The 57,926-nt window shown below is 45.9% G+C and overlaps 5 protein-coding genes and 1 pseudogene across 5 annotated transcripts; 3 read left to right on the forward strand and 3 right to left on the reverse strand.

The window, feature by feature from the left end:
• Positions 1-5,042: 5,042 nt before the first annotated feature.
• On the forward strand, positions 5,043-5,439 carry LOC129715142 (histone H4). Its single transcript, XM_055665009.1, has one exon. The coding sequence runs from the start codon at positions 5,095-5,097 to the stop codon at positions 5,404-5,406; it is 312 nt and encodes a 103-aa protein (XP_055520984.1). The 5' UTR covers positions 5,043-5,094; the 3' UTR covers positions 5,407-5,439.
• Positions 5,440-6,036: 597 nt separating this feature from the next.
• On the forward strand, positions 6,037-6,683 carry LOC129715141 (histone H3). The gene has a single exon (XM_055665008.1). The coding sequence runs from the start codon at positions 6,228-6,230 to the stop codon at positions 6,636-6,638; it is 411 nt and encodes a 136-aa protein (XP_055520983.1). The 5' UTR covers positions 6,037-6,227; the 3' UTR covers positions 6,639-6,683.
• A 5,005-nt stretch (positions 6,684-11,688) lies between these two features.
• On the forward strand, positions 11,689-24,082 carry LOC129715143 (histone H2AX-like). The gene is made up of 3 exons (XM_055665011.1): positions 11,689-12,085; positions 22,403-22,415; positions 23,099-24,082. Exons 1-3 carry the CDS (start codon positions 11,697-11,699, stop codon positions 23,477-23,479), a joined length of 783 nt encoding a protein of 260 aa, XP_055520986.1. The 5' UTR covers positions 11,689-11,696; the 3' UTR covers positions 23,480-24,082.
• Positions 24,083-31,385: 7,303 nt separating this feature from the next.
• On the reverse strand, positions 31,386-31,912 carry LOC129715140 (histone H3). The gene has a single exon (XM_055665007.1). The coding sequence runs from the start codon at positions 31,841-31,843 to the stop codon at positions 31,433-31,435; it is 411 nt and encodes a 136-aa protein (XP_055520982.1). The 5' UTR covers positions 31,844-31,912; the 3' UTR covers positions 31,386-31,432.
• Positions 31,913-33,045: 1,133 nt separating this feature from the next.
• On the reverse strand, positions 33,046-33,794 carry LOC129715138 (histone H1.5-like). Its single transcript, XM_055665006.1, has one exon. The coding sequence runs from the start codon at positions 33,733-33,735 to the stop codon at positions 33,061-33,063; it is 675 nt and encodes a 224-aa protein (XP_055520981.1). The 5' UTR covers positions 33,736-33,794; the 3' UTR covers positions 33,046-33,060.
• A 20,118-nt stretch (positions 33,795-53,912) lies between these two features.
• Positions 53,913-54,024, reverse strand: LOC129715144 (U2 spliceosomal RNA; annotated as a pseudogene).
• Between the last annotated feature and the right edge of the window lie 3,902 nt (positions 54,025-57,926).

Consider the following 57,926-nt stretch of genomic DNA (forward strand, 5'->3'; position numbering starts at 1 on the left):
AATGTGGGATATAACAAAATATGCTGAAAGGGAATCCAGTTTTGACCATTTTGATTAATTTATCAGTTCATTAAAGGCCATCGGGATGAGGGAACATGGGTCCACAAGGGATATTTGGGCTCTTGAGTCTTCTCAAGAACGTCTAATTGTCATATATGTATCTGCAATGGAAAAATTACATTGACACTTGCTGCAGCTACACAGTAGCACGCAGATCATAATTAATAATTAAACGTACTTTAAATTAGTAACCACATTACGAGGTAGCCAAAATTGTGCAACAACTGAAATCCATGGTGCCGCCAAAAACTTGGTGCACAGAAAATCACTGAGGTTGTGTCATGTTTAAAAGCACTATAATTACTGGAAAGAAGCTGTTCTTGAAACTGGTGACCATGGTTTTCAGATTTGTCAACTTTCATTCTGTTGGTAGGAGCAAAATGTGTGCACAGCCAGGCTGTAGTAGGTTTTTAGCAATATTAGCTGCCATTTAAAGCATTGCCTTCTACAGATCGCTCAGATGTTGGAGAGGTTATACCTGTGAGTGACCTGGTAGTGTCTCCCCCATAGTTTTCTTTGTTCAAGGGCATTTAAGTTGCCAAACCAGACCGTGATGCAACCGTACACCTGTAAAAGTTAAATAAAGTATTTGTCAACAAACTGAATTGATCAATCCTTTTAGGAAATAGAGGAAGGAAAAAATAGGTATATATCATGTGTAGACAGCTGAGATGAAGCAAATCTAGTAACTTAAGTGGAAAAGCAAAAGACCAAAAAGAGGATACTAGATTTCTTTGCCAGAGAAGGTTATAAAAGGGGTGGATTTGTGTATATTAAGAGCTAAAGGTAACTCAGGAGAGATTAAGGTCGCTGAAGGATCAATGTGGATGTCTATATTTGGAGTCATGGAGAATGTTACGTGAACTGAGGGATTCAGTGAAAAGAACTACGATGTCTGGTAACATATCAACGTTGAGAGGCATAGGTAAGGTAGACAGTCAAAACATTTTTGCAGGTTGCAAATGTCCAGTACCAGCGGGCATAGCTGTAAGATGAGAGGGAGAAAGCATAAAGGACTATGTGGGACAGGTTTTTTACTAAGAATAGTGGGGGTCTTGTTTGCATTGCCTGGGTTGGTGGTGGCAGATACAATAGTGGTGTATAAGAGGCTTTTAGATAGGCACATGGATGTGCAGGGAATAGAGAAGTATGGATCATGCACAGGCAGATGAAATCAGTTTAATTAGGCATCATGTTTGGCACAAACATTGTGGGCTGAAGGACTCGTACTGTTCTACGTTCAATCTGGAAAGAGGCACTGGTGGTCTTATAGTGCAAAACGGAGAGTAAATCCCAGGGGCCTGATCAAGGCTATCTTTGGACATTGTGTGAAACCAGGGAAGAAAATGCAGAGGCTCTGCAGAGATATTTGTATCACTGTTAGGCATGGCTGAGATACCGGAAGACTAATGTGGTGCCTTTACTTAAGAAAGAGTTTGGGAAAGGCAGGGAACTACAGACCAGTGAGCCTAATGTTAGTGGTGGGAAAGTTACTGGTGGGGATTATGAGTGGATCCACTTGCACTTGGAAAGGCAAGGACTGAGGAGGAACAGTCATGATGGTTCTGTGCATGAGAAATCATGCCTCAAGAATTTGACTGGGTTTTTCAAAAAAGGGACCATGGAAATTGGCGAGGGAAGGGCAGTAGATGTTGCCACATGGACTTTAGCAAGGCCTTTGACATGGTCATGTATGGTACACAGGTCCAGAAGTTAGACCATAAGGGATCCAGGGTGAGCTATTCAATCGATAGAAAACTGGCTATAGACGTGGTTGTGTCGAGCTGTTTTAGAGTTTGGCCTATGACCAGTGGTGTGCTGCAGGGATCAGTGCTACGTCCACTGTTGATTATCATCTATGTCCATGATTTGCATGAGTATGCGATTGCCTTGGTTAGTAAGTTGATGAATAATAAATGAGTGGTACAGTCGACAGTGAATAAGGTTATCTAAGATTGCCACAGGATTTAAATCAGCTGGGACAGAGGCCCAAGGAATGGCAGATGGAACTTAACTTGAACAAGTGCATAGTTTTTCATTTTGGCTGAACAGTAAATGTCACCAGACTGTTGGAAGGATGTGGTTTTGCTGGAGAGAGTACAAAGGAAATTCAGCAGGATGTTGCCTGGACTGGAGGACTTTAGCCATGGGGGGAGCTTGGAGAAGCATGGTCTGTGTTTCAAAAACATGAGGGATAGGTTTGAGGTAAGGCACATGGAGTTTTAAAGGAAATCGAAGGGTTCTTTTTACAAAGGGATTGATTGATGTCTGAATCATGTGCCAGAGGAGGTGGCGGAATCGGATACAGTCACCGTGTTTAAGAAACATATAGACAGGTGGATAAATAGGTAAGGCATAATAATAATAATAATAATAATAATAATAATAATAATAATAATATATTTTATTGACATTACACATAAATGCAATGAGATTTGGTATGCAGCTTCCATCCGATGTCATAACATAAATAACTAATAATATTTAGATTTAGATACCCCGAGAACATGGTTTGTAAAAGAACAGTAAAATAGTCAAAACAGTTCAAACAGACTAAAGTGCAGATGTGTCTGTGCGACGTGACCATCTGAGGGAGACAGTCCAGAGGGGGTGGGGGGCACTCAGCAGGGCCGGTTCAGAGCCGCTATAGCTCTGGGAATGAAGCTGTTCCTGAGTCTGGAGGTTCGGGCGTAGAAGGCCTTGTAACATCTGCCTGCCGGAGAGAAGTAGTTCGAACAGTCCATTACAAGGGTGTGTGGTCTTTATGGATGCTGATGGCCTTCCTGAGGCACCGTGTGTGGTAGATGCCCTCCAAGGCTGGTAGCTGTGTCCCAATGATCTTCTGCACCCTGTGGACGACACGCTGAAGAGCTCTCCTCTCCGCCTCAGTGCAGCTGAGATACCACATAGAGATGCCATACGTTAATATGCTCTCTGTGGGTCAGCGGTAGAAGGTTGTCAACAGCTGTTGGGGCAGACCAGTCTTTTTTAATGTTCTCAGGAAGAACAGTCATTGCTGTGCCTTCTTGACCAGCGCAGCGGTGTTGGTGCACCATGTGAGGTTCTCTGAAATGTGAGTGCGCAGAAACTTAAAGCTGGACACTCTCTCCACACTGTCCCCGTAGATGGAGATTGGGGCGTATTCTCCATTATGTGATCTCCTGAAGACAATAATCAGCTCCTTGGTCTTGGAGGTGTATAGTGACAAGTTGTTACGTGCACACCAGTCCGCCAGGTTCTGCATCTCCGCTCTGTATTTTGTTTCATCACCGTTGGTGATCAGCCCAATCAATGTAGTGTCGTCTGCAAACTTGACGATGGAATGCAGAAGATGAAGTCTCAATGCAAGCAAATGGGATTAATATACGTGGGCAAAAAGATCAGCATGAATGCGGTGGGCCAAAGGCTCCATTTATTGGCTGGACGACTCTGTCCATCTGAATATAAAATGATCATATTTGGTGGGGAAAAGAAGCAGATTCTCCAAACATATCACCAACTATTTGTCCTGGTACAACCACATTGTTACTGGGGCTAAGGTGCCACACCAGCGCCTCTACTTCTTCAGAATAACAAAGCATTTTAGCAGCTCTCCAGTGACTATCAATTTCTGCTTATGCACCACTATAGAAATCATTTATCCAGCAGCATCATAGCTTGCTGGTCTGTCCGGTATCGCAAAAAATGTGGAGAGTTGTGGAAACAGCCCAGTCCAACACAAACCAGCCTGCTCCATCAACTTCATCTACACTTCATGCTACCTCAGGAAAGCACCCAACATAATCCAGGGACCACTCACAACCTGGTCATTCTATGTCCTCTCCTCTGCTGTCAGGGGGAAAATATGACAGTTTGAAATCACGTAGCAACAGATTCAAGAACAACTATGTGTCTGCTGTTATCAGACTGTTGACACCTTCCATATGTTTCCAATTTTCCAATCCACCTCGTTGTGGTACCTTGCACTTTTTTTTTTACACTAATATATTGAATGAGTGAACGATTTCACTGCATTACATGCAAAATAAACGTTGTCACTGTACATTGCTACATTTGACAATAATAAATTAACTCCAAAAACCAAGAGATGACAAAGGCCTGAGGTTCACACAGATCTTGGGGTCATAGAAACATAGAAACATAGAAAGTAGGTGCGAGAGTAGACCACCAGGTCCGTCGAGCCCGCACCGCCATTCGCTCATGGCTGAACACTAAACAGACACACTTACCCACAAACAGTAGACACAAGACACAGAACACAAGACACTACCCTCCCCTTTATACCGCTATCACCCCTCTCCACCCCAAGAACCTCGTGATATCCTGGGGGAGGCAAAAAACCGGATAAAATAGACCCAGGTCCAATTATCTTTGGTACTAGTATCTTTGGTCCCAAGACAAGCTCAATCCCAGTGGAGACTCGTTTAAATACGGGGGTTCCTTGTAACTCGCTGACATTCGCTGCACCCCCCACCCCTCCCCCCGGTATCCAGTATATGGAATACAACTAAATGGTATGACCGGGCTAAACCTCACTCGGACTGGGCATACGTTTGGCTTCAAGCTGAGTTCAAAGCCGTTTCCTTGTCAGTGAGACAATAACACTGACAAAATCCCCGCCTCAGAGCCCATGCATCAACTCAGTAATATTGCCAAATCATCCGTGTTAAAAGCTGCTGAACGCTGTGGGGTGGGCGATATCGGCAGAGGGAACGGGCTCCGAGGATGAACCGGAAGGAGACAAATTAATTTGACAGCGGTAATATCACTGACTGACTTTTACCACGGAATGTCTGTCGGAAAGTTTGGCCGGAGCGCTAAATTTCGGGTCGTTTGTGGGCAAACCGTTTGAAAAATGTTTTCAGGAATCTGGGGCGTGGAGCTGGAATATGAGAGGAAGCTGTCTGTCACTTTGTCTCCTCCTCTCCCCGCCTCTCACTCTCTGCGTATCTCGGGCAGGTCGGGGCGCTGCGTATAAAAACAGACAGCACCAGTTAGATTATCACTGAGCAGCGACTACAGTGAAACAGCATCATGTCTGGTCGAGGGAAAGGAGGCAAAGGATTAGGCAAAGGCGGAGCAAAGCGGCACCGCAAAGTGCTTCGCGATAACATCCAGGGCATCACCAAGCCAGCTATCCGCCGCCTGGCTCGGCGTGGTGGGGTCAAGCGGATCTCGGGTCTGATCTACGAGGAGACCCGCGGGGTGTTGAAGGTTTTCCTGGAGAATGTGATCAGGGACGCGGTCACCTACACCGAGCACGCCAAGCGCAAGACGGTCACTGCCATGGATGTGGTGTACGCTCTGAAACGACAGGGCCGCACTCTCTACGGCTTCGGCGGCTAAATAACTACCCCCTTTATTCCAACACAAAACAAAGGCTCTTCTAAGAGCCACCGGCAACCTCACAGAAAGAGCAGAGACTGCAATTCGAGTAGATGCAGATTGGAATGTGTTTTATTAAACTAGTTATTCCACCACTCAACAAACAGTTTTTAGCTTGATCACCGCGGTCATTAGAATGCGAAGCCGACAGTAAAAGATCATACACAAGGCGATGTCGGTTTCTCTTTGTTTAAGAGGGAACTACAGATGCTGGAGAATCGAAGGTTACACAAAAAAGCTGAAGAAACTCAGCGGGTGCAGGAGCATCTATGGAGCGAAGGAAATAGGCAACGTTTCGGGCCGAAACCCTTCGTCTGAGACCCTTTCTCCAGCTTTTTTGTGTAACCGTCGGTTTCTCTTTTACCGATATACGTCATGATTAATGCAGCAACAGGAGGGTCGACTCCAAACCGTTCCCTGGGTAACAGTCGCTTATTTCCAGTCACGAGCAGAGCTGAATTCCGTCTGCACCGGGATCCGGTCTGTAAATCCGCGCCGCATATTCAGTCAGGATTTAAGCGAGAAGTTAAAGTGGTTTTGATATTATTTTGGCGATACTGAATGATAAATACAATCCAGCCCCCACGACCTTCTGAAACAGCCGCCTGGTGCTGACAAACCTGCAGCCACTCGCAGGGATGGGACACCGTGAGTGACATCTCTGCTCCATCCATTCAGAGGCTGTGGGCCGGCCCTTCACCAACGCTACAAAAGCGGGTCCCAGAGCCGGCTCCGTCATTCAGTCCCTGTATTTCACACTGTGCTCCCACTGTTGAAGTGGAATGGCCCGGACCAAGCAGACAGCGCGTAAATCGACCGGAGGGAAAGCTCCTCGCAAACAGTTGGCGACCAAAGCAGCGCGTAAGAGCGCTCCAGCCACGGGCGGAGTGAAGAAGCCTCATCGCTACAGGCCCGGCACCGTGGCTCTCAGGGAGATCCGGCGCTACCAGAAATCCACCGAGTTGCTCATCCGCAAACTGCCCTTCCAGCGCCTGGTGCGGGAGATCGCTCAGGACTTCAAGACAGACCTGCGCTTCCAGAGCTCGGCCGTCATGGCCCTGCAGGAGGCCAGCGAGGCTTACCTGGTGGGGCTCTTTGAGGACACCAACCTGTGCGCAATCCACGCCAAGCGAGTCACCATCATGCCCAAAGACATCCAGCTGGCCCGCCGCATCCGCGGGGAGCGCGCCTAAACTCCACCTCTCCACCAACAACAAACGGCTCTTTTAAGAGCCACTAATCCGGCAGAAGAAAGAGCTGTGGCTTTCTAATGTCCTTTTACATCAATGTTCTCTTCTTTCTGCGGGGTTTTATCTGAATTGATGCCGCAGAGACTGCTGCTGAGTGGAGTCTGATTTCAGTCATTCAAGTGTAACTGGTTTCGATGTAAATGCCAACACGGCTCATAATGGTGTGTACACGACCAGCCCCTGTTCGCTCTGCGCCCCCTTTTCTCACGCGCTCCGGGTTCAAGGAAAACAAACGCCTTTATTACGCACTTTCCACGCGCGCACCTCAGTCGCTGATCAGTCCTTCCACAGACACTGAGTTACACCATCTCCATAATGATGAGGCCGGTTGGAGGGACAAAGGCGGCGACCACATATTCCAATTAACGACCCACACAGCGTTGACGCTGCGCTTGTACACTCTGGAGTTTAGAAGGATAAGAGGGGATCTTATTGAAACATGTAACATTGTTTAAGGGTTTGGAAACGCTGGAGGCAGGAAACATGTTCCCAATGTTGGGGGAGTCCAGAAGCAGAGGCCACAGTTTAAGTATAGGGGGTAAGCTATTTAGAACGGAGACGAGGAAACACTTTTTCTCACAGAGAGTTGTGAGTCTGTGCAATTCTCTGCCTCAATGGACAGTTCTGTGGAGGCCATTTCTCTGGATACTTTCAAGAGGGAGCTCGATAGGGCTCTTAAAGATAGCGGAGTCAAGGGATATGGGGAGAAGGCAGGAATGGGGTACTGATTGGGGATGATCAGCCATGATCACATTGAATGGCGGTGCTGGCTCGAAGGACCGAATGGCCTACTCCTGCACATATTGTCTATTGGAAAATGATTACCAATGCATGCACGATTTCTAGGGCTACCTCCTTGAGTACTCTGGGATGCAGACCATCAGGCCCTGGGGATTTAGGTGCCTTCAGTCACAACAGTTTACCTAACACCATTTCCTGACTAATGTAGATTCAAGTCAAGTCAAGTTTATTTGTCACAAACACATACGAGATGTGTAGTGAAATGAAAGTGGCAATGCTCGCGGACTTTTATGCAAAAGACAAACAACCAAACAAACTATAAACACAATCATAACACACATATTTTTTTACATAATAATTAATGGAAGGAAAAACATTCAGTAGAGTTGGTCCCTGGTGAGATAGGCATTTACAGTCCGAATGGCCTCTGGGAAGAAACTCCTTCTAAACCTCTCCGTTCTCACCGCATGGCAACGGAGGCGTTTGCCTGACCGTAGCAGCTGGAACAGTCCGTTGCAGGGGTGGAAGGGGTCTCTCATGATATTGTTGGCTCTGGAGTTGCACCTCCTGATGTATAGTTCCTGCAGGGGTGCAAGTGAAGTTCCTGGTGGGGCTCTTTGAGGACACCAACCTGTGCGCAATCCACCACTACTCTCTGCAGAGCCCTCTTGTCCTTGGCAGAGCAATTCCCAAACCAGATGGTAATGTTCCTGGACAAGATGCTTTCCACCACCGCTGCGTAGAAGCACTGGAGGATCATCGGAGACACTGAATTCCCTCAATTGCCTGAGGTGGTAAAGGCGCTGCTTGCCTTACTCACGAGTGCTGAGGCGTGTGATGCCCATGTCATATCCTCAGAGATGTGGACTCCCAAATATTTAAAACAGTTCACCCTATCCACAGGACCCCCATTTATCCTCAATGGAGTGTACGTCCTCGGATGATGTGCCCTCCTAATGTCCATGATCAGCTCCTTCATTTTTTTGATGTTCAAGAGGAGGCTGTTATCCTGACACCAGAGTGCTAGACCAGCCACCTCCTCCCGGTAGGCCTTCTCGTCGTTGTCTGAGATCAGTCCCACCACCACAGTGTCATCAGCAAACTTAATTAATGAGTTGGAGCTGAACCTAGCCACACAGTCATTTGTGTACAGGGAGTACAATAGGGTGCAACCCTGGGGCGATCCTGTGCTCAGGGTGAGGGACTTCAATGTATTCCCTCCCATTTTGACTACCTGGGGCCTGGCGGTGAGAAAGTCCAGGACCCAGGCACACAGGGAGGTGTTGAGCCCCAATTCCATTAGCTTCCCGGCCAGTCTGGTGGGGACTATCGTGTTGAAGGCTGAACTGTAGTCTATGTAGTTCTCTTCAGTTCCTCCCTCCCAATAGATCCTCGGTCCCCTAGTATTTCTGGGAGATTGTTTTTATCTTCTTCAGTGAAGACAGAACCAAAATATTCATTTAATAGTTCTGCCATTTCCTTGTTTCCCATTTTCAAGTCACCTGACTCTGATTGTAACTCAGATATTTGTCTTCATTAAATTTTTCTTTTTTCCATATCTAAAGATGTTTTTAGTCAATTTTTATTTCCCCACAAGCTTTCTTTCATTTTTTTATTTCCCCACAAGCTCTTATTTTTATCCCTCTTAATTAACCCCTTTATCCCTTGTTGAGTTCTATCATTTCTCCCAGTCCTCCAGTTTGCAGCTTCCTCTGGCCAATTCCCAACTTCTTCCTTGTTTTAACACTATCCTTGAATTCCCTCAAAAGCCACAGTTGAGACCCCATCCCAGTTTTTTTTTTTTGCCTGATAGGGTTGAACAATTTTTGGAGTTCATCCATGCGGTCTTTAAATCTTTGCCATTGCATCTCCACCGTCAACCCGTTAAGTATAATTTGCAAATCTATCCTAGCCAATTCCCGTCTCATACCTTCAAGGTCTCCTTTCTTTAAGTTCAGGACCATAGTGTGAATTAACCGTGTCACTCTCCATCCTAATGCAGAATTCCACCATATTATGGTCACTGTTGCCCAAGGGGCTTTGCACAACAAGATCACTAACTAATAATTCCTCATTACACAATACCCAGTCCAGGATGCCCTGCCCTCTTGTCGGTTCCTCAACATATTGTTTTAGAAAATCATCCCGTATACATTCCAGGAAATCTCCTCCTCAGCTCAGTACCAATTTGGTTGGCTCAAACTGTATGTAGATTAAAGTCATCATGATAACTTCAGTACCTTTGCTACATGCATCCCTAATTTCCTGATTGATGCTATCCCCAACCTCTGTACTGCTGTTTGGTGGTCTGTATACAACTCCAACAAGCGTTTTCTTGCTAGTGCATTAAGCTCCTCTTTAACAAGCAATACCACCCCACCTCCTCTTCCTTTCTGTCTTTCCTTCCTGAATATTGAATACCCCTGGATGTTTAGCTCCCAACCTTGGTCACCATGGAGCCATGTCTCTGTAATTCCAACTATATCATATCCCTTAACTACTAACTGCGCATCCAATTCATCCACCTTATTACGAATGCTCCTCGCATTAACAAACAAAGCTTTCAGGTTTGTTTTACATATCTCCCTTCTACATTTTGCTGCTGTCCTCCTTTTAAGGCCCTCTGTCTCCTTGCATTGGTTCCCATCCCCCTGCCCTGTTAGTTTAAACGTGACCTTTACTGCACTTATTCTCGTTAACAGCACTCATACACATGCACGTTGTTGACCCCCCCCCCCCCCCCACTGTTTAGTTTAAACTCACCCGTGTCGCACTAGCAAACCTGCCCGCCAGAATGTTGGTCCATACCTCCATTAAGGTACAACCCATCCCTTTTGTACAGGTCACCCATGCCCCAGAAGATATCTCAGTGGTCTAGAAATCCAAATTCCTGCCCCCTGCACCAACTCCTTCTCCCTGTTTAAGAAAGAACCGCAGATGCTGGTAAAATCGAAGGTAGATACAAAATGCTGGAGACACTCAGTGGGTGAGGCGCATCTATGGAGAGAAGGAATAAGCAACATTTTGGGTCGAGACCCTTGTTCAGACTGATGTCAGGGGAGGGGGTAGGACAAAGAAACAAAGTTGGCAGAGACAATGGGACTAGTGGGAGGACTGGGAAGAGAGAGAGAGAGTAAGGGCTACCTGAAGTTCTCTAACTTCAGGTAGCCAACGTTCATACCGCTGGTTTTAAATTAACCAAGCAAAATATGTGCTGGTCCTCCAATTTGCACTGGGCCTCACTCTGACAATGGAGGAGGCCCAGGACAGGAAGGTCAGATTAGGAATGGGAGGGGGAGTTGAAGTGCTGGGCAACCGGGAGATCAGCTTGGTTGAGACGGACTGAGCGGTGGTGTTCAGCGAAATGATCGCCGAGCCTGCGCTTGGTCTCGCCGATGTAGAGAAGTTGACACTTGGAACAGCGGTTGCAGTAGATGAGCTTTGAGGAGGTGCAAGTGAACCTCTGCCTCACCTGGAAAGACTGGTTGGGTCCTTGGATGGAGTCGAAGGGGGAGGTAAAGCGGCAGATGTTGTATCTCCTGTGGTTGCAGGGGAAAATACCTGGGGAGGGGGTGGTTTGGGTGGGAAGGGACGAGTTGACCAAGGAGTTACGGAGGAGCGGTGGAAAGTAGAAAGGTATGGAGATAGGAAGATATAGCCATTAGTGTGATCCCTTTGGGGGTGGCACCAGGGAGACAACATACCATCCTCGAGTCTCGCCTGTCACCACAGAATCTCCTGTCCGCTCCTGACAATGGAGTAACCCACCACTGTTGATCGTCAATAGTCTAATGTCCTTTATGCAAAGAGCGATCTCTAACATTTCTATGATTAGAGTTTGTACCCATAAGTTAGGAGTTTAAAATGGTAAGAATGCGCTCTTAAGAATCTCTCATGTAATTAATTCACATTGGGTGTGTCTTGTTGGTGGGTTAGGATAGAATAATTGGGATGCGGGGATCCAGTATCACACACAGATGTGTAATTATTTTTATTTTTTTGCCTGAAAAATACATTTTCTTTTTGGGCGGGCTTTTCAAACCTGTTATTTTGGGGCCAGGCGGTTATTTTCCGCGCATCTCCGGTTGTTGTCTGCTCATTGGAGAAAGAGGCAGCTGTACGATTGGCCTATTTGAAATCACCAATGAGATGAAGCGCTGCGCCACCAATGGGAAGCGCTCCACCGCATTCCTCTAGAAGCTACAAGAAGGGCGAGTGCGGGAGGATTTCCTCATTCTTTGTGCGTAGAAGTTGGTGGAAATGACTGGACGAGGGAAAACCGGCGGCAAAGCCAAGGCTAAGCCTAAGTCACGCTCGTCCCGGGCCGGACTGCAGTTCCCGGTGGGCCGTGTTCATCGGCTCCTGAGAAAGGGCAACTATGGTGAGCGGGTGGGTGCCGGAGCCCCGGTCTATCTGGCTGCTGTGCTCGAGTATCTGACGGCTGAAATCCTCGAGCTGGCCGGCAACGCGGCCCGGGACAACAAGAAGAGCCGCATCATCCCCAGACACCTGCAACTGGCCGTCCGCAACGACGAGGAGCTCAACAAGCTGCTGGGAGGGGTGACCATCGCTCAAGGCGGGGTGCTGCCCAATATCCAGGCCGTGCTGTTGCCCAAGAAAACCAGCGCAGCCTCTGGCACCAAGAGCAAGTAGATCAGCGAAACCTCAATCTAACGACCCAAAGGCTCTTTTCAGAGCCACCTACAGTGTCTATCAAAGGGCTGAGCAGCGGCTGGCTATTTCCGTTCAGAGGACCGCTTCCTATGTCTTGTGTTGACGCGCCTCCACTCGCGGGTCTTGTTATAAACCACCCGGGCTAACTCACTCCCCGTTACGTCCTCATGAGTAAAGCCAACATCTGCAGCAAACAATCAATCAGTTTTATTCGTCACATTGCACATAAAGTGCAAGTGAAATGAATTTGTCAGCAGCGGTACAATGATAAAGAACACACAAACACAATAAAAATTTAACACAAACATCCACCACAGCATTCATCACTGTGGTGGAAGGCACAGAAATTGGCCAGTCCTCGATTTTCTCCCGTGGTTGGGACCTCAACCCTCCGCAGCCATCGCTGCGGGCGTCCAGATGGTAAAAGGACAAGGTAAAAGTCAAGATAAGTCCAGGATCGGCTCTTCCCCACCGGAGACCGTGGCTTAAGGCTGGTGTAGGCCGCAGGCCGGCGGTCGAAGATCTAAAGTTCGCGCCGCAGCCAGAAGCACCGCAGACCGCAGGGCCGACAGACGAAGCTCCCCTCCAGGGATCCCCGGCGAGGGACCCCGTTCCTGATGGTAAGTCACCACCACGCCCGCGGTAGAAGCTGGCCGCGGGCCGGCGGTGGAAGCTTCTTCTCAGCTAACACTGCCCCCCAACAACAGGAAATCACTTGTTGTCAAGTCAAGGTAGGTCAAGTTTATTTGTCACATACACATACAAGATGTGCAGTAAAATGAAAGTGGCACGTCAGGGTCCCTCTTTGACCGCTCCTCTCTCAGCACGGCTGGTGTTGCAACCACCCCGTCACACGGTGGCAGCGGCGTTAGCTCTGCAAAGTTCTGAAAGATCTGTGCGGATTGTGCAAAACAACGGAACAGGTGCTCCTGAATGTATATTGACATTTACCACTACATCAACTAATGCAAGGGCATTCGTTGGCCTTGCCCTGTAAACCAACTCTGGTTCCACAAATCCGAAAAAGTTTGTGTTTTGTTTTTGTGTTTGAAATCCACCGAGGATATGCCTGATCCGCCGAAAACAGTCGCTAAAAAGGGCGCAAAGAAAGCTTTGCCAAAATCTGCAGGTAAAGGGGGCAAGAAGCGCAGGAGGTCGAGGAAGGAGATTTACTCCATCTACATCTACAAAGTGATGAAGCAGGTTCACCCGGATACCGGCATCTCCTCCAAGGCCATGGGCATCATGAACTCGTTCGTGAACGATATTTTCGAGCGTATCGCGGGTGAGGCTTCCCGCCTGGCGCATTATAACAAGCGGGCGACCATCAGCTCCCGAGAGATTCAGACTGCCGTGCGCCTGCTTCTTCCCGGGGAGAGGGACAAAGGCGGTGACCAAGTACACCAGTTCCAAATAAAGATCCACACATTGTTGAAAAAACACCCAAAACCCAAGAAGAGCCACCCACATTTTCGCAGAAAGAGTTGTACTAATGTTTTGACATTAAATCAAAGACATTGACATTAGCTGCTGCGGCGTCTACAGCCCGGGATCCCTCGTGGGGGACCCGGGGGAAGAAGAAGCCGCCATTGCATGGACTTACCATCACCCCTGTAGTACTGGGGATATCCTGGAGGGATCGACTCATGAGACTGTATGGTTACAATTTAGGAATAAGAAATGGACAATCTCTATGATGGGATTATACTGTCTGCCTCTCAATAGTCAGCATGCATGAGGAGACGAGACATGTAGGCTGAATGAGGAAGGATGTGAAATCAATGTGTTTGTAGTTGTGGGTCATTTTAACTGTTGGGTGAGGATAAGCAGTGATGTTGCAACGGAAAGCAACATCCAGGTCTGTGCTACTAGGACTGGGTCTGTGGCACGGTGGGGATGAATGAGACCAGTCAGGCGACAGTGATAGGATACTTGATAGTCAGGGAAAAAGAAGGAAATTCTGTAAGGATGGGACAGATGAATGCATGGCGGAAAAGTTGGAGCAGGAAGTCAGATTATTGGGTTATAGCATTTAAGTAGGAACTGCAGATGCTGGAATTGGATTATAGGGATCTTTTCTGCGGCAGCAGTGACCTGCACAACAGGGACGGGTTACACCTGAACTGGAGGGTGACCAATATTCTGGTGGACAGATTTGCTCACGATACCAGGGAAGATTTTAAATTGATTGGCAGTGGTGTGGGATCCAAAGCAATAGTGAGGCAAGTGGAAGCTGCAAGTTGATTGCAAAGTCAGCAACACCAAGTTCAGTATATGTGTCATGCAGCAGCAGGGCAGGGAGTGAGCAAAGGGTGTCAGATTAAATGACATTTATTTCAGTAAAAGTGGCCGGACAGGTGAGGTCATCGAACACTGGACGTGAATAAGTACATGGGATTGGGATATTATAGCTCCTGCAGAAATATAGTTAATGGAGGGTCAGGTTGGTAGCTTAATGTTCCAGGGTACCAGTGCGACAGGCGAGATGGAGCAGGAGAAAGAGAGGAGAGGTAGTTGAGTTTTTGATGAGGGGGAACATCACGCAGTTATCTAAAATGAAAGTATTGAGGATTAATGAATGGAACATTGAAATATAGGGGTGATCTTGTTGGGAATTAGAGGAGCAAAGATGCAGGATGATTGGAGAAAGTTGCAAGAATAACAAAGGCTGTGAAATGGATTTTACGTTTCTGGATATAGACCAGGACAGCCATGGTGCAAAGGGCTCAGATAGGGTCGGCAAAGCTTAACCTTTTATTGTTAAAACTATAGATGGGGAGGCATTTTAGTTCTATTTGTGTTGATACAGTTATGGTAAAACACAGAACTGCTCCTCAAGCTAAAGTTATAAACTGCAACTAGACAAATGTTAACAGTATATGAAAGAATCTTAAAAAAATGATAGAAGTATGTTGTTTGAGTATAAAGGAACATCTAGCAAGTGAGATAGTGAGCGGTCAAGTTCTGAATATTCCTGTTGGTGTGAAGGGCAGGGCCAGCAGGACGAGGGAGCTCTGGGTCACAGGGTATGGAGGCTCTGGTCAGAAAAAAGGAAGGTGTGTTCAGGTACAGCCAGCTGCTATCAAGTGATCACTGGGTATGTACAGGAGATGCAGAAGTATGCATGGGAAGGAATAAGGAGGTTAAAAATGGGGGAATGAGATGACTTTGGCATAGAAGTTTAAGGAGAAAAATGGAAAAAAGTAACTGGAGAGAATATGGCTCCGTCAAAGACCAAAGTCTATGTGTGGAGCTGCAGGAGGTTGGCAAGGACCTTGGAGAGTATTTCTCCTCTGTTTTGAATATATATAAAAATACATAGATACATAGAAAATAGGTGCAGGTGTAGGCCATTCGGCCCTTCGAGCCTGCACCGCCATTCAATATGATCATGGCTGATCATCCAACTCAGTACCCCGTACCCGCCTTCTCTCCATACCCCCTGATCCCCTTAGCCACAAGGGCCACATCTAACTCCCTCTTAAATATAGCCAATGAACTGGCCTCAACTACCCTCTGTGGCAGAGAATTCCAGAGATTCACCACTCTCTGTGTGAAAAATGTTTTTCTCATCTTGGTCTTAAAGGATTTCCCCCTTATCCTTAAGTTGTGACCCCTTGTCCTGGACTTCCCCAACATCGGGAAAAATCTTCCAGCATCTAGCCTGCCCAACCCCTTAAGAATTTTGTAAGTTTCTATAAGATCCCCCCTCAATCTCCTAAATTCTAGCGAGTATAAGCCAAGTCTATCCAGTCTTTCTTCATATGAAAGTCCAGCCATCCCAGGAATCAGTCTGGTGAACCTTCTCTGCACTCCCTCTATGGCAATAATGTCCTTCCTCAGATTTGGAGACCAAAACTGTACGCAATACTCCAGGTGTGGTCTCACCAAGACCCTGTACAACTGCAGTAGAACCTCCCTGCTCCTATACTCAAATCGTTTTGTTATGAAAGCTAAAATACCATTCGCTTTCTTCACTGCCTGCTGCACCTGCATGCCTACTTTCAATGACTGGTGTACCATGACACCCAGGTCTCGCTGCATCTCCCCTTTTCCTAAACGGCCACCATTTAGATAATGGTCTGCTTTCCTGTTTTTGCCACCAAAGTGGATAACCTCACATTTATCCACATTATACTGCATCTGCCATGCATTTGCCCACTCACCCAGATTATACAAGTCACCTGGCAGCCTCCTAGCATCCTCCTCTCAGCTAACACTGCCCCCCAACAACAGGAAATCACTTGTCGTCAAGTCAAGGTAGGTCAAGTTTATTTGTCACATACACATACAAGATGTGCAGTAAAATGAAAGTGGCAATGCCTGCGGATTGTGCAAAACAACGGAACAGGTGCTCCTGAATGTATATTGACATTTACCACTACATCTACTAATGCAAGGGCATTCGTTGGCCTTGCCCTGTAAACCAACTCTGGTTCCACAAATCCGAAAAAGTTTGTGTTTTGTTTTTGTGTTTGAAATCCACCGAGGATATGCCTGATCCGCCGAAAACAGTCGCTAAGAAGGGCGCAAAGAAAGCTTTGCCAAAATCTGCAGGTAAAGGGGGCAAGAAGCGCAGGAGGTCGAGGAAGGAGATTTACTCCATCTACATCTACAAAGTGATGAAGCAGGTTCACCCGGATACCGGCATCTCCTCCAAGGCCATGGGCATCATGAACTCGTTCGTGAACGATATTTTCGAGCGTATCGCGGGTGAGGCTTCCCGCCTGGCGCATTATAACAAGCGGGCGACCATCAGCTCCCGAGAGATTCAGACTGCCGTGCGCCTGCTTCTTCCCGGGGAGAGGGACAAAGGCGGTGACCAAGTACACCAGTTCCAAATAAAGATCCACACATTGTTGAAAAAACACCCAAAACCCAAGAAGAGCCACCCACATTTTCGCAGAAAGAGTTGTACTAATGTTTTGACATTAAATCAAAGACATTGACATTAGCTGCTGCGGCGTCTACAGCCCGGGATCCCTCGTGGGGGACCCGGGGGAAGAAGAAGCCGCCATTGCATGGACTTGCCATCACCCCTGGAGGGGAGCTTCGACCGCCGGCCCTGGAGTCTACGGTGCTTCTGGCTGCGGCAGGGACTTTAAATCTCAACCACCGGCCTGCGGCCTACACAATCTTGAAGCCGCGGTCTCCGGTGAGGAAAGACCAATCCTGGACTGGACTCTGGACTCTGGTCTTGTCCACGGGGGGGGGAATGGAGGAGGACGGCCAAAATTTTTTGTGCCTTCCACCACAGTGATGAATGCTGTGGTGGATGTTTATGTTACATGTTGTGTCCTGTTTATGCATTTTATTATTTTGTTAACCCATCTTTATGCTTTGTATGGAACTGATTTTTAAATTATGTAAAGCACTTTGGGGTCAATGAAAATTGACTATAAATGTGCTATATAAATAAACTTATTATTATTATTATTATTATTGAATCGCAGCAGAATGTTTCAGGATATTTTTGTTTGCCGAATTATTTCACATTCTGTTTAATGATTAAATGTTCCAATATACTCGGGATATTCCCGGTATCCATGTTGCCTTCCTGTCCATCAAACAGAAATATAACTCCTTTCCCTTCACGTCAGCTTGTCCCAGTCATCATAAGCCAGTCTGAAGAAAGGTTTCGACCCTAAACGTTGCCTATTTCCTTCGCTCCACAGATGCTGCTTCACCCGCTGAGTTTCTCCAGCATTTTTGTCTACCCAGTCATAAGTTGTGCCCACGGCCAGCCGATTAGTGCTGTCGTCGATGTTTTATTGGCTTCATCTCTGTAACTGTTCTGAATTGCATTTCTACTCCACAATTCGTCCACAGTCTTTCAAGGAGGAACATTTCACACTTTCGCCCATATTCCGATTTTTGTGACAATGAACCAGACGATAATAGTAAGATTAAACGAGAACTTACCAGTTTGAAGTTTGATCTTTATTTTATGAGGAGTTACGTCGAAGGACTACGTGAAGAAGGCCATCCAGGCGCATGCGCGTCAACCTTCAAAGCAGCGGTGTGAAATCACAGATGATATACTCCGAAGCATAATAGTAAGCTACGTGATACAAACTTAACTTACCTTTGATCTTATAAGGGTGGGAGCGGAGGACACGTAGTCCCTCGACGTAACTCCTCATAAAATAAAGATCAAACTTCAAACTGGTAAGTTCTCGTTTAATCTTACTATTTTACTTCAGAGTCATGTGAGTGACTACGTGAAGATTTTAAAGCTTCTGTGATTTCAGGCCGTAGATTGGGTTCCTGCGTATCACTGCATTTTGCTTGACTCTATGAGTGAAAAATAGTCAATAACATGCAAACCATCATACTTGTTTAATTAATTAATGGTTTATGTTATGGTAAAACATTATGTGTCCCATTTTAATCTCTAGAGACATTTAATACTGAATTCAAAATAGTACCACCAAATACACCAGGGTCTGCAATTTCTTTGTGATAATACTTGTGCAACATCCTTTCATTTTCCCAACCTGCGGCCGCAAGGATATTGTCTATTGGAACGTCCAAATATTTGTCCGCCAATGTTGCCGCCGCCCTGGTGGAATGAGGTTTAAATTTGTCAGTATCAATTCCTGCATCCAATAGCACCTTCTTCAGCTATCTTGAAATTCTTTGTGTTGTCAATTTTTTGTGTGGCTTTTATGGCTGATGAATAATCCAGATTCTACACCTCTAAGATGTTTGGTAGTCTCAATGTAGTATTTTAAATATGTAACTACACAAAGTCTTTGATCTGCAGAATATGCTGAAAATCAATTTACACCCCGAGACTCCTGGTCTGCTCTGTTTTAGCAGGTCATAGACATAGAATGTAATTTCCTCTTTTTTCATTCCCATTCTGTCTATCCTTAACTTGTGTAATGTTTGTACTCTTTGTGCTGATACTAAAGCCATTAACATACTTTTTTATCGTAATTTTGTCTAACGATAAATTTGAGATGGGATCACTATTCCTAAGTAGCATAAAATATGCCCTTCATGTATCTACAAGTCAAAGGGTGTGATCCTAGAACTTGATGTTCCGATGGTCTCGATAAGTATGCCGACAAAGCGTTCCTTGCTGTGTTGTTCACACTATATCTTAAATTATCATCAAAATGTAATTTTGACAAATTTCTACAACATCTGAAGCGTCTGCAGTGTGGTAAGAAATATTTTGTGTTGAATGTTCCCATTTCTTAATGTAAGAAATGTACTGCTTCTAGGTACTTTTTAGAATCTGCAAATCACTAAATCAACACGATCATGTAAAGGATGAAATTCACCAGTTACAGGTTTTCTTGTCTAAAGACATCCATAATGGGTCCAGTCACCATTTTTAACCCTAATGGATACCATGTTTGTTTGGGCTAATCTGGGACCACCAACAATCCTGAAGCATAATCTTGTTTGATCTTCTGTAGACACCAATTGATGAGACAAAAGGGAGGAAATGCATATAAAACATTCCACCCCAATTTAACGTAAACTCATCTACGTAAACTCCCCTGGTGTTTCCCAAATATTTTCACAATTTTGTGTAAAAGTCACGATTCTGTGTTGTCATTGAAATTTCTTGACCTGGTATCTGCAATTATGTTGAATTTGCCAGGTAGATAAATTGCAGAAAGCCAAATATCTTTCTCAATGAACCAGTGCCAAATCATGTTTGCCAATCTGTCACATGCTTCTGACTTGAATCCACCCATGTGATTGACATGTGCCACTGCCGTAGTGTTGTCAATCTGAACCTGTACATGCAACTTTTGGACCTTTCAGCAATGGGCTTTCAACCCATGCAATACACTTAGTAATTCAAGATAATTTATGCCATGTGTCTCGAGCAAAGGTTCTTCCTCTGCATTCTATCTATCTCCACAGCTTGAGATGGCATCCGCAGCTCCCCATCCCAGTGCACTTGCATCGGTTTGTAAAATGGTAGCTGGTGATTCAATCAGAATTTTCCTGTAAGAGTAATCCGCATTTTTTAATCCACCATTTTATATCCTATATTGCTGCGTTAGCTAGTTGCATTGGCCTATTGAAATGTCCAGCATGTCTTCCCAATACTGATATCTTTGCTCACTGCAGCTGCTGATAATGCAGTAGTCCAAACTGAACAGCTGGAAATGAAGCAATTAACTTGCCAATTAGACTTGCTACTTGCCTGATTGATGGTTGTTTGCCTGCAATTAGCTCCTTACAACACTTAATCACTTGCAACTTTTTGTCCTTGGGTAAGCTCACTGTCTTGTGATCTGAATTAAGAGTGAACCCCAAGTAATCAATTATTTTGTTGTGTGTCAGTCTGGATTTCTCTCGGTGAATCACAAAGCCCAGTTGTAAGTTTGTAAGTTTAAATTTTAAAACTGAGGCTTGTTGCCATGTCTTCAATGTCTCCCACAATAACATGTCATCCAAATAAGCCATTATCAAATGGCCTTGAGCTCTTAACAATTCTAAGATTGGTTTCAGCAGTAAACAATCTAGGAGCTGAAGTTAACACATCAGGCAATGCTTTGAATTGCCACAATTGAGTAATCCAGACAAATTTGAAATATCTACGATCTTTATCTTGGAGATGTATGCTTGCCATATAGCATTCTGTTGAAATTAATTGCAAAGCATTAGTAAAATCTCCATTTGAAATGTTTATACTGTACAAATAGTTTGAGATTTGTGAGGTTTTTATAAGTTGTTTTCTCTCTCACCCCTTTTTTACTCAAAATATCAATTTCTATTTTAATTTTCCTAATATCTCTTCTTTAGAGAAAATTGAATACTTTTTGGAATATGTTTAGGGGATTTTCATTCTGTTAAAATTCAATTCTAAACCTCATTATGCTGCAAAGTATATATGCATCATATGTTATTAGTTTATATTCTTTTAAAAAGAATTGTAACCTACCTCCAATTTGTAAGTAGGACACATCTGATATGTTTCTTTCAGAACCAGAACCACCTACTTCAGGGTTTAGCGGTATCACTTGTCCCTTGTGAGAATACCATGTCCTCCACGTCCTGGGGTTTTATTCCGTTCCCTTTCGGTATGGATATTGCCTTCTAGCTGTGTTGCCAAACATCGGTGGCTTCATCATCCCGATGGTTATTGATTCTTCGTTGAGAACCTTCAGTTTTTTGGCAAGCACCACTCCAAAGAGTAAGTGTGGCAATTATATATTAGATGGTTTACAAAGCCCTGCAAACTTAGGATGTATGTTAGGTCTTATCACAGACATACTCCAAAATGTGCATTACACATCATTCCCATCACATCCTGTTGTGACGTTGTTACATTTCCTTCTTCCAGATCTCTGGCAAATGCCGTAATGCTTGACCCCATTAATTTTAATACCCGCTGTAATCTCATTTCTTGAGCTCTTACTGCAGTGCCCATATAATTCCACACTTCTTTGTTAACAGCTGGAACTCCTAACCGAGCACAGTTCTGGGGGATTTTATATTTGTTCACAATTTCATCCATCGTTGGTCTTCCAACTGATGGGAAAGCAGGTAATTTATACTCTCTGCTATCTCCTCTGATAGAGGTTGTCCCTTGTTTCTGGGACTAGAGAACCTTTGGGCCAGCCCTGGCACTTTTCTTTTTTGTATTGGCTCTGGTCCTCAACTGATTCGTTATCAGAGTATTCTGGATATTCCTCCTCATAATGGGTTTCACCTGGATTTTCATATGATAGGCCTATGCTTTTTTGTCCCTCTTTTGGGGTACATCAAGCTCTTCCATTGAGCTGTATATTGGCAGCCCACTTTTGGGTGCTACTCCATATTCTGGGTCTCCTGTAGACCAACGCCTGTATTGTCTTTCAGACATTTTTGGTGCTGCCTCCGTGTCAGGTCAGCCCATATATTCATCTTTATCATCAGGCATTTCGGTCGCTGGCTCAAATCTGGGCCAACGTTTCCCAGAACTTCTTCTGGGTGTTCCATGCGGTTGCTCTTTAAGCCCGCGTCATTTATACTCCTTCTGGAGTTTGTTTTACCCATGAGGAATTCCAGTTTATAAATTCTATAGTTCAGACTCCTCAGAGTCTTCCAGGCCTGTTATTTCTTTATGGCCTTGCTCCCTATGGGAGTTTCAACGGGACTTTTCCTCCCGTGTAAAATAGTTATTTCTTTACAATCGACTTTTTAGTCGGGCGCCCGCTACTCTCAGACACTTTGTTTTATTGAGTGCTTACTGCGGTGCTCTTACTATTCTTCCTCCCACCTTTCTCCATACATAAGACTTGCCTGTGTCTCTGCACGCAGTCTCTGAAGAAAAGCAGCCTGAAAGTAAAAGTAGAAAATATTTACATTCAGGTTTTCTTTCACTCACTGTTTGGCGGTTCCACACCTCCTACCGCGGTTGCAGCGCAATGCGTCTGACGAGATGACGCGCGTGCACCTGGACGGCCTTCATCACGTAGTCACTCACGTGACTCCAAAGTAAAATCCGAGACCGTTTACATAGTGACCAATCGTTAATTGGTGCTGAGGATCTTTTTTGTAATTGGTTACCGGCCCAAATAAATCGTAAATTAAATGTGTTGTGCTGTATTGCCCGGGGTTCAAGGTGGTCCACAATCAAGAGTATTTAATTGTCATATGTACCGTGAACGGAACAATGAAATTCTTACTCGCAGCAGTATAATTAACATCTTAACGCAATGCACTTACATAAAAAATTATAATCAAAAAAGCAATGATTATGTGATGTAGCAAATTGTATTGACATACAGATTTATAGTTTGGCGGCTATTTCAAAGTTCGAGTTTTGGAGGGACTGGCAGTTATTTTCAGCGCTTTTCTGTTGTGGGTTTTGATTGGTAGATAAAACAGTTCACTGATTGGGTCATTCTTCTCACCAATGAGTTCATGTCCTTTTTCACCAATCACCAGCGGTTCTCTGGATTCCTCAAACAGGTATAAGAAAGGCGAGTCTGTGATAATTTTCTCATTCTGCGTGTACAAAACATCAGGAGATGTCTGGACGAGGAAAAACCAGCGGCAAAGCTCGGGCCAAGGCCAAGTCTCGCTCGTCCCGGGCTGGACTGCAGTTCCCGGTCGGTCGTGTTCATAGGCACTTGAGGAAAGGCAACTATGCTCAGCGGGTGGGTGCAGGAGCCCCTGTCTATCTGGCTGCTGTGCTCGAGTATCTGACGGCTGAAATCCTCGAGCTGGCCGGCAACGCAGCCCGGGACAACAAGAAGAGCCGCATCATCCCCAGACATCTGCAGCTGGCCGTCCGCAACGACGAGGAGCTCAACAAGCTGCTGGGAGGGGTGACCATCGCTCAGGGCGGTGTGTTGCCCAATATCCAGGCCGTGTTGTTGCCCAAGAAAACCGGCGCAGCGAACAAGTAAGCGAGAGAAACTCAACATAGTGACCCAAAGGCTCTTTTCAGAGCCACTCACCATGTCTGTGGAAGGGCTGATCATCGATTATGTTTAGTGCGGGACAAGTGTTCCTTGTCGTTGTCGAAAACCGACTGCACATTGAGTTGTCTACACGGTGGCGGAGCGGTAGACCAACTGCCTTACAGCGCCAGAGACCCTGGTTCGATCCTGACTACGGGCGCTTCCCTGTACACAATTTGAACATTCTCCCCATTTCTTCCCGCACTCAAAAGACGTCCAGGGTTGTAGGTTAATTGGTTTGATATAAATGTTTAAAAATATATGTTTTTCAAACACTTATCATTTGTAGGATAGTGTTCATGTGTGAGGATCGCTAGTCGGTGCGGACTCGCTGGTCCGAAGGGTCCGTTTCCGCGTTGTACCTCAAAACTAAACATGAAACAGCGGTTGGCTGATGCGGGAAGATACATTTACGCAGATATTCCTCAGAACATTGACAGTAAGAGATCCTCCTCGAAACCAACTCCGTTTCCCTCTCACCTACAGAACAATTAATGCAGCAACACTAACATCGACTCAAGGTTTCTCTCCGAAAACCGACTAATATCCAGCCTCGGGCAGAGCTGAATTCCTTCAGTTTCGCTAACTGATCAGTAGATCCGCACCGCATACAATTTATGGGGACATTAAAGTCGATATAAATTTGATGGAAACGATATTATGATAACATTTGCCTCTGTTCTTGTTTGCACTGAAATTAGCCGGCAATCGCACTGCAGTCTTTTCTCCGATTGACTGAGCTCCGACCACCAGAAAGAAGCAGCGAGAGCTAGTATTGGCTGGAAGTAAGTGAGTCAAAGGGAAAGAAGATTTAAAAAGAGCGCCAAAGGCCCAGGTTCAAGTAATTTACTAATTAGCGTAAATTAGTTTATTAAGTAGGGTGTGTGTGTGTGTGTGCATGATCAACAAATAACAAATAGTACAAATAATACAGTATTTCGTAGTTCAGAGCTTATTCGTTGTGTTTAATAGCCTAATGGCTGTCAGGAAGAAGTTGTTCCTCAATGTGGATGTTACAGTTTTCAGTTTACAAAAGTCGGACATGATTCCAGAAGACGGGCATAAGTCAGTCAGTCCACAAGCTGTGATTCAGTCTCTCAGTCCAGAGGCCATGAGTTAGTCCTAAGGCAGTGAGTTCAGAAGCCATGAGTGGGTCACTCACTGCCCCTCCCCCCTCCCCGCATCCCCACCTCAAGACGCTGCCCTCCGCCTGGCTATAGGATGCTCCCCCTCCTGAAGCCGCCCCCATCCCCAGTTGCAGGACACCCCCTCTATCATCAGCCCACGAGAGTCCCCGCCTGAAGCCGTCCCCCTCTCTCGGCTGCAGGACGTTTGCCACCCCCGGGGTGGAAGATTGCAACCTTCACGCGGTCCGCCCAGTTTCGAGTAAAGCAATCAACTCGATGTGCACAAACAAGATCAAATAGGACAAGTTGTCCTACAACTTTAGGCTGTGCACGCCACATGAAATAAGAAGCCAACCCCCACCACACCTTGACAGCCCCGCATGAAAAAAATGTTTTGCACAAATTCTTCAGTGAGTCCAGAGGATTGAGAATTACAACAAATTACAACTGCTCAATCTCTCTATATTAAAATTGTCTCTTTTTTTATCAACAGCAAATAGCCATCAGAAGGCAGTGAGCAGCAGAACACAACAAGAAATAACTTAATAACTCTCATCTTTAACATTTAAATTGTTCTTTATTTTAAGAGTAATTCACAATTTAAACTTTAATAAATCCCAGAGTGGGGGGATGAAGGGAGGAGCGATAACTGAATGAACTGCCAGCGTACCAGGTGTGAGTGACTGCACTGCCAGCCCACCAGCCATTAGTAAGTGAACTGCCAGCCCACCAGCTGTAAGTAACTGAACTGCCATCCCACCAGCCGTAAGTGTCTGAACTGCCAGCCCAATAATCCATTCAGTCCACTCTCTCCCCCTTCTCTCTCACAGTCTGTCACCTGTTTTGGGCAGAATTTCTGGCAGTTTCTCAGCTGCCAGCATGGCAGGTCCGAGTGACTGTACTGCCAGGCCTCAGTGACTGAACTGCAACCCAAGAATCCATTCGGCCCACAATGTCTATATTAGCCCTCTGGAAACCAGCACCTTTGGCGCACAACACCCATACTAGCGCAACAGAACCCCCCCCCACTGGCAAGCAATATTGGAATTTGTGGAGAGCTGGAATATTGCTTTGGGTGACCAGCCCTCCCGTGTGACGCTGGGACCCAACGGGTCCCACTTAGTCTAGTAGATTATAAATATGTGAATGTGGTTTAGCCACTTCACCCTCCACTTGATCCCGATCCATTTACAATACAGACTACGAGTGAATTAATTATCTGATAGGAGATTCTGGGAATGTATTTCACCTGCTAACCATTCGAAACAAATACGATTCATGGAACATAACAGCGGTTGGATTTTTGTACAAAGGGGATTAGGTTATGGACAGGTTTTTATTCATAAACCGGGTTCAAATCCTCACATAGGTGTAAAGGTTGGTTCAGTGAAAGGACCGAGAACTTGTAGTGATCTTGATAAGAAGTGAGATTTCAGAGGACTTACAACACAGGACGTTACAGTTAATACATCATGTTCACCACAGCAATTAAACCACATCAACAGCAGCAAAATGCAAATGCAGTACCTTGTTCATATTAGTCTGCTCTATATGTAACGTTGTGGGTGAACTATTTGGAGACTGAGACAAGCTGAGAGGGAATAAGAAGATAAAGATTCCGTGTCAGTGCAGAGGGTGGGAACGTAACAGCGACACCAGGACTGTGAGAAGAACCGTAAAATTTAGAACTCACTGGAGGACAAAGGGGTTAATTAAGAGGGTGGAAAAAGAGCATGAATGAAAGCTTGCGGGAATATAAAAATAGATTGTAAAAGCTTCTTTAGATATGTAAAAAGGATCAGATTAGTGAACACAAATATAGGTCCCTAACATGCAGAGACAGATGAATTTATAATGGAGAAACAAGGAAATGACAGAACAGTTAAGTGAGTATTTTAGTTCTGTCATCACTAAGGAAGATACAAACAATCTCCCAGAAATACTAGGGGACCGAGGATCTAGTGGGAGGGAGGAACTGAAAGAAATCCACATTAGTCAGGAAATGGTGTTAGGTAAACTGTTGGGACTGGAGGCAAATAAATCCCCAGGGCCTGATGGTCGACATCCCAGCGTACCCAAGGAGGTGTACCCCAGAAATCATGGATGCATTGGTGATCATTTTCCAATTTTCACTTGAGTCTGGATCAGTTCCTGTGTACTGGAGGGTAAACAATGTAACTACATTTTTTAAGAAAGGAGGGAGAGAGAAAATGGCGAATTATAGACAAGTTAGCCTTACATCGGTAGTGGGGAAGGTGCTTGAGTCGATTATTAAAGATGTTATCGTTGCACATTTGATAAGCAGTGATAGGATCAGTCAAATTCTGCATGGAATTTGAAGGTGAAATCATGCTTGACTAATCTTCTGGAGTTTTTTAGAGGATGTAACAAGGATGTAACAACTGGACTTTCAAAAAGCCTGAATCTGTGGAATTCTCTGCCACACAAGACAGTGGAGGCCACTTCACTGGAGGTTTTCAAGAGAGAGTTAGATTTAGCTCTTAGGGCTGTAGGAATCAAGGGATATGGGGAAAAAGCCAGAACTGGATACTTATTTTAGATGATCAGCCGTGAATAGTGGTGCTGGTTCGAAGGGCCGAATGGCCTAGTCCTGAACCTTTTTCTATATTTCTCACTTTATGTAGCCCCGGCATTTTATCTCTCTCTATCCTTCTCCCACCTACAGTGGCTTGCAAAAGTATTCATACCCCTTGACCTTTTCCACATTTTGTCACGTTACAAACACAAACGTAAATGTATTTTATTGGGACTTTATGTGATAGACCAACACAAAGTGGCGCATAATTGTGAAGTGGAAGGAAAATGATACATGGTTTTCAAATTTTTTTACAAATAAAAAACTGAAAAGTGTGGCGTGCAAAAGTATTCAGCCCCCCTGAGTCAATACTTTGTAGAACCACCTTTCGCTGCAATTACAGTTGCAAGTCTTTTGGGGTATGTCTCTACCAGCTTTGCACATCTAGAGACTGAAATTGTTGCCCATTCATCTATGCAAAATAGCTCAAGCTCAGTCAGATTGGATGGAGAGCGTCATTGAGCAGCAATTTTCACATCTTGCCAGAGATTCTCAATTGGATTTAGGTCTGGACTTTGACTGGGCCATTCTCACACATGAATATGCTTTGATCTAAACCATTCCATTGTAGCTCTGGCTGTATGTTTAGGGTCGTTGTCCTGCTGGAAGGTGAACCTCCGCCCCAGTCTCAAGTCTTTTGCAGACTCTAACAGGTTTTCTTCCAAGATTGCCCTGTATTTGGCTCCATCCATCTTCCCATCAACTCTGACCAGCTTCCCTGTCTCTGCTGAAGAAAAGCATCCCCACAGCATGATGCTGCCACCACCATGTTTCACAGTGGGGATGGTGTGTTCAGGGTGATGTGCAGTGTTAGTTTTCCGCCACACATAGCGTTTTGCATTTAGGCCAAAAACTTCAATTTTGGTCTCATCTGACCAGAGCACCTTCTTCCACATGTTTGCTGTGTCCCCCACATGGCTTGTGGCAAACTGCAAACATGACTTCTTATGGCGTTTTTTCCAACAATGGCTTTCTTCTTGCCACTCTTCCATAAAGACCCAATTTGTAGAGTGCACGTCTAATAGTTGTCCTGTGGACAGATTCTCCCACCTGAGCTGTGGATCTCTGCAGCTCCTCCAGAGTTACCATTGGCTACTTCTCTGATCAATGCTCCTCTTGCCCGGCCTGTCAGTTTAGGTGGACGGCCATGTCTTGTTAGGTTTGCAGTTGTGCCATACTCTTTCCATTTTCGGATGATGGATTGAACAGTGCTCCGTGAGATGTTCAAAGCTTGGGATATTTTTTTATAATGGAAACCTGCCTTAAACTTCTCCACAACTTTATCCCTGACCTGTCTGGTGTGTTCCTTGGGCTTCATGATGCTGTTTGTCACTAATGTTCTCTAACAAACCTCTGAGGCCTTCACAGAACAGCTGTATTTATACTGAGATTAGATTACACACAAGTGGACTCTATTTACTAATTAGGTGGTGGCTTCTGAAGGCAATTGGTTGCACTGGATTTTATTTAGGGGTATCAGAGTAAAGGGGGCTGAATACTTTTGCACGCCACAATTTTCAGTTTTTTATTTGTAAAAAAATTTGAAAACCATGTATCATTTTCCTTCCACTTCACAATTATGCACCACTTTGAGTTGGTCTATCACATAAAATCCCAATAAAATTCATTTACGTTTGTGGTTGTAACGTGACAAAATGTGGAAAAGTTCAAGGGGTATGAATAGTTTGGAAGCCACTGTAAATCGCACTAGCTTCTCATTTGCACCCGACAAACAGCTAAGAATGGCCTGTTTCTTTTATCATCGTTTATTTTTGCGCATCTTTCGTTCATTGTTCTTTACCTTTCCATATCTCTTGTTTCACTTTTCCCTAACTGGCCTGAAGAAGGGTCTTGACCCGAAATACCACCCATTCCTTCTCTCCAGAAATGCTGCATGTGCCACTGAGTTACTCCAGTTTTTTGTGTCTATGGACTTCATCCATTTGTGCAATCAGCTGTACAGCATGGAAACCTTGTCCATACTGTAAAGAGGTGTCATCAACACACTGTCTTTACTTCACTTTATTCATACTGTAACATACATTACTGCACTAGCTGTATGTGGTCTGTCACGGGAACTAGAGAGAGATCAGTGGGTGGGGAGGTTGTAATTATACTTGTGATATGGGGAGTGGTTAGTAGTGGTGAGGTCACTATGTTAAAGGTACATGCACATATCTACACAAACCAACTAAGTTGACATAGTCTTTCACCTACTGTTGGCCCACATCCATCTAAAACCTTCCTGGCCTTGTATCTGTCAAAATGTCATAATTGTATCCACTCCTATAGATTCTTCTGGAAGCTCATTCCAGATGTGGACGCCACTCTGAATGAAAGTGTTGCCCTTGAGGTTTCTCTTAAATTTATTCCATCTCATTTTCATCATGTGCCTTTGATTTTTTGAATCCTCTACCCTGGGGGAAAAAAAAAAACTGTTCATTCAGCTTATCCTGCCCATCAGTTTCAGGTACATATCAAAAAGGTCACTGTTTAGCCTTCAATGCTGCAAAGTATAAAGTCCTAGTCCATCCATCCCTGCACTGGCCCTGCTTGTAGCTTCTAGAGAGGAATGTGGTGGGGCGCTTACCATTGGTGGTGCAGCGCTTCATCTCATTGGTAATATGAAATAGGCCAATCGTAGAGCTGCCTCGTTCTCCAATGACCAGACGCCAATAGGAAAACAACCGTCGCTCCACGAAAGAACTGACATTTGGAAAGCCCGCCCAAAAATAACATATATTTTCAGCAATACCTTAGACTTTAAAACATTAATGACACACTTATGTATGATAATGGATCCCCGCATCCACAGTTGGTCTATTCTGACCTACCAACAAAACACACCGAGTGTGAATTAGTTCCATGGTGAGAGACTCCTAAGAATGCATTCTTATTATGTTAAACCGCTAACCTATGGGAACAAGATCGCTCTTTGCATAAACGACATTAGAGTATTGACGGTAGACAAAAATGCTGGAGAAACTCAGCGGGTGAGGCAGCATCTATGGAGCGAATAAAACTGTTTTCAAACAAGAGGACATGACTTCAGAATTAAGGGACAGAAGCTTAGGGGTAACATGAGGGGGAACTTCTTTACTCAGAGAGTGGTAGCGGTGTGGAATGAGCTTCCAGTGGAAGTGGTGGAGGCAGGTTCGTTGGTATCATTTAAAAATAAATTGGATAGGCATATGGATGAGAAGGGAATGGAGGGTTATGGCATGAGTGCAGGCAGGTGGGACTAAGGGAAACAAAGTTCTGTCGGCACGGACTTGTAGGGCCGAGATGGCCTGTTTCCGTGCTGTAATTGTTATATGGTTATATGGATCAACTATTGACGATCAATTGTCTAATGACTCTCGGAGCCGTCGCAGCAATGTTTCTCGAATAGAAACCGGGACTCACACGTTCAAAACAACAGAATGCAGTCACTAAAAGGCAGTCACTTCACAACTAAAACAGCAGCAGCAACAAACACACAAACACAACAAACACACAAAGGTGTATGAAGATTGAGACAAACTATCGAGAAAGGCGAGGGTGAAGTTTCTGTTTTAATGAGGAGGGCAGGAATGTACTCGCATCTTGATTATACCGGGTTTGGTCGGCTAATTTGATCAAATTAAACAGAATGAGAACTATCGCCTGCGAATGAAATATTGAACCAGTTGCATCAATGCGGTGTCCAAATATCAACACAACACTTTCAGTGACACCGTGAGTGAGCAGAGCCATTAGGATTTCCGTTAGCAGCGTCAGCGCTGTGTGGGTCGTTACTTGGAGTTGGAGTGTGTGGTCGCCGCCTTTGTCCCTCCAACCGGCCTCATCATTATGGAGATGGTGTAACTCAGTGTCTGTGGAAGGACTGATCAGCGACTGAGGTGCGCGCGTGCAAAGTGCGTAATAAAGGCGTTTGTTGTCCTTGAACCCGGAGCGCGTGAGAAAAGGGGGCGCAGAGCATTATGAGCCGTGTTGGCATTTACATCGAAACCAGTTACACTTGACTCACTGAAGTCAGACTCCACTCAGCAGCAGTCTCTTCGGCATCAATTCAGATATAACCCCGCAGAAAGAAGAGAACATTGATGTAAAAGGACATTAGAAAGCCAAAGCTCTTTCTTCTGCCGGATTAGTGGCTCTTAAAAGAGCCGTTTGTTGTTGGTGGAGAGGTGGAGTTTAGGCGCGCTCCCCGCGGATGCGGCGGGCCAGCTGGATGTCTTTGGGCATGATGGTGACTCGCTTGGCGTGGATTGCGCACAGGTTGGTGTCCTCAAAGAGCCCCACCAGGTAAGCCTCGCTGGCCTCCTGCAGGGCCATGACGGCCGAGCTCTGGAAGCGCAGGTCTGTCTTGAAGTCCTGAGCGATCTCCCGCACCAGGCGCTGGAAGGGCAGTTTGCGGATGAGCAACTCGGTGGATTTCTGGTAGCGCCGGATCTCCCTCAGAGCCACGGTGCCGGGCCTGTAGCGATGAGGCTTCTTCACTCCGCCCGTGGCTGGAGCGCTCTTCCGAGCCGCTTTGGTCGCCAGCTGTTTGCGAGGAGCTTTCCCTCCGGTCGATTTGCGCGCTGTCTGCTTGGTCCGGGCCATTCTCCTTCAACAGTGGGAGCACAGTGTGAAATACAGGGACTGAATGACGGATCCGGCACTGGGACCCGCTTTTGTAGCGTTGGTGAAGGGCCGGCCCACAGCCTCTGAATGGATGGAGCAGAGATGTCACTCACGGTGTCCCATCCCTGCGAGTGGCTGCAGGTTTGTCAGCACCAGGCGGCTGTTTCAGAAGGTCTGAGGCGATAGTGGGGAGAGAGGGGGGGAGGGGAGGGAGGAGGGGAGAAGGGTGGAAGCGAGACAGAGATGTGCAAAGATCCTATAGCAGTTGCTATAGGTTATTTGGAGATGTGTGACCTGCGGGTGGGGTGGGGGAAGCTCAGCCAACCAGAGAGCACACACTCAATGAGTGTTATTGGTTGAGGATACATTTTCAAATTGCCCGCCAATTTCGGAGCAGCCGGTAAACGAGGCCAGTCTTTTGTATTATAATTCTGAATTCATTCAGATTCTGTCAACATGACATCAAATTCCCTTAAATAGTTGACCGAATATGCGGCGCGGATTTACAGACCGGATCCCGGTGCAGAGGGAATTTGTCTCTGCCCGTGACTGGAAATAAACAACTGTTACCCGGTGAACGGTTTGGAGTCGACCCTCCTGTTGCTGCATTAATCACGAGGTACATAGGTAAAAGGGAAACTGACATCGCCTTGTGTATGAGCTTTAATGTCGGCTGTCGATATTATTTGCATCGCTAATGAACGCGGGGATCAAACTAAACACTTTCGTGTTCAGTGGTTGAACTAAAGGTTTTATTAAAGTGCATCGCAATCTGCTTCCACTTTCATCCCGGGTCACTGCTCTCTCTGTGGTTGGAACCAAGAGCCTTACAAGAGCGTCTGAAGACGGGTCTCGACCCGAAACGTCACCCATTCCATCTTTCCAGAGATGCCGCCTGTCCTGCTGAGTTTAGCTTTTTGTGACTATCTTCAGAGCGTATCTTCAAATCCACGGCAGTTACGCTTGGCGTGCCCAGTGTCGGTGACCGCATCCCTAATCATATACAGGGAGAGGGGGGTGGGAAGAGAGGGACAGGGAGTTAGGAGGATGAATCCCGGGTTAATTGTAATGATTTCCGCCTCGCAATGAGCCTGGTCCCGGGATCGCTTGAGTTTAGATCAGCTCTTTTCCGATGGAAGTGGGTGGCTCTTAAAAGAGCCGTTGGGTTCTGGTCTTTGCAGACAGTGCTTTTTATTTCACTTGTTGGTCGCTGCCTTCTTGGATTTCGCCTTCACCTGGCGTTTTACCAGCTTCTTTGCTGCCTTTTGGGGGTTTTTCGTCGCCGCCTTCTTGGGCGATGCTTTCTTCGCCGCCGTTACTTTAGCCGCTGGTTTCTTGGCCACAACTTTCTTAGTGGAAACTTTCTTGACCGCTGGTTTCTTGACCCCAACTTTCTTGACCGCTGGTTTCTTGGCCCCAACTTTCTTGACCGCTAATTTCATGGGGGTAGATTTTTTTGCCAGTGATTTCTTGGTCGGGGATTTCTTGGCCGTCGGTTTCTTGCTCCTGGATGTCTTGGCTGCTGAAACCTTCGCTTTCTTTACTGATTTCACGGCCGCTTCTCCCTTGCCGGTCTTGAAGGAGCCCTTGTTCTGGACCAGTAAACCGTTTACTAATCTCCTCTTGATGCACATCCTGATCAGGTGGCCGTACTTGTCCACATCGACGCTGTTGGCGGCCAGACCCTTCTTTATCGCAAATAAAGACAACCCTCTGCGATCGCGGCAATCCGCCACAAGTTTGTCGATCTGTTCGCCCAGCTTGAGACCGGCTGCCTTGCTCCGGGCGGGCGCCTTCTTCTTCTTGGGAGCCTTAGTTTGAGCGGCGGGGACGGCTTGAGGAACCGCTTCAGCGGCTGCGGTCTCCGTCATATCGACAACTATGCACAAGCTCTCTCAGATCTGAGTGAGAAATGAAGCGATTGGCGGCGGCACTGAGCAACTTAAAGGCAGCGAGCGGACGGGGCGGAGACATCCTGCTGTCAACTCCCGGCCCCTCCGCCTCGCTGTGTTTCTCTGTCTTCAAAAATCATGTAATTCCAATTAAAATCGGACAGTTCGGAGAGCTAAACTGGCCTCGGTACCTCTCTGAGACCGGAATGTTTATTGTAGAGTAAGTCTGATACGAATTAAAGGCAGCGTTTTCCATTTAGCCCCGTTTCACTGATGCACTGAGCGCGTTATCTGTCCACATCACTGACATGCTCGCTGCTTTTCGACAGAAATATCCAAACCAACGTAAACTTTGCAGTTAATTCCCACTTCAGGACTGAGCTGGGAAGTGGGGCGATTACCTGCCACTGATATATTTACACTTTTCACCAGAGGGGCTGGGAAATCCGTGGAAGTGTTCGGACCCACAAACACAGTGACATCAGCCTGAGCCGCCCGCCCCTTTAATACACTCTCTGACACAATGTTCACATCTACACATTCACAGCTCAGACAGTTGGCCCGTTGCACAGTTCCCAGGGTAGGATTACCTCTCCGCTGGACCCATACTGTGGATTCTCGGGGGTTACGTGTAGTTTTACAGTTCAGTAAACTCGCTGAAGCCGCCGCTCATCAGAGTCTCTGATCCCTGGATTCGAATTCGTCTCGTCTCTTTCTTACATGAGCGACCCTGTATTTTTAAACAGTCCAACACCGGACACAAACTCCAGTTGTCGTTTCGACAACTCACTGTATGTAAGAAACGTAATTGATTTACTTTTTTATTTAACGGATAGTATTATGGTCACTTTCTCCCCACTGACTCTTCAGTCACTTGCTCTGCCTAATCTCCCAATAGGAGACCCAGGATCGCCTCTCTGTCAAGCCCTTCCACATATTGTTCACAAAATCTTTCCTGGAATTCTACCCCTTCCATAGCCTCAAATCTATGGCAGTCCCAGTCCCATAAGTTCAAATCACCTACCAGTATAACCCTGTTATACTTGCAGCTTTCTGCAACCCCCCTCCCCTACATCAGGTAACCCATTAAGTTCACTAATTCACTAATTATTTCTGCGTCTGCTTGCGAATTGTTTCAAATCAGGCAGCAGGGCCCTAAGATCTCTGTGAACCTCGGGCCTTTGTCATCTCAGTATTTGGAGTTGGTTTATTATTGTCACCTAGCAATATGCTGTGACAACGTTTATTTTGTATATAATGCAGGCACATCGTACAGTCACAAAATACATGAGTACAAAAAGGAAACAAAGTGCAAGGGGCCACAACGAGGTGGATTGGAAGATTGGAAACATATGAAAGGTCTGTTCAAGTGTCTGATAACAGCGGGCGAATAGCTAATCTTGAATCTGGTGGTATGTGCTTTCAAACTGTCATATGATCGCCTGACAGCAGAGGAGAGGAGATAGAATGACCAGGTTGTGAGTGGTCCTTGGATTATGTTGGTTGCTTTCCCGAGGCAGGGTGAAGTGTAGATTAAGTTGATGGAGCAGGCTGGTTTGTGTTGGACTGGGCTGTTTCCACAACTCTCTGCATTTTATTAAGATCCTGGACGGAACGGCAATCTATGATGCTTCTGGATAAATGATTTCTCGGTGGTGCATCAGCAGAAATTGCCAGTCATTGGAGAGCCCCTAGATTTATTTGGTATTCTTTGAAGTAACGGCGTTGGTGTGGCGCTTATCGTAGAATCAATGTATTTGTTCCAGAACAAATAGTTGGTGATATGTTTGCAGAACATGCTTCTTTTCCCCCCCCAAATTTGATAATTATGTATTCAGATGTACAGATTCATACATCCAATAAACAGAGCCTTTGGCCCACCACATCAATGCTGACCTTTTGACCCATCTATATGAATCCCATTTGCTTGCATTGGGACTTCATCTTCTGTGTCTTGCCTATATATATCTGTCTGTCCAAATGTGTCTTACACATGGTGACTGTATCCAATTCCACCACCTTCTCTGTGATATTTCAGATATCAACCAATCCCTGTGTAAAAAAATACCCCTCACAGTCCCTTTAAATTTCCTTATGCTTTACCTCAAACCTATCCCCTCATGTTTTTAAAATACTGACCATAAGAAAACAATATTGATTATTTACACTTCCATATAACCATATAACAATTACAGCATGGAAACAGGCCAACTCGGCCCTTCTAGTCTGTGCCGAACACTTACTCTCACCTTGTCCCATCTATCTGTACTCAGATCACAACCCTGCATTCCTTTCCTGTCCATATACCTATCCAATTTATTTTTAAATGATAAAAACAAACCTGCCTTCACCACTTCCTCTGGAAGCTTATTCCACATAGCTGCCACTCTCCGAGTAAAGAAGTTCCTCCTCATGTTACCCCTAAACTTCTGTCTCTTAATTCTCAAATCATGTCATCTTGTTTGAATCTTCCCTACTCTCAATGGAAAAAAGTTTATCCACGTCAAATCTGTGTGTCCCTTTCATAATTTTAAATACCTCTATCAAGTCCCCCCTTAACCTTCTGCGTTCCAAAGAATAAAGACCTAACTTGTTCAACCTTTCTCTGTAACTTAGTTGCTGAAACCCAGGCAACATTCTAGTAAATCCCCTCTGTACCCTCTCTATTTTGTTGACATCTTTCCTATAATTGGGCGACCAAAATTGTACACCATATTACAGAATTGGTCTCACCAATGTCATGTACAATTTTAACATTACATCCCAACTTCTATACTCAATGCTCTGATTTATAAAGGCGAGCACACCAAAAGCTTTCTTTACCACCCTATCTACATGAGATTCCACCTTCAGGGAACTATGCACAGTTATTCCTAGATCCCTGTGTTCAACTGCATTCCTCAATTCGCTACCATTTACCACGTACATCCTATTTTGATTTGGCCTGCCAAGATGTAGCACCTCACACTTATCAGCATTAAACTCCATCTGCCATCTTTTAGCCCAAATGGCCTAAATCTCTCTGTAGACTTTGGAAATCTACTTCATTATCCACAACACCACCTATCTTAATATCATCTGCGTCCTTATTAATCCAATTTACCACACCATCATCCAGATCATTGATGTACATGACAAACAACAGTGGACCCAACACAGATCCCTGAGGCACCCCACTAGTCACCGGCCTCCAACCTGACAAACAGCCATCCACCATTGCTCTCTGGCATCTCCCATTCAGCCACTGTTGAATCCATCTTGCTACTCCTGCATTAATACCCAACAATTGAACCTTCTTAAACAACCTTTCATGAGGAACCTTGTCAAAGGCCTTACTAAAGTCCATATAGACAACATCCACTGCTTTACCCTCATCAATTTCCCTTGTAACCTCTTCAAAATATTCAAGAAGATTAGTCAAACATGGCCTTCCAGGCTCAAATCCATGTTGACTGTTCCTAATCAGACCCTGTTTATCCAGATGCTTATATATATTATCTCTAAATATCCTTTCCATTCATTTGCCCACCACTGACGTCAAACTAACAGGTCTATAATTGCTAGGTTTACTCTTAGAACCCTTTTTAAACAATGGAACAACATGCGCAATACACCAATCTTCCGGCACTATTCCCGTTTCTAATGACATTTGAAATATTTCTGTCATAGCCCCTGCTATTTCTACACTAACTTCCCTCAATGTCCTAGGGAATATCCTGTCAGGACCTGGCGACTTATCCACTTTTATATTTTTCAAAAGTGTCAGTACTTCTTCTTCTTTGAATCTCATAGTTTCCATAGCTACTCTACATGTTTCCCTCACCTCACATAATTCAATATCCTTCTCCTTGGTGAATACCGAAGAAAATAAATTGTTCAATATCCCTCCCATCTCTTTTGGCTCTGCCGAAAGCAGTCCACTCTGTCTCTATAATGGACCAATTTTATCCCTTGTTATCCTTTTGCTATTAATATAGCTGTAGAAACCCTTTGGATTTGCTTTCCACTTATTTGCCAAAGCAAGTAAGGAGCCATCTTGGGGAACGGCTGCTAGCTAGCAGCCGTCCGTTTTAATTCACTTGTTTTAAAATTTTTAGTGAGTCCCGTTTTTTGTCCGTAGGGGATATGGACTTTTTAATGTGGGGGGTAGGGGTTAATTTTACTTCTAGGTCCCTACCTGGTCGGTGAGGCAGCTTTTTCTCCAGGCTGCCCCTCCACCCGTCCTCGTGGCCTACCAGCGGGCTTGGAGCGCCGTTTCCTGGCGGGAGCCGCCCAGCACCTCGGCTTCGGTGGCGGCACAGTGCTGGAGCGCTATCGCGGAGCGGATTGGTCGATGCCTTGCCTGGGTCGCCGCGCTGGATCGACGCGCTGGAGCTCCGGTGAGCTTTGACCGCCGTGTTCAACACCTCCAGGCTGCGGGTCTGCGGAGCAGGGTGGGCCGTGCCGTTTTCTACATCGGGAGCCTGGGAGCTCCAAACCGGCGCGGCCTTGTCGGCTTCGGAAGCCGCGGTCTCCAGCTAGATAGTGGCCGTTCCAGGTGGCCCAGCCGCTGAGAGGACTCTCCCGATGGCGGGGCAAGATCACCCAGTGAGAACGGCCTGGGACATCGGGCCTCCCTAGAGGCAATTGCGGTGGCCTCAATAGGCCGGACTTTGGGGTTAACTTGGGATAGCGACTGGACATTGTGCCTTCCCCCACAGTGGTGTCCATTCTGGGGGGATGATTTTTTGTCTGTAAGGTAATCCTGTTAGTCTTTGTCCAAGATGGCTGTCGTGAAGGGAGAGTGGACGCTGGTGCGCTTTAGCTGCCGCTGCTCTCTCTTCACATTGTATTTTTGATTTTTGTTTTTGCACTGATTTCTGTTTTTAATTTGTGTTTCTGTGATGTCTTTATTATTTATTTTATTCTGATTATATGTTTATATTTCCTTTTAACCTATGTAAGGTGTCCTTGAGATGTCTGAAAGGCGCCCAATAAATAAAATCTATTATTATTATTATTATTACTACCTTCTTTTAGCTTTTCTAATTTCTTTCTTAAGATTCTTTTTACATTCTTTATACTCCTCAAGCACCTCAAGCACCTCATTCACTCAATGCTGCCTATAATTATTGTAGATATCTCTCTTTTTCCGAACCAAGTGTTCAATTTCCCTTGAAAACCATGGTTCTTTACATTTTTTACTATTTCCTTTCAACCGAACAGGGACATAAAGATTCTGTACTCTTAAAATGTCCTCTTTAAATGTCCTCCATTTCTCTTCTACATCCTTCCCATAAAACAAAATGTCCCAATTCACCCCTTTTATATCCTTACGCATCTCATCAAAGTTAGCCTTTCTCCAAACAAAAATCTCAACCCCAAGTCCAGTTCTGACACTCTCCATAATTATATTGAAACTAATGGTATTGTGATCACTGGATCCGAGGTGCTCCCCAACGCATACCTCCGCCACCTGACCTGTCTCATTTCCTAACAGGAGGTCCAGCACTACCCCTTCTCTAGTATGTACCTCTATGTATTGCTGCAAAAAACTATCCTACACACATTTTACAAACTCCAAACCATCCAGCCCATTTTCAGAATGTGTTTCCCAGTCTATGTGTGGAAAATTGAAATCTCCCACAATCACTACCTTGTGTTTATTACTAATATTTGCTATCTCCTTACATATTTGCTCTTCCAATTCTCCCCATTTGGCGGTCTTTAATACACCACCCCTATATGTATTGCTACACCTTTCCCACTTCTCAGTTCCACCCAAATAGCCTCCCTAGACGAGCCCTCTAATCTATCCTGCCAAAGCACTGCTGTAATATCTTCTCTGATAAGCAATGCAACACCTCCACCTCTTCTTCCTATTCTATCATACCTGAAGAAACAAAATCCTGGAATATTTAGTTTCCAATCACAGCCCTCCTGCAACCATGTTTCACTGATCGCCACAACATCATATTTCCAGGTGTCAATCCAGGCTTTAAGCTCATCTACCTTTCTTACAATGCTCCTAGCATTAAAATATACACATTTAAGAAACCCACTGCCTCTTATTCTCTGTTTATTATCTTTTTCTTCATTCTCCCCTACATTTTGGGTTCGAGTGCTTCCCTTCTCTGCCTCCTGCCTCACACTCTCTCTACTAGCTTTCCCTATTTGAGTCCCTCCCCCCAACCGTTTAAAGTCTCCGCAGTGGCCTTTGCAAATCTCCCCACCAGGATCTCTTTCATTAATTTTTCGCTGATCTTTTTCATTGCTTCTGCCTTGGAAACAAGATTTTATGTTGTTCAAGTATCCGTCTTGAGAAAACAGTTTCTATTTTGCTTCCCCAGTTGCAGATTTTACACCAAAATGTCTCCATGAAGCCAGGAAACAATGTGAGAGTCATGTGTTTTAACTTGTCCAGTGACTTTACCACCATCCGGCCTGCACTGCTAGGCAGCAAACTGACGATGATATGGGTGGATGCTCCATTAGTGTCCTGGCTCACCAACTACCTGACTGGATGACCACAATGTCAGGCTACAGAATTGTGTCTCGGACATGATAGTGAGCAACACGAGGGGCTCACAGGGGACAGTCCTCTCTCCCTTCCTGTTCAACATCTACACCACGGACTTCAGATATAACTCGGACTCTACAATTGTGGGCAGCATTAGTGAGGAGAGGGAAGCTGAATACAGAGGTGTTTTCAACAACTTTGTTGGGTGGTGTGGATTGAATCACCCGATTTTCTAGCAAACGGTGGTAGCCAGTGACAACTTCTTCACTGTTGTGTGTTGGGGCAGCAGGGCGAAGGCCGCAGACGCCAACAGGATTAACAAACTCATCAGGAAGGCTAGCTCCGACCTGGGGGCAGAGTTGGATTCATAAGAGGTCGTCTTGGAGGGGAGGATGCTACAAACAAATGTAGGTACCTTGCAGTCAGAAACAGGTGAATTGATCATGGGGAACAAGGACATGGCAGACCAATTGAATAACTACTTTGGTTCGATCTTCACTAAGGAAGACATAAATAATCTGCCGGAAATAGCAGGGGACCACGGGTCAAATGAGATGGAGAGACTGAGTGAAATCCAGGTTAGCCGGGAAGTGGTGTTAGGTAAATTGAATGGATTAAAGGCCGATAAATCCCCAGGGCCAGATAGGCTGCATCCCAGAGTACTTAAGGAAGTAGCCCTAGAAATAGTGGATGCATTAGTGATAATTTTTCAAAACTCTTTAGATTCTGGAGTAGTTTCTGTGGATTGGAGGGTAACCCCACTTTTAAAAAAGGGAGGGAGCAAATGGAAAACGGGGAATTACCAGTTAGTCTAACATCGGTAGTGGGGAAACTGCTAGAGTCAGTTATTTAAGATGGGAGAGCAGCACATTTGGAAAGTGGTGAAATCATTGGACAAAGTCAGCATGGATTTACGGAAGGTAAATCATGTCTGACGAATCTTTCGAGGATGTAACTAGTTGAGTGGATAAGGGAGAACCAGTGGATGTGTTATATCTGGACTTTCAAAAGGCTTTCGACAAGGTCCCACATAAGAGAATAGTATACAAACTTAAAGCACACGGTATTGGGAGTTCAGTATTGATGTGGATAGAGAACTGGCTGGCAGACAGGAAGCAAAGAGTAGGAGTAAATGGGTCCTTTTCAGAATGGAAGGCAGTGACTTGTGGGGTACCGCAAGGCTCAGTGCTGGGAGAATCAGGGGCCACAGTTTGATTAGGTTTAAGATAGTTATGGAGAGGGTCCAAGTATTAAAATGTTCCACTGGGGTAAGGCCAACTTTGAGGGTATGAGAGAAGGTCTCGCTGAAGTTGACTGGAGCAGGTTGTTAGAGGGGAAAGGAAGATCGGCCAAGTGGGATGTTTTTAAAAGTGTACTGAAGAAAGCTCAGGATGTTTACGTCCCCGTTAGAGTGAAGGGCAAAGCAGACAAGTGTAAGGAAGCTTGGCTGACGAGAGAAATTGAGACCTTAGTCAAAAACAAGAAGGATGCATGGGACAGATATAGGCAGCTGGGATCAAGTGGATCCCTGGAGGAGTTTTGGGAACTAAGGAACTAAAAAAAAAATCAGAAATGCAAAAATAGGCCAGGAGATGGCTCTGGTGGTTAGCATTAAGGACAATCCCAAAAGATTTTATAAATACATAAGGGGGAAAAGGGTAACTAGAGGGAGAGCGAGACCCTGGGAATAAAAGTGGTCACCTCTGTGTGGAACCACAGGAAATGGGCAAGGTCCTAAAAGAGTATTTCTTCTCTGTATTTACCGAGGAGAAAGACAGTAGGACGGAGGAAATTGGAGCAGGCACTGGAAGTGTCTAGAGCAGTCAGGGTTACTGTCGAAGAAGTACCGAAAATAAGGGGAGTGTTTGAAGGTAGACATTTCTCCATGGCCTGATCTGATATATCCAAGGACATTGAGGGAAACTAGAGAGGAAATTGCGGGAGCCCTGGTTGAAACTTACGAGTCGTCCTTACATACAGGACAGGTGCCATAAGACCAGAGTGTGGAAAAATGTTGTACCTCTTTTCAAGAAAAGGCTGCAGGGAAAATGCTGGGAACTATAGGCCAGAGAGCTGAACATCTGTAGTTGCTACGTTACTGAAGAATATTCTGAGGGATAGGATATACAGGCATTTGGATGCGCAGGGGCTGATTAGGGATAGTAGGCATGGTTTGTATCTGGGAGGTTATGTTTTTCCTATCCATAACTATCTTAAACCTAATCAAACTGTGGTCACTGGTCCCAACAGGCTACTTCACACACAGTTCATTAACTTGCCCGTCCCAGTTTTCCCTATTTCGCAATACTAGGTCCAGCGTTGTCCTCCCACAATAGCCAATAGGTGCAGGAGTAAGGCATTCGGCACTTCAGGCCAGCACATTCACTGTGATCATGGCTGATCATCCACAATCAGCACCCCTTTCCTGCTTTCTCCCCATATCCTTTGACTCAGCTATCTTTCGGAGCTCTCTCTTAAAAGCATCCAGAGAATTGGCCTCCACTGCCTTCTGAGGTAGAAAATTCCACAGATTCACAACTTTCTGGCTGAAAATGTTATTCCTCATCTCCGCTTTAAGTGGCCTACCCCTTATTTTTAAACTTCCATTCTTTCAACATATGACAGTCCCGCCATCCCGGGAACTAACCATATGAACCTACGCTGCACTCCCTCAATTGCAAGAATGTCCTTCCTCAAATTTGGGGACCAAAACTGCACACAATACTCCAGGTGTGGTCTCCCTAGGGCCCTGTACAACTGTAGAAGGACCTCTTTGCTCCTATACTCAACTCCTCTTGTTATGAAGGCCATTAGCCTTCTTCACTGCCTGCTGTACCTGCATGCTTACTTTCAGTGACCGCTGAATAAGGACACTCAGATCTCGGTGTAATTCCCCTTTTCCTAACTTGACATCATTCAGATAATAATCTGCCTTCCTATTCTTGCCACCAAAGTGGATAACCTCACATATATCCACATTAAACTGCATCTGCCATGCATCCGCCCTCACCCAACCTGCATCCTCATAGCACCCTCCCCTCAGTTCACACTGCCACCCAGCTTTGTGTCATCTGCTAATTTGCTAATGTTACTTTTAATCCCTTCATCTACTAAATCATTAATGTATATTGTAAATAGCTGTGGTCCCAGCACCGAGCCTTGTGGTACCCCACTAGTCACTGCCTGCCATTCTGAAAAGGCCACTACATCCACTGTCTCTCCCTTGTCCATTTTCCTAGTTACAACCTCAAAAATGTCCAGAAGATTAGTCAAGCATGATTTCCCCTTCGTAAATCCATGCTGATTCAGACCGATCCTGTTACTACTCTCCAAAAGTGCCTCTATGTCATAATTTATAATTGACTCCAGCTTCTTCCCCACCATCGATGTCAGGCTAACTGGTCTATAATTCCCTGATTTCTCTCTCCCTCCTTTCGTCCAAAGTGGGATAACATTAGCTACCCTCCAATCCACAGGAACTGATCCTGAATCTATAGAACATTTGAAAATTGATCACCAATGTGTCCACGGTCCCTGGGATGCAGACCATCAGGCCCTGGGGATTTATCAGCCTTCAGTCCCATCAGTCTACCCAACACCATTTACTGCCCAATGTGAATTTCCTTCATTTCGTCCATCACCCTAGGTCCTCTGGCCACCAGTACATCTGGGAAATTGTTGTGCCTTCCTTAGTGAAGTACCATGTTCAACTCATCTGCCATTTCCCTGTTCTCCAGTATAAATTCACCTGTTTCTATCTTCAAGGGACCCACAGATGTCTTAACTAATTGTTTCCTCCTCACATACCTAAAGATGCTTTTACTACAGTTTTTTTAATATTCCTGGCGAGCTTACCTTCGTATCTCATCTTTTCTCCCCGTATTGCTTTTTAGTTATCTTCTGTTGCTCTTTAAACATTACCCAATACTCTTGCTTCCCGCTCATCTTTGCTACATTGTACTCCTTCTCTTTTATATTTATACTGTCCTTGACTTCCTTTGTCAGCCACGGTCACCTCTTATTCCCCTCAGATTCTTGTTATTGTCTCACTGAAAAGGAAACGGCTTTGAACTCAGCTTGAAGCCAAACGTATGCCCAGTCCGAGTGAGGTTCAGCCCGGTCATACATAGAAACATAGAAAATAGGTGCAGGAGTAGGCCATTCGGCCCTTCGAGCCTGCACTGCCATTCAATATGATCATGGCTGATCATCCAACTAAGTATCCTGTACCTGCCTTCTCTCCATACCCCCTGATCCCTTTAGCCACAAGGGCCACATCTAACTCCCTCTTAAATATAGCCAATGAACTGGCCTCAACTACCTTCTGTGGCAGAGAATTCCAGAGATTCACCACTCTCTGTGTGAATTTTTTTTTCTCCTCTCGGTCCTAAAAGATTTCCCCCTTATCCTTAAACGGTGACCCCTTGTTTTGGACTTCCCCAACATCGGGAACAATCTTACTGCATCTAGCCTGTCCAACCCCTTAAGAATTTTGTAAGTTTCTATAAAATCATCTATCTATCTATATCTATCTATATATATATATAAGTCTGTGGCTGCGGCCTGCCGTCCGGCTGCCAGCTGCCTTTCTTCCTTTTGATTCGCTGCTCCTTCCTGTCAGCTTCAAACACACTTCGAAACAAAGTTGCAAGACAGGAACACTGAACTTTTCACTTGTGCAGCAGGCAGGGGAGGTGCGATTGAGGGAGGCAGGGGAGTGCTGGAAACTTACATTTGGCAATGGCTTCAGTTCCATTGGAGGAGACGGGTGCATGGTGGAATATTGGGTTGGGGGAATCACACCATTGGGGGAGCAGACCCAACGGGTCTGCACTTGGTCTAGTATATCTATAAAACTCTGGGGCTATCCGTCCGGCTGCCGTCCGGATCCCTTTCTGCCTTTTGATTCGTGCCCGATACTCGCAGATGTCCAATCGGAATGGCCGATGCTCGCAGATGTCCAATCGGAATGGATTAATTTGCATGTACGGCTGCCGGCTGCATTTCTTCCTTTGATTCATTGCCACGCCCAATCCACACGCTCAATCTCCGAGATCTTTTCCATTTCGGTAGAGATTTCGCTTTTCTTTCTAAGTATCCGCTCTTCATTACATTTCGTCGTGTAGAAGTACACGTTTTTAATCAAATCCTTCTTCCCCCCCCCACCCCCAAGTATTTCAAAAATAAACTGGCTTCTCCATTTACATGTCAGCTTCCAACACACTTCGAAACAAAGTTGCAAGACAGGAACACTCTGAACTTTTCACTGCTGCAGCAGGCAGGGAAGGTGCCATTGGATTTTTTTTTTTAATCCACTGCTGAGGGAGGCAGGGCAGTGCTGGAATCTTACTTTTGAGAACGGCTTCAGTTCCATTGGAGGAGACGGGTGCATGGTGGAATATTGGGTTGGGGGATCACACCATTGGGGGAGCAGACCCAACGGGTCTGTACTTGGTCTAGTATATATATAAAACTCTCGTCCCATCCAACCGCCTGCCGTCCGGCGCCCTTCCTGCCTTTCGATTTGTTCCCGCCGTGCGATGTCACAATGCCCGATGCTCGCAGACGTCCAATCGCGATGCCCGACGCTCGCAGACGTCCAATCGGAATGGATCCATTTACATGTATGGCTTCCGGCCGCATTTCTTCCTTTGATTCCCTGCAACTCCGAAACCAGACGCAGAATCGCCGACATCTTTTCCATTTCGGTAGAGATTTCACTTTTCTTTCTAAGTATCCGCTCCTCATTACATTTTGTCCTGTTTAAGTACACGTTTTTAATCAAATCCTTCCCCCCCCCCCCCCTCCCAATATTTCAAAAATAAACTGTCTTCTCACCCATAGAAGCAGCACCAGCCCCAGCCCCTGGTGAACGTTCCAATGTGTGATGTCACAATGCCCAATGTTCACATATGTCCAATCGGAATGGATTAATTTACATATGCCTTTGCAGGAGCACAAGCACTTGGTGAACGTTCCATCGTGTGATGTCACAATGCCCAATGCTCAAATACATTGTTGTCATAGAGGGAGTACAGAGAAGGTTCACCAGACTGATTCCTGGAATGTCAGGACTTTCATATGAAGAAAGACTGGATAGACTCGGCTTGTACTCGCTAGAATTTAGAAGATTTAGGGCAGAACTTATAGAAATGTACAAGATTCTTAAGGGGTTGGACAGGCTATATGCAGGAAGATTGTTCCAGATGTTGGTGAAGTCCAGAACAAGGGGTCACAGTTTAAAGATAAGGGGGAAATCCTTTAGGACAGAGATGAGAATTTTTTTTTGCACACAGAGAGTGGTGAATCTCTGGAATTCTCTGCCACAGAAGGTAGTTGAGGCCAGTTCATTGGCTATATTTAAGTGGGAGTTAGATGTGTCCCTTGTGGCTAAAGGGATCGGGGGTATGGAGAGAAGGCAGGTACAGGATACTGAGTTGGATGATCAGCCATGATCATATTGAATGGTGGTGCAGGCTCGAAGGGCCGAATGGCCTACTACTGCACTTAATTTCTATGTTTCCCTCTCCTCACCCCTCTCCCTCTCCTCACCCCTCTCCTCTCCCACCCATCCTTCTCTCCCCCACCACCCTTCCCTCTCTACCCCACCCCCTTCCGTCTCTCCACCCGCCCCTTCCTCCTACCCCTCTGTCCCTCTTCCATCACTCCCCCTACCCCACTCCTCCTCCCTCCCCACTCTTCCACGTCTCCCCCTTTCCCCCTTCACTCTCCCTCCCCACTCTTTCCCTCTCTCCCCCACCCCTCTCCCCCTCCCTCCCTCCTCCCCTCCCTCCCCATCCCGCCCCTCCCCCACATCTCTCTCCCCATCCCCCTCTCTCACCCCCTACCCGCGCTCTCCTTTCCCTCCCAAATCTGTCCCATTCCTCCTCCTCCTCCTCTCCCCTCCCTCCCCTCTTCTCACCCCCCCCCCCCTCCCCCACCTGTGAGTTTGGGGGGTGGTTAATTTGAGTGTGATGCCGCAGCCCCCCCCGCCCGGAAATGCCGTTAGGGAAACAGACCCAACGGGTCTGCACTTGGTCTAGTTATCATTAAAACTCTGAACATAATATTCAATAATTATCAAGAAAGCTCATCAGCGCCTCTACTTCCTGAGAAGATTACGGAGAGTCGGTTTGTCAAGGAAGACTCTGTAAATGAGACATTACACACGTGTAACCTCTAGATAGTCTTCAATATACATTCAGACTTAACAACATATTAGTAGTCACTGACTGCAACCTGCTACTGAACTGTGTAGCGGGAGAAGTTGGTGTTAGTATAAATGATACTGTAGGCGGGATTAGTGATGCTGAGATATATATGATTGGTTGCATTCATAAACCAATCTACATCCTTCCCCTTAGAAGATTGAGTATGGTGGGTACTCGTGCCATTAAAATTAAACAAAATCACCATATCTAACAGGCGGTCTACTCACACGGCCCGAACACGTACGGACCAAATCCTCCCCCCCCTTCATCGGAAAGATTAGAGGGCTGCGACAGACCCGGAGGCGAGAAGGCCGTGGAGGGGGCTGGAGGCGACGGAGGGGATAAACAAACAGGAGGGGTTAATCTGCGGTAAGCCACAGCCGCGTCACGCAGAGGAGAACGGAACATGCGAGGGGTGGGGGGCATGCTGGGGCTGGTAACTGGATCTGCAGCAGACGGCTGGAACAGAAGTGGTGGAGCGTAGGGTCCTGCTGGCGGCGGACAGGGTTCCTGCACAGCCAACAGATGTTGATGACTTCTGCGGTAAACTGTCCCCTCATAGTCCACAAGGTAAGATCGAGGCGCGTCAGCTGTGCCAACCACGGTGGCCAGGCGGGAATATCCACTCGCAGTTTGTAGACGAACAACCTGTCCCGGCAGCAGAGGCATGAGGGGTTTGCATGATTTGTCGTGTGACCGTTTCTGAATATCGTGCTTCTCCTGAATGGGCGTTTGGATGGAGGCAGGCTCCAGCACACGAGGTATCAGCTTGTGCTGAGCAATCGGAATCGGTGTTCGTGTCGTTCTGGACATAAGCCGCTGGGCTGGTGATCCCAGGGTTTCGGCTCTGGCTATGTTCCTGAGGTTCAGGAGATCTAGGTAAAAGTCTGAATTTGCCAGGCGCGCTTGCTCCATCAGTTGTTTAGCGCTCCTGACAGCCCGTTCAGCAAGTCCGTTACTCTGCGGGTACTCAGGGCTGCTCGTAACGTGGTGGAAGTTCCATCGGTTGACAAAGATCTTAAACTCGTGGCTGGTAAACTGTCTGCCGTTGTCGGTCTGCAGACGGACAGGTGAACCGAATGTGGAAAAGTGTTTCCGCAGCTTGCGGATGACCATTTCAGACGTGAGGGAGGTCAGGAGGTCTACTTCAAACCAGTTTGAGAACGAGTCTGCAAGGACGAGGTAGTGCTTACCGTGCCACTCGAAAATGTCAGCTGCCACCGAAGTCTAGGCCAGGGCTGGTGCAGGCTGTAGCAGTAGGGGCTGCCTCTGCTGGTGGGGTGCGAGACTGTTGCAGGTGGGGCAAGACGAAACACGGTCCCGTATGTATTTGGCCATCCCCGGCCAGTAGAACTGGCTCTGTGCGTGGGCGAGTGTAGCATCAACTCCCGGGTGACCGCTGTGTGCCGCACAGTAGTATTTGTCGTACAACGATGAAGGGATCACGACTTTGTGGCCCTTGACTATAACACCGTCCTGTATGACCAGTTTGTCGCGGACTAGGAAGAACAGCTGTGTTTCTGCTGGAGTGCTAGTGCGCTTGTCTGGCCAACCACCTTTAATCACAGATGACAGTCTTTGGAGAGTGGGGTCGGCAGCAGTATGTTTGGCTAGGCAATGTAGCAGTTTAGTGGGAACGGAGTCAACGCCGAGTACTAGAAGGTCTTCCCGTTCATAGCGGTGGCGGTCACAGGATGCTCGACGTGCACGGGAGAGAGGGTGTCGGCAACATGCATGTCAGTACCTTTTTTATAAACGAGGGTGAAGTCAAAACGTTGGAGCTGCATCATCATGCGTTGCAGTCGAGCAGGTGTGGCGTGGATGGGTTTGTTCAAGATCGTCACCAGCGGCTGGTGGTCTGTTTCGACCCTGAAAGTGTTCCCAAAGATAAAGTCCTTGAACTTAGAGTAGGCGAAAACGACAGCAAGTAGCTCTTTCTCGATCTGCACGTAGCGTTGTTCCGTGTCGGTCATGGTACGGGAGGCATAGGAAACAGGAAGCAGGGAACCATCGGCAGAAGGCTGTAGACAGGCTGCATCGAGCCCGAATCGCGAGGCATCACAGGTGACAGTTACAGGGTGTTTCAGATCGAAAAATGTCAGAGTTGGAGCACTGGTCAGCTTGGACTTTAAAGCATCGAAAGCCTGTTGGTGCTGCGGGAACCAGGACCAAGCGGTGTCCTTTCTAGTCAGTTGTCGCAGGGGTGAGCTCAATTCGCTGATGTTGGTATAAATTTTCCAAGATAGTTCACCATACCCAGGAAACTCTGCAGGCCGAGCACGTGAGAGGGGGCCTGCATCTCAGTGATGGCAGCAGCTTTCTGTGGATCAGGCTTGAGTCTGGCGGGGGTGAATATGTGACCAACGTAGGTGACCTCGGAGACCTGGAACTTGCACTTATTGGGGTTGAGCTCGAGGTTGATCTGGCATGCCCGTTCCAGGACGCACCGTAGGTTTTGGTCATGCTCTATCGCGTCTTTGCCGTAGACCAGGATATCGTCAACAGTGAAAGTGCACGGTAGGCCAGCGAACAGCTGCTCCATGGTCCTCTGAAACACTTCACTGGCAGAGTTGATGCCGAATTGCATTCGCAGAAACTTAAATCTGCTAAACGGTGTTGAAAACGTGGTGAGGTCTGATGACTCTTTTGTATCTGCCAGAACGAGCTCTTCGCATCGAGGACAGAGAAGACGGTGGCCTGTCCAACCTGTGCTGCAACATCCTCAACTGTCCTCATGGGATAGTGGGGGCGCCTGATGGCAAGGATCAAGTATTTCGGGTTGATGCACACACAAATTTCATTCTTGTCCTTTTTTAATGTGGCAACCATGGTAGACACCCACTCGGTGGGCTCACTGATCGCTTCTAGCACACCCATGGAGACCATGTTGTCTAGCATAACTCAACTTTGTCCTTCATGGCATGCGACACATGGTGTGGTGCACCAATAACGGACGCTACCTTCGGGTCGGTAGATATTTTGTAGGTGACGGGTAGCTTGCCCAGTTTGTCATCAAACAGGTCAGGTTATTCCTTTATTGGGTCCATCGATAGCAGCAATTTGTGGATAGTTTTGTCGAACGACACCAGTCCCAGATCCTGGCACGCCTGGTTGCCCAGCATAGTCACAGAGTTAGAGTTCAAGACGTAGAAGGTCAAAGCGCGCGTTGTCTTTTTCAGCACGCAAGTGAAAGTTGCTCTTCCCAGCGGTATCAGCACCTCATCCCCATAGGTATGCAGAGTGGAGCGGTCTGCAATCAGGAGCTCATTATTCCTTATCTTGCTGAAAAGGCTTATTGACATTACGTTCACTTTCGCCCCCGTGTCGAACTTAGCATGAAAGTCGAAGTTGTTGACAGTTATCAGAACAGTTGGATCGGGTAGCCGGACAGGTGCATGAAGGAGTGAGTACACACTTGCCTCCCCTTGCGAATTAATTGGATCGGCATCATGGGCAACGCCGAGCAAGGACGGGGAGCCATATTTGTTATCGACCTGCATCAGCATGTTTAGGTTAGGTCTGGAACCTGGAGGAACTTTCCCACGAGAACGACAGGCAGCAGAGAAATGGTTCATTTTCTTACAATAGTTACAGGCCTGGGATGTCAGGGCTTTTATATGAAGAAAGACTGGATAGACTCGGCTTGTATTCGCTAGAATTGAGAAGATTAGTTCAAGTTCAAGTGAGTTTTTTTGTCATGTGTCCCTGATAGGACAATGAAATTCTTGCTTTGCTTCAGCACAACAGAACATAGTAGGCATTGATTACAAAACACATGAATAAATATACTGATGAAGTGCAAATAGCAGATAATAGTAAGATTAAACGAGAACTTACCAGTTCGAAGTTTGATCTGTATTTTATGAGGAGTAACGTTGAGGGAATACATGAAGAGCCCACCAGTACGCATGCGTGTCATTCTTCAAAGCAGCGGAGTGAATCACAGATACCTGTAATGACTTAAGCATAGTAAGATTAGAGAAAAGATACCAGTCGTGTTTATGATCAAGGGTGGGAGCGGAGGACATGTATTCCCTCAACGTTACTCCTCATAAAATACAGATCAAACTTCGAACTGGTAAGTTCTCGTTTAATCTTACTATTTTACTTCGGAGTCACGTGAGTGACTACATAAAGATTTCAAAGCTCTGTGATTCAAGCCGTGGAACGAGTCCATCATCACGTCTGCCTTGGTTTTGGGGAGAATAGTGATAACATATTAAACATCAATATGATATATATAAATAACCATAAAGTTAATAATAATTGATAGCCCCTGTTTTTTGGAGTAAATTATGGTACAGAAACTTAACAATGTTTCTGAAAAATTCCAGTTTCCGTTACTGGTTAGTTATAATCTTTAGAATGTTCTTTCCGATGGCCATTCTGCAGTCCTGAGGATTTTATCCATAGGAACCTCCAATTTAAATGCTGCCGACGTTGCTGCAGCCTGGTGGAGTGAGATTTTAACCCAGTTAGTGTTTACACCAACTTTGGTCAATACTATGTTAGCCATTTAGCTGGCCTGGCCTGTTATTCTTTAATGAGGCTGTCTGTAGTTGATGAGAAGTTCCTCTTCTGTGCCACTGATGGTCTTGGTTTGTTCCATGTATATTTGTAGATGTCTCACAACACAGTCAATCATCTGTAGGGTAGGCTCTAAAAATGTTATTTTAAGGCCCGCTGACCCCTGTCTGTTTAGTTCCCTAATTCCTGAATATAGAAGTGTAAGTTGCCAGGTGAACTGGTCTAGTTATCCAGCCTTAATTTGGTAGGGACTGAGTCCTTAGTGCCGTGACCTAAGCCATCAGCATGACAGTTTTGTAAAATGTCAAAAAGCTGTAATGACAGCGCTGTGGCTGGAGCCCAGTTCTTTAACAACGTTAAGACGATGCTGATGTCCCATATTTGGGAATACCCGGTCTTTGGGGAATTCCCATAAAAGTGTCCCCCATAAGCTGTTGTTCCGTTCTCTTGCCATAGGTAAGTAGATGGGCCACTTCTGGTACAGTTGATGTCACTAATACTAAGCCCCTGTAGGTTAACAAAGCTGCCAAACAGGCTGGATGATGTATTATGGTTGCAACACATCTCCCATTAGTTTATGTATTTTAGACATTGTCTTTAGGTTGATTGTCTGTGGGCCGCTGTGATCATGTCCATTGCTCTGGCCGTCAGTCCCAGATGTAATAGCGGCGCTTTCAGACTCTATAATTTAAGCGATTTATATGTTCATGGCACGGGTGGTTTTCCCCATACTTCATCGTCTGTTTAGGATGGTGCTGCATGGTTCTAATCTCATTCCCAGTACCACCGAGAACCATGGTTGGGTAGGTCAGTCGGGTACTATTAAAACACCAGACGCAGAGTCTCGTAGTATTTCCCTTAGTACCCCCCCGATGAGGTTGCCAAATTGTGTTGGCCAGATTGTTACATGATGTAGATTCCCTTTCACCCATGTGGTTGATATGTGCTACCACAGTAGTGTTGTTAATTTATAATCTAATAACCTGTTTAATATATTCCAGAGCAACATGACTTTAGGCCATGAAAAAACACCCAACATTTCCAGGTAGTTATGCCCAGTGTTAGTAATAATGATGCTTCCTGTGTATTCCATCTTCCTCCACAGCTGGAGATGGAATTGGTAACACACCATCCTAGTGCATAGCATCCATATGTAGGACCATAGACTGGTAGCTGACAATGATAGGATTGGAGCAATGCCCAATGTTATCTTTCCACCATTTAGTTCCAATATGGCTTCTGTATGGCTTCATCATTCTATCGAAATGATCACCATTAATTTTAAGAGCTCATATTTTGGCCCTCTGTAAATCTTTATAATGTAAGGGTCTGAATTATGTGGCTGGAAACCATATGTTGCCAAAATTCTTGCTACCAGTCTGATGGATGGTTTATCCTCATGTCAATGATTTTGCTGTATGCTTCTATTAAGGTTGTAACCTCTGTTGGCAAAGTTACTGACATGAGGAACTGAGTTAATGGTGAACCCCAAATAATCCCTTTAGTTTGAAGGCTTTAATTTTGATTTAATTGGATGGATAATGAATCCTAGTTTCCAAATAATTGTTAAGTGGCTGTTACCGTTTGTTCAGCCCGTCCTAAGTTTCCGCACAATTAGTACGTCATCCAAAGAAACCATTACCATTGTGTGGCTGGTTGTTATATTTTGTAAATAACCTAGGTGCTAATGTAAACACATTAGGTAGTGCTCTATACTGCTAGAGCTGAGCCATCCAATTAGATAAAAAATAACGTCCGTGGTCACCTGTTATGGGTACTGAAAATAGTAAGCATCCTTTGAATCAATGCTTGCCATTTTCGTTCTTAAAACGAATATACTTAACAATAGAAAAGGTTTCCGTTCTTAAAACGAATATATCGTATTATTTATCTTTTATTTTTTATTTATTTGTTTATTTATTTATTTAAAAAAAAATTAATATATGGTCCCTAGATAAGGGACATATCAGATATTTAAACTGATAAGAACAGATATTATACTTGATCTTGGCCAAAAAGCCGAGATCTGATCTATGTTTGATGCGTCAAGCGCCATATCCTATTTTGTTAGGAAGGGAATGCGTAGATAATAATTCTTCCCTTACAACGCAGCTAAAACCCATCTGTTGCTGATGTCCAGTGTCTTTATCCCATATGACATATTTGGTAATTGGTGATTATGTCTGGATACGAGTAGATCGGCATCTGGTGTTCCATATGGTGTAGAAACATCAGCAAATACTATAGCCCAATATCCATTTGGTGTTCTCCTCCAAATTCCTCTCTCGATATATCAGCTGGACTAGAAGATTATGCGTTGTAAAATTCTATTGTGTATCCCCGGATACTGTTTAAGATATGAGTGTCAAAAAGTTATTTATTCGATGTCTTCTCGCACCAACCTCCTTGCTATCTTCTGGTTTTACTGTTTTCTTCTGGATCCCCGAGGCCGTGTGTTGTGGGTGTACACATCTTTGGACATAGGGGCGATACCTTTGAGGATGATGTTTGGACGTTTAGATGAGCTCCAATTTGGCTTCATTGTCCAACTCCTTGACCTTCTAGATAGGTCACCTCCAAATAAAAAGATTTTGCTAGGAGGTTTCGGGTTTACACAGGCCTGTGTCAATCCTGGTTGGATGTAACCAGATGCATAAATTGATTAGTTTAGTACCATTCAGGGATTTACAATCCCCAGTGGCAAGTGACAGCTATGGTGTCAGCTAATGTTTGCCCCTGCAGTAGATAGAAAACATATGGTCTATGCTGGCTTCTAACCTGGTTTGTAGATCTTCCCCAGTTAGCTTTACTCACAGCTGTACTGTTGTTCCCCCTGAAACATAGACAGACATTCCCGTGTGACTTCCCAGATAGGAATGGAATTTGTCAGTAAATTTTTGGACTGCTAAATCCTTCAGTCACAACATAAGTATTCCTGTATTTCTATCAGGAAAGGACCAATAATGCACTTTATGTACTTTGTGACTTAGAAAAGGCATCACCTCATTATTACAGCTCTTACATCTGTTTACCTGTCCAGGGTTTGCCCTAGACTTGACCCCAGCACTCTTCTGACAAAAGAGTCTACTGGGGGGAGAGAAGCATAATTATAGCCCTATAGAAAAGGTGCTGCTTCCTTCTCCCTGAGTCTGTCTTTTCCTCAAGCACTTCCCTGTAATAGTAGAAGTGAGATACAGCCCTGTATAAGGTGCTGCTATGGGACTTACCCACTCGAGGATTTCTTCTTCTTTTTTGGACCTGCATCGCTGCAAACGCGGTATGTTCTCGCAGGTGCAGGTCCCGCAGTGTCAACGCGGTGCAGTGCTCACGGGCACTGAGTCCCCTGTAGTGCCGTTGGCCTGCGGTGCTCCAAAGCGCGGTGCAGTGCTCATGGCACTGAGCCACCCGTACTACCGTTAGCCTGCGGTGCTCCAACGCGGTTCAGTCCTCTCGGGGAGCTGGCCGCTCGCAACCGCAGGTATGGTAGTTAACTCGGTGCAGTGCTCCGCACTGTGCCGCCCCTTTCCCACTTGGGCCTGCGGAAGCTCCAATGCGGTGCAGTCCTCTCGGGGAACTGGCTGCTCGCGACGCAGGCCCAGCAGCTCCAACGCGTACCCGGTGCTCTCAGGCACTGACCGCTTACCGCTATTTTTAGTGCTGTCGAAAACGAGCACCTTCCAGCCTCTCGGATCCATGTAGAGTAGGTCCGTGGGGCTGTTGACCGAGCCGTCGGAATGACGGCTCCAGAATGCTCCATCCGTTGTCGGCGTCCTGCTGGAGCTGAGGTCGGCTCCGGCTCCCGTTTAAGGGAGATAGTGGTGCCCCCGGCCGTTGCTGGCTGCCTGCAGTTCTGCAGATTCTCCCCCGCCAGTTTTCATCGGCCTTCCTGTAAAAAAAAAGGTAAGTAAAGAAACTAAGTTCTCCTACCTTACTGTTGCAGGTTCAACCCTGCCGTTTGGGAGGAACATCCTCCCTCTCGTAATGACTTGTTCACAATGCGTGTAGCGATAATGGCACGCATGCGTACTGGCGGGCTCTTCATGTAGTCACTCACGTGACTCCGTTGTAAAATGGGTTATTAATGTTCAGAGTTTTGTTCGAGCCAGGTTTAATAGCCTGATGGTTGTGGGGAAGTAGCTATTCCTGAACCTGATCGTTGCAGTCTTCAATCTCCTGTACCTTCTACCTGAAGGTAGCAGGGGGATGAGTGTGTGGCCTGGATGGTGTGGGTCTTTGATGATACTGCCAGCCTTTTTGACGCAGCGACTTCGATAAATCCCCCCAATGGAAGGAAGGTCAGAGCCGATGATGGACTGGGCAGCATTTACTACTTTTTGTAGTCTCATAGGCAGGACAGGGCGACTGCCTGGTTGCCGAACCAAGCCACGATGCAACCAGTCAGCATGCTCTCTACTGACATTTACATGGTGTCAGATAAGAGACAACTCGGGTCTCCATTCGAGCCCGCGGTCTTTAATTTCTTTCATTAAGTGTTTATTTTCAGAATCGCATTGACTGTTTGGTGGGTCAATGACCTCTGCCATTCTGCAGACGTGCGCGGCTTCATCTAAGGTCACATCGGGTTTGCGAACCGCTCAGATCTCAGCTTTTGACATCCCTGATCGCAAAATGTCTCAGACGAAGTTAAGCCTCTCTTCGACTCAACCTCTGGCTAAATAACATGAGAAGAGCGAGCAAGCTCGGTCCTCCCCAGGTTCGTCTGTGTCCTGTTACGCAAATTCAGGGCGCCTTTTGCGACCTGCCCTCTAGAGGGCAGGTTTAAAATCTCCGCGATTGCGTAACTCGGACACCCAGGACCGCTGGGGAGTACCGGAGAGCTTGCTCGCTCTTCTCATGTTATTCTGGGCCGGCAAGGTTGCCGAAGAGAGGCCCATGACTCGTCTGGTTCACGATCAGAGATGTTTGTGGTGGCAGGGATGCTTGATCAAAAGCTGAGATCTGAGCTCCTTCGCAAACCCGATGTGACCTTAGATGAAGCCGCGCACGTCTGCAGAATGGCAGAGGTCATTGACCCACCAAACAGTCAATGCGATTCTGACACCAAATCAATTAATCTGACTGGGTTCAATAGACCGCGGGCTCGAATGGAGAATACAAAGTTTATGTCTCGGGCCAACCCCGCATCTAGTAGTGAGCCCCCCATGAAGGTGCCCAAATTGCAACTATCTGCACTCCAGGCAGTCGCCCTGTCCTGCCTATGAGACTACAAAAAGTAGTAAATGCTGCCCAGTCCATCATCGGCTCTGACCTTCCTTCCATTGGGGGGATTTATCGAAGTCGCTGCGTCAAAAAGGCTGGCAGTATCATCAAAGACCCACACCATTATGGCCACACACTCATCTCCCTGCTACCTTCAGGTAGAAGGTACAGGAGATTGAAGACTGCAACGATCAGGTTCAGGAATAGCTACTTCCCCACAACCATCAGGCTATTAAACCTGGCTCGAACAAAACTCTGAACATTAATAACCCATTATCTGTTATTTGCGCTTCATCAGTATATTTATTCATGTGTTTTGTAATCAATGCCTACTATGTTCTGTTGTGCTGAAGCAAAGCAAGAATTTCATTGTCCTATCAGGGACACATGACAGAAAAAATCACTTGAACTTGAACTAAAAGATCCCTCCTCAATCTTCTAAATTCTAGCGAGTACAAGCCGAGTCTATCCAGTCTTTCTTCATATAAAAGTCCTGACATCCCAGGAATCAGTCTGGTGAACCTTTTCTGTACTCCCTCTATGGCAAGAATGTCTTTCCTCAGATTAGGAGACCAAAACTGTATGCAATACTCCAGGTGTGGTCTCACCAAGACCCTGTACAACTGCAGTCGAACCTCCCTGCTCCTATACTGAAATCCTTTCGCTATGAATGCTAACATACCATTTGCTTCATTAGAGAGTGAGGGCAGAGA

The sequence above is a fragment of the Leucoraja erinacea genome, unplaced genomic scaffold, assembly GCF_028641065.1.
Source record: "Leucoraja erinacea ecotype New England unplaced genomic scaffold, Leri_hhj_1 Leri_1032S, whole genome shotgun sequence".
NCBI lineage: Eukaryota > Metazoa > Chordata > Chondrichthyes > Rajiformes > Rajidae > Leucoraja > Leucoraja erinaceus.

Coding starts and splice junctions, on each gene's coding strand:
- LOC129715142 (XM_055665009.1), top strand. CDS start 5,095: ATGTCTGGTCGAGGGAAAGGAGGCAAAGGATTAGGCAAAGGCGGAGCA.
- LOC129715141 (XM_055665008.1), top strand. CDS start 6,228: ATGGCCCGGACCAAGCAGACAGCGCGTAAATCGACCGGAGGGAAAGCT.
- LOC129715143 (XM_055665011.1), top strand. CDS start 11,697: ATGACTGGACGAGGGAAAACCGGCGGCAAAGCCAAGGCTAAGCCTAAG.
- LOC129715140 (XM_055665007.1), bottom strand. CDS start 31,843: ATGGCCCGGACCAAGCAGACAGCGCGCAAATCGACCGGAGGGAAAGCT.
- LOC129715138 (XM_055665006.1), bottom strand. CDS start 33,735: ATGACGGAGACCGCAGCCGCTGAAGCGGTTCCTCAAGCCGTCCCCGCC.